The sequence below is a fragment of the Humulus lupulus genome, chromosome 4 (assembly GCF_963169125.1).
Source record: "Humulus lupulus chromosome 4, drHumLupu1.1, whole genome shotgun sequence".
Classification (NCBI taxonomy): domain Eukaryota; kingdom Viridiplantae; phylum Streptophyta; class Magnoliopsida; order Rosales; family Cannabaceae; genus Humulus; species Humulus lupulus.
Genome location: NC_084796.1, coordinates 16,229,542 through 16,301,630, shown reverse-complemented (window position 1 = coordinate 16,301,630; position 72,089 = coordinate 16,229,542). Strand labels below are relative to the sequence as shown.

At 37.1% G+C, this 72,089-nt stretch overlaps 1 protein-coding gene across 1 annotated transcript; it reads right to left on the bottom strand.

Annotated features, from left to right (window-relative positions):
- Window positions 1–46,940: 46,940 nt before the first annotated feature.
- On the bottom strand, window positions 46,941–48,627 carry LOC133830051 (protein transport protein Sec61 subunit gamma-1). The gene is made up of 3 exons (XM_062259953.1): window positions 48,441–48,627; window positions 48,203–48,318; window positions 46,941–47,144 (listed from the first exon to the last, which is right to left on the bottom strand). The coding sequence occupies exons 1-2, from the start codon at window positions 48,532–48,534 to the stop codon at window positions 48,203–48,205; spliced, it is 210 nt and encodes a 69-aa protein (XP_062115937.1). The 5' UTR covers window positions 48,535–48,627; the 3' UTR covers window positions 46,941–47,144.
- Window positions 48,628–72,089: the final 23,462 nt, after the last annotated feature.

Sequence of the window (72,089 nt, the reverse complement as noted above, 5' to 3'; positions counted from 1 at the left end):
AAATAACTAGACTTAACTAAGATCATAAAAACAGCAAAGTTAGCAACAAAAGTTAAAAATAAACTATCATCACCCAAGATTTTTTTTTTCACAATTATAAGCTCAAAAGCACATGAAATAACTCTTTATTCAAGAGTTATCAGTATTCTAACTGATTGTGTTATTTGAGTTCTTTGACTTGTTCTTTACCAGCTTGCCCTACGGACTAGCCCATACTTCCATCTTGGGAACTCGGTAGTATAATTGAGTGGGAGTGTTAATCATAGATATGAAAATCTATAGCTTCTGATGAAGAAGTGAAACGATGGTTTCCTTTTAGTTTGGTTGAAGGTGCTAAATGATAGAAATCTCATTTTAGTAATTAATATTAGTTTACTGAAATATCATTTACAAGGAACTAAGTGTTTTAAGGATAAGATACAATGAGGGCTAAAACAGTATTTTAGTCCCATCTCATTGTAGAACATCTATAGAGGATTGAGTAACAATTATGCTTGTAACAATGGATAATTAATAACGTATCTGAGCGTTCTATGAATTCAAGAGTGCAATTCTGAGTCTTTAGTGGAGTTACGAGGAATTAATAAGTTAGTAAATTTATTTGTTAAATTTATGATAACTTATTGGGGGTTGATTTCATAGGCCCATGGTCCTCACTGTACCTTGGATAAAATCATCTAGATAGTCTCAATTAATAAATTTAATTATCAATTAGAATTATTAAAGTTGACAAGTTCAATTTTGGATAGATTCACAGAGTTATGCTATTTAGAAAAGAAAAGAGATTTTAGGGAAAATTTATTAATTAAGACAAATTGGTGTCTAAATTAATAAATAAGTTTAAATCAAGGTTCAAATTATAAATAATTAATTTGATAAAGAATTTAAATAATTATTTAATTAACTAATCAATAGAAAATAATATAGACCTTGATTTTAAGTCTAATGAGCTTATAATTAAATGGGAAATTTCACGGGCCTAAAGTCCATGAGAATTTCGACCTAATGGCTGATATTATCTATTATTTTATTGATTTTTAATTAAAATAAATTATCTAAATGAGCCTATAAAAGGAATGCTAAGTGAGAGTTGAAATAATAAGATTACAGAAAGACTATCTGACTGAAGATCAGAAGATCTATTCTTGATGCTCTAGGTTTTAGATTCTCTCTGCAACATAAGTCATTTTCTAAGCCTCAATATTATCTTCTCTTCTTCTTCTTTTTGTATTTATCTCCTATGTTGATAATTGCCCACTCTAGTCTAGGTGATTTTAAGGATACTTTGGAAGACTGTGAAGAAAATTGAAGATCGGTTCAATTTCTTGGTGATACCCTGCAACAGAAAGGATACAAGGGTTAGAGAAACTGAAGGAATGACTAATACATTCTGCTGCGTATAATGTAAGTGTTCTTATCATTATCTCTATTTTAATTCAATTGTAGAAACATGTTTTAGGTTGTCTTATATTAATGTGTTTAATATATGATTTACAAGAAAATAAATAAGATCCTATAAAAATTTACCCAACAATTCTGTCCTCCATTTATTGGTTCGTTAATTAGAGCTAGCCAAGATTACCGTTTACCCTTCTAATGTTAGGAAAACTTATACAGGATCTTTATTTATTTTCATATAGATCTAATATTAAACAAATTAATATGAGATAACCTAGAACATGTTTCTAAAATTGAATTCAAAGAGAAAAAAAAATAAGAATACTTACAGTATACGCAACGGAATGAAAGAGTCCTCCATTCAGTTTCTCTAACTCTTGTATCATTTTTATCGCATAGTATTATTAAGAAACTGAACCGTTCTTCTAATTTCTTCACAGTCTTCCAATGTATCCTTAGAATCACCTAGACTAGTTTGGACAATTCTCAACACATGAGATAGATACAGAGAGAAGAAGAGAAAATAACTAAGAGGCTTAGAAAATGACTTGTGTTTGGAGAGAATCTAAAACTATCAGAAAACTAGTGATTAAACTTATGTTTTGACTTCTCTCTAAGCACTCATTTTATAGACTCAATTAGGCCATTTAATTTAATTAAAAAATCAATAAAATAATAGCCAATTTGAAGCCCTAGGTCGAAATTATCATGGGCTTTAGGCCCGTGAAATTTCTCATTTGATTATAAGCCCATTGGACTTAAAATCAAGATCTGTATTATTTTCTATTGATTTAATTAATTAAATAATTATTTAAATCCTTTATCAAATTAATTATTTATAATTTGAACCTTGATTTAAACTTATTTATTAATTTAGATACTAATTTATCTTAATTAATAAATCTGCCATAATTTCTCTTTTCATCTTAAAAATACATAACTCTTTGAAACTATCCAAAATTGACCTGATCAACTTTGATAATTCTAATTGATAATTAAATCAATTAATTGAGACTATCTAGATGATTTTATCCAAGGTACAATGGGGACCATGGGCCTATGAAATCAAGTTCCAATAAATTATCATAAATCTAACAAATAAATTTACTAACTTATTAATTCCTCGTGACTCCACTATAGACTCGGAATTGCACTCTTGAATTCATATAACTCTCTATAACATATATAGATACGCTATTAATTATCCATTGTTACAACCACAATTGTCACTCAATCCTCTATAGATGGTCGACAATGAGATAGGACTAAAATACCGTTTTACCCCTCATTGTATTTTATCTTTAAAACACTTAGTTCCTTGTAAATGATATTTCAGTAAACTAATTTAATTACTAAAATAAGATCTCTATCATTTAACACCTTGAACCAAACTAAAAGGAAACCATCGTTTCACTTCTTCATCAGAAGCTATAGATGTTCATATCTATGATTAACACTCCCACTCAATTATACTACCGAGTTCCCAATATGTAAGTATGGGCTAGTTCGTACGGTAAGATGGTAACTGTTGACCGCGTTTTTGGCCAACGACGTGAGAACATCAAAAACGATAAAACCTTCAAGAGAAAATAAACGACACAGACGATTTTTAAAAGAAAGTAAATAACATACGTAATTTTTATAGTGGTTCAGCCCCAAGATGTTGGTAATAGCCTAATCCACTTAGAGTTGTGATTATAGATCTGCACTCAAGATCAGATGAACCTGAGTCAACTGAGTTTCTTCAGTGCAAATTAAAAGAATACAAGAATTTCTCTCAAATACAAGTACTCTCTCTCTCTAGAAAATTCGGATCCAAAATTTCCAAAAAGCCAAAAGTCCCCTTTATGATGTCATAAGCCTTGTATTTATAGGCTTAGGATCGTACAGATGATATCCCCATAATCGGGATATTTTATTATTCTCATTATATTTAAATTACAACAATATTCAAAATGTAACAGTACACTAAATTTGTGGGATAAATGAGAGATTCCTGCGTATGCCAAGACCGATTCTTGTTGAAGTCGTTTCTGGGAATCTTGACGTAGTCCTGCTCTATCTAGTTGATCCATTTCACCTTCAGTCTGGTCGGCCACACCTTTACTGGGCAGACATGCACTTGGCTGGGCAGACATGCACTTGGCTGGGCAGACAGGTCATGACTAGTCAAACATGGTCATGACTGGGCAGACAAGGTCATGCCTGGGTAGACAATCATATGACTTGTCGGGCAAGGTCACACCTGGTCGGTCATGACACTTGACTGGCCAATCAAAATTCTTCATTGATCTACCGGGACACTCCTAAGCCAGATAACTTTATCACAACTCTGAGGAGCCAATATATTTATTGACTATTAATGTGTCGTTTACGGACCATGCACTGCCACTTGTCACCTATATTGCCACGTCATCGATCTCCAATTTTTGGGGATAACAGTAACGAACAAGTCAAAGAACTCAAATAATACAATCAATTAGAATACTAACCACTCAGAATTGAGATTGAATTGACCTATGGTCAACTATATGATATGACTAGAATAGATAATAACGGTATATTTACTTATCTTATCAACTGTCAATATCGGTCCAGGTTGATGTAACAAATACCTCTGATCTTATCTACTTTGCTAATGTTCTGGAAAGAACATAACACTACAATGTGTAAGTAGATCATATCGTAGATTGGCAAGTCAGTGTAAATCCTGTGCACTGACTAATCTTAGGACTAACTTATTTTGAACATATAATCATATTTATATTCCACTGTGATTATGTCACCATAAATAAGATTAGCTATATGCTTGGGATTTAATAGAAGTTTATAATAAAATTATCATGAAAATAAAACATGCGAGCAAAGTGATTGGCCAAGTCAAAAAATGATTTATATTCTTTTATTGGTAATAAAATGAGATTACAAAGAATTTGAGTTTTAATTAGGGCATAAAACCCCAACATCTAATTACCTCTTGATCCTTAAGTACCATTAATTCACTATCGAATAATTATTCTATAATGAAATTATAGATTTGAGCTCAATAACTATTCAGTTCCAAAATTAACCCTTAGTGGAACCAATATTTGACCCTTTAGGAAAGTATGGATTCCATTACTGTAAATCATATTCCCGACCATTTATGATATTTAATCTCCAATACAAAAGTCATTAGCCTCATTATACTAAGAAACCTTAACGAGTGAATCAAAAGATCCAATAAACACAAACAGGAGTTCATGAATGCTTAGGATTTAGATTGATCTACAAATGATCATCTATTACGATAAGAATTAAATTTTATTCAAACGGAAAGTTTATAAAGATAATTAATTCTCATCGGTCCTGTCATAAATAACTCTATTATATACAACATTTTTACTAAGATGTCTATCCAAATCAGTATTCCGAATATAGATCACTTGCATCCTGTATGCTTAGTAAATCGCATTAGTAACCATTCCTTAAAAATTCCATACTTTAATATGTTACTGACTATTTTATTCATCATATATGATCTTAATTCTCTCGTACTAATACAAAATCATATTCTCATAAATGAATAAACAATTTTCTTGATATTATTATATATTTAATTCAAACATTATTTATAACATTCAAACATAATAAAATTGTATTTTTATTTAAATCATTAAAATATCTTTACGTGCTTTTAGGGCATTAATCCTAACAATTTCTCACTTGCACTCAAAGCAAGTGAGGCATCTCCCTTAATTCCATGTTGCATTCATGACCCATAAACGACTTTGCAGGAAGTATCTTGGTAAATGGGTCTACCGGGTTCTGTTCTGACGCTATCTTCATAATAGCCACATCACCTCTGTACACAATCTCCCTAACCAAATAGTATTTCCTTTCTATATGCTTTCTTCTCTTGTGGCTTTTAGGTTCCTTGGAATTTGGTATTGCTCCACTACTGTCACAATACATGATTAGTGGCTTATCCATATCTGGAACTACTTCTAGATTAGTGTAAAACTTCCTCAACCAAATCGCTTCCTTAGCTGCTTCACAAGACACTATATACTCAGCTTCCATGGTTGAATTTGCAATATTGGATTGCTTAATACTTCTCCAAACTACAACTCCTCTACCAAGAGTGAATATTGACCCAGACGTCGACTTACGACTCTCTTTGTCTGATTGGAAATCAGAATCAGTGTATCTAGTAGGGTTTAACTCACCTCCTAAATATACAAGCATATAATCTCTCGTTCTCCTAAGATACCTGAGAATGTGCTTTACTGCAATCCAGTGTTCCAAGCTTGGATTTGATTTATAATGACTCACAATCCCTACTACATAGCATATGTCAAGCCTAGTACACAACATATCATACATAAGACTCCCAACTACTGAAGCATAGGGATACTTTCTCATGTCCTCTTCCTCTTGAGGTGTCTTTGGACGTTGCTCTTTGGAAAGATTAATTCCATGTGTGGTCGGTAAATGTCCTTTCTTGGAATTTTCCATAGAGAACCTTTCAAGCACCTTATCTATATAATTAGCTTGAGAAAGTGCCAAGAGCTTGTTCTTTATATCCCTTAGGATTTGGATTTGGTAAATGACCTTTCTCTGAATTCTCCATAGAGAACCTTTCAAGCACCTTATCTATATAATTAGCTTGAGAAAGTGCCAAGAGCTTGTTCTTCCTATCCCTTAGGATTTGGATTCCCAAACAAAGCTCGCCTCGCCCAAATCTTTCATTTGGAACTTTTTGACTAACCTCTTCTTTACATTTGACAGTACCTCCACATCGTTGCTAATGAGGAGAATGTCATCCACATAAAGAAATAAGAAAACCACCACTTTTGTTTTGATATATTTATATACACATGCTTCGTCGACATCTTGTTCGAAGCCATATGTTTTAATTGTTTCATCAAAGGTGATATTCCAAGAGCTAGATGCTTGCTTTAATCCATAAATGAATTTTAGCAATTTACACACCTTTTGATCTTCCACATTCTTGATGAACCCTTCTGGTTGTACCATATGGATACTTTCATCAAGATAGTCATTAAGAAAGGTTGTCTTGATGTCCATCTACCATATCTCATAATCATACGTGGCAGCTATGGATAAGAAGATGCGAGTGGATTTCAGCATGACCACAGGAGAAAATGTTTCTTCATAATCAACACATTCTCTCTGAGTGTAACCTTTGGCTACTAGCCTTTCCTTGAAAGTCTCCACTTTCCCATCTACACCTATTTTCTTCTTGTATATCCATTTACACCCAATGGGCCTGACATCTTTAGGTGGGTCTATAAGTTCCTAAACATAATTGGAATACATAGATTCCATTTCTTGGTTCATGGCTTCTTGCCATTTCTCCTTTTCAAGATCATTCATAGCCTCTTTGAAGGTTAATGGATCGCCATTGTCTACATCAGAAACAAGGACATGTGCCCCATGTTCCGAGTGAACAAGTTGTCTCACAATCCTCCCATTATGACGTTGCATTGGAGTTTCCTTTTCAGGAATAGTGGTTTCCTCAGTTTGTCATTTATCATTTAATGATGACGATGAAGGGGATGGAACCTTATCAGCTGTGAGTTCCTCCAAAACTACTTTGCTCTGAGGTTTATAGTTATTCATATAATAGTATTCAAGGAAGGTCGAATTTATAGAAACAAATACCTTTTGGTCCTTGGGACTATAGAAGTAACCACTTCTTGTTTTTAGAGCATAGCCCACAAAAATGCATACTTCAAACCTTGAATCAAGATTCCCTAATTTTGGTCTAAGAACATGAGCAGGACAGCCAAAAATGCAGAAATGTTGCAAACTTGGTTTGTTTCCATTCCACAGTTCTAGTGGCATTTTGCTTATGGTCTTAGATGGGACCACATTCAAAATGTGTGTTGCCGTTTGAAGTGCATATCCCCAGAATGAGAGAGGAAGTGAAGAGTAGCTTAACATAGACCTGACCATGTCCAACAATGTCATGTTTCTTCTTTCTGAAACACCATTTTACTGCTGCGTTCCAGGTGCTGTGAGTTGGGATAAAATACCATGCTACAACATGAAATCTTTGAATTTTAAATCCAAATATTCACCACCTCAATCTGATCGAAGTGTTTTAAGAGTCTTACCTAATTGCTTCTCAGCCTCTGCTTTAAATTCTTGAAACTTACCAAAGGTTTCAAATTTCCTAAGCATTAAGTTTGTATGACCATATCTTGAGTAATCGTCAATCAAAGTGACGAAGTACTCATACCCACCTCTTCCGTATACATTGATTGGACCACAGAAATCGCTGTGTACAAGCTTCAAAGACTCTTTAGCTCTATTTCCTTTCGTCGAGAAATGACGGTTGGTCATTTTGCCTTCTAGACAAGATTCACAAATTGGAAGAGCTCCAACTTTTAGTTCTCTCAAAGGTCCATATTTTGTTAACCGATTTATCCTGTCTAGTCCTATATGACCAAGTCTAAGATGCTAAAGTTATGTGCCGTCCTAATTTGAAACTTTTTATCTTTTGTTTCCTTGCGATTTTGCTACTTTATATAATTCCGAGTTATTTAGCGTTCGTTCATTAGGTTTGAGCATATACAATCTGTTTGTATGTTCTGCTTGACAAATTTTGAAACCATTCTTCAAAATAACAATCACATTATTATTAAAAGAAATATCAAAAAATTATTCAAGCAACATATATAAAGAAGCTAAGTTTCTAGAAGATCTAGTAATAAAATAAACATTTTTCAAAACAAGATAACTATTCCCAAAATGTAAACAGACTGTTCCCTTTGCTCTAACTAAAACGAGCGCTTAACTTCCAACTAGCATTGTCACCTAGCCATCAGCCAGTTCCCATGACGACTCAAGTATCTGTATTAAAGAACAAACATGGTTAGTGGCTCTTGAACCTAAAACCCAGGATGACATATGGTCTTCCACTACACAAGCTTCAAGTACAAGCAAATCAAATTTACCTCTCTTTTTCAGCTCATCGAGATACTTTTTATAGTTTTTCTTCTAGTGACCTTCAACTCAACAGTGGAAACAATTTCCATTTGGTTCCTTCTTTTTGGAGTTGTTGTCATTCTTGTTCTCCTTGGCTTTAGGTGCCTTATTGCCTTTGTTGGACTTCTTGTCCTTACTCTTGTCCTTGTCCTTGTCATTGTTCTTCTTCCTATTCTTGGTTTTATCCTTAGAGATTGAAGGTTTCTCCATTGCCACATTTTCCTCAGTCTCTTTAGTTATGGTTTCGTTAAGAGACTCAAATGTTTGCAGTTCATTCAATAGTTGGGTCATATTGAATTCCCACTTTTCATAATATAGTTGGTTGTGAACGTAGAGAAAGCAGGAGTGAGCGATTCAAGTAGGATGCTTACTTGTGTACGCTCATCAATGACGGTCCCATGTATTTCTTCTTCATGCATCACATTAATCATGCTCAAGATATGTTCATGCATAGAAACACCTTTCTTCATCTTAGTAGTCATGTAGGTTCTAGTAGCCTCATGTCTACTTTGATCATATTGCTGCCCAACACATGGCCTGCAGAGATTCCATTATCTCAAAATCAGTTTCCATGGGTTCATGCTTTGTTCTCTAAACACCATTCATGATCACAACCATGTAACACTTAGCCTTATTGTTGGATTGAATCCAGGCATTATATTTGTCCCGAATATTCTTCGAAGCATTGGCAGCAGGCTCTTCAGAACATTCCTCAGTCAGGACAAATTTATGGTTCTCACAGATTAACATCAGATTTAGATTCGATTTTCATCTTATAAAATTATCACCATTAAGTTTTTCATGTGAAAGTAAAACAGTTATTGGATTGCCACCGTTCGACATTACTGAAAGAAATAAAATACAATAATATTACTATTTGAAAAATAACAATTATTCGGAAAGTAAATATGATGCATGAATGCAACAATTAAAACACATAAACTAACATTTACTATTCCACAATAAAACTACCCAACAAATAAAGTGTTGTCTTAGGGTCAGTCAAGTTAAATTCAGATAGTTTATAAGACAATCTTATCTTTATTATTTAAAACTTAAAATAACCCTTTATTTTCTCTTTTAAAAAATAAAGTACCGCTAGTTTGGCCAAGATGCAATTATCCACTACAAAAGCTTAATTGCATCTTTGTAAGTGTAACCCATTATTTCTAAATTCATGACTTAACTTAGAGAGTGCTGCCTTAGGGTTGATCAAGCCTAAAATACATCACTCCTTCCTATATTCGTAAGAAGCTCACACCTTGATCTTCCAGACCAATCCTCAAACACACAAGGACGTGTGTGGGCATGTAGGATTCAAAAGGTTGATTTAAGACTCTTTAAATGTATTGAACACATGAGATCTAGAGAGATTTGATAGAGAGAAGATGTATTGGATAATTTTTTTAGGTTTAGAAAAACTATCGTTTTCTTTTCAGAGAGAGAGTCTGATAGTTTATGAAAACTACTTCTTGAAAAGTATCGCTTCATTTCAGTTTATAAAGATAATTAACTAATTTAATTAATCTTTATTTTATTAAAATAAAACTGGTCAGCTATAACCTATTTAATTATTTAATTTAAATCATATTTAAAAAATAATAATTGAATAAAAAAATTATTTGAAATTTAAAATTCAAATCCCAGGGATAGGAAATCCATGTGTGTGGTGCCACATTAGGATTTTACCTAATTTTCTCATTTGTTTATTTAATTAATATTAGAGACAATATATTTATCCCAAAATAAATATAAGTTAATTAAAAATTAACTTTATCTTAAAATATCAATTTTAAATAAATATCTTATTCTAAATAAGATAATTATTAATCTCTCTTTATATTAATCCAAACATGATTAATATTTATTTTAACCTGTAGTTTTTTAAAATAAAAACTATATAGTTAAATAATTAATTAATTCATCATTAATCAATTGCACATAATTATTTTTTTGCCCTGGAAAATTAATCCATTTGCAATTAAGTCCTTATGTCTACAAATCTACCTAAAGACAGACTCATTTGAATACGTTAAACGCTGCGATAAATGTCAATGGTTCGCCTTAATACATCGAGATCCATCAACCGAACTCACCATTATGAGTTCCTCGTGGCCATTCATGGTATGGGGAACAACCTTATAGGATCCCTACCAATGGGAAAACGTGGAGTCAAATATGTTGTAGTTGTTATGGATTACTTCACCAAATGGACCGAGGCTGAACCTCTGGCCACGACCACCTCGAAATAAGTCTTGGAATTTGTGGTAAAGAATATAATTTCCGGATAAGGGATACCGAGGTAGATTGTCTCGGACAATGGATCCCAGTTTGACAATGAGATATTCACCCACTTCTGCAAGAAAAATGATATAATTAAAAGTTTCTCCTTAGTATCCCATCCACAAGTTAATGGTAAAGTCGAGGCCACAAACAAGATTCTAAAAGGTCCATTAAGAAAAGGCTTGAATAAGCTAAACTCAGGTGGTCCGAAGAATTTGCACAAGTCATATGGGCTTATAGAATAACAGCTCGAACCTCAACCGGGCACACATCCTTCTCTCTAGCCTACGGCTGTGAAGAGATGTTGCCGATCAAGGTCGAAGTTCCTTTTATCAGACGCGAAGCATATAACTAAGACTCAAACCAATCTCAGCTCGAAGAAGCCCAAGATTTAATTGAAGAAAAACAAGAAGAAGCCCAGCTTAAAAACGCTGCATACCAGCAAAAAGCTACAAGATATTTAAGGGTCTAAGATAGACACTTTGGATTGGAAGACTTGGTGCTTAGGCACGTATTTTTGGCCACATGAAACCCCTCTGTAGGCATGCTCGTGCCTAATTGGGAGGGGCCTTACCAAATCGAATCCATCATTCGACCTGGGGTGTACAGACTAGCGAGATTGAATGGAGAGTTGGTTCCACTACCTTGGAATGGTAAACATCTACGACCGTATTATCAATAATATAGGAATTATGTTTATTTGGTTGTAACCAAGCTTGTATTTACTTTTCACTTTTATTATCAATAAAACACTATTTCTTGTTCAAAATTATTTTGATTTTTATTATTATATTTTTTCGCAAGCACTCACAATTCAATAACCTAAGATTTCACAATCGTAGGAAATTACAGTGCATGAATCGCTATTAACAATCAAGCCCAAATTTAAATACACTAAGCAAGAAATAACTAGACTAACAGGACTACATGCCAATAAGTGTTTTTAAATGAAAAAAATACTTGGAATAAGCACTGTTCGAACTTGAGTATAACGATGTCAAAATTGAGCAATCAGATAAACTATGTATGATTACATGGAAATTTGAACTTTAGCTTGAGCATGTACTCGCGTAAATAAGCAAGTATAAAAGCTAGCCATTAGTAATAAGCTCAAAATATTTCGATACTGAAATGAGGTGCATAACACTAAGGCAAAAAAATAAAGGTGGATGATGGGCATAAAGATTTTCGAGCTAGAAAGTTAAAAGTATAAAGACTACCATTAAAATAAAGTGCTCGTAAGATAATAAAAATAGGTGAGGCTCGAGCTGTAAATTTTCTTTGCCCCAAGGGCATCAAAAATAATAGTTACAAAAAAAAAAAAATACCATGGGTCACAGCCCATGTTTGAATCCTCAAGGATTGGAAGCTTCGACATCTCCTGATCCAATTTGTTCATGGGCTTTTGCTACCTCCTCGGCTTCGAGCTTGGCCTCCTCTGCCTCCAGGCGAACTTGTCGTTTCTCTAGAAATTTCTCCTCTTTGTCAGCAAGAAAGCTGGTGTCAAGCTCTGGATTAATGGCTCGAATTCATTACATGGCAAGGTCAATGGCATGATCTTTTTTGGCCTTGAATTCCTCTAGAAGATGAGCCTTTTCGCTCTCCATGACCTCAAAAGTGGTGGCCTTTCCTCCTCAAGTTTGGAGTTGAGCTTCTGAACCTTTTTGAGCTCAGCTGTCTTGGAGGATAGCTCTAGCTCTTTTGCCTCCGACTTCGACACCTCCGCGTCTCGTTCCTACTTGATCTCCTCGATCTCCTTTCTCGAGCTCCTTGAGAGCGTTTTCATCCTGGGTTTTGGGCAGCTTTGGCCTCATGAACATACCTGAGCCTAGTGGTTGCTTCATGGTTCAGTATTTGGGACTGGCAGATGAAGGTTAAAAGGCTCTGCATAAAGGAAAAGAAAAACAGTTAAGGCAAGCATAGACAAATAAAAGTAATTTTGAACTCGATAGACAGTAATACTTACTGAGGTGTACAACTCCCCAAACTTATCAATGAGATTGGTGGCGTCGTCACAACCCCTCAAAAACTCCCAATGGAGACATTGAAGATTATTGCAGGCAAGACCCATGCAGGTGAGGGCTTCAGAACCGAGCTCAACACCGGAGGTGCCAACCTCGTTGTCAACCAAGAATACAGGTTCGTAGGAAGATATGGTGTGTTTCCGGGAAAGTATTGGAGTGTGAGCGCATGGGACTATCTTATCTCTACTGGGAGCTCGGCTGGGAGCAGTAAAAGAAGGGTCAATCGAGCTTGGAGCAATCGAGGAAACAGCTGGGACATCCGAGGTTGCAGAGGTATTCTTGGATTTCTTGGGTATCTTCGAAGCCCTGGTGGTCTTTGAAGATACTTTGCCCCGTTTCGAGCCCTTTGAGGCGGTGTGCTGGCTAAGGAGATTCTCGAGATCAGAGTTCATCTCGCCTGAAAAAAAAAGAAGGGAAAAATAAACATTAGCATTTAATCATGTTTGAGAAAAGATCTGAACATATTTCTAAGTAATGAAATCTAACTGGAAGATCCCCTCTGGCTCGAACTCGGGGACCAAGAAACCCCTCTATCCTCAGAAGATTCTAAGGGAGTTCTGTAACATCTCAAATTACCTAATAAGGCTTAGGACCTTGATTAGAGGGCCAGGATGACAAATTATGGAGAATTATACGAAATATGTGTTTATATGATATATAAGTGTATCATTATCTGATTGCATGAGTTATATTATAATATGACTAGATATGCATGTTTAGGTGTATTAAATATGCATGTGGGCCAATTGATGAACCCAAAACGAGTATGTTTTAAATATTTATATCGCAAGTGCACGAATCGTTCATATAGAATAGTGATTGTGTAAGCAAGGATTTCGAACCCAAATGAGTTGTCTAAAATAAAAAAGAAAACTATTTTAAATCAAAATTAATAAATTCTAACCTAGCTCCAAAGATTGATGAGATTTTTGTATAATGAAAATAAAATAATAGATAATAATAAATAAATTAAAGGCAATATATAAAAATAAATTAATAAAAGAAATCAAGATGGTAAAAGAAGATTATTAAGGTATTAGAATCCACAAAATATAAGTTCAATAATATTTATAAGTACATTGATTCCCAAGTTTTAGTGATTGTTAAAATAAATCAAACTATCATTTCCCAAATATATTTATAATTTTAAGCACAAATTACTTCTAAAAAGATATGATTTTTCTTCACTTTTCAAAAAGTATAATTTTAAAGTATTTAATGTGAATCAATCTAATGAAACAACAAAAAATCAAATAACATTATTTATAAGGCAAAACATAATATTTTTGTTCTAAGCATTGGATGTGTACAATTTAATGACACATCTTACACAAAGAATATTATGTTTTTCAAAATGAAGAACAAAGTGCATATTATCTAACAATCCAAAATATGGGATATTGAAGATGAAAGACAAATATGAAGAAGAAAAATCCATAAACTTTGTTGCATTACAAGGGAAATCAACATACAACATAAATATTATCTAGTTACAAGTTGCTTCATCATGATCTTAATAATCTTATGAAAAAGATTAGAAGCACATAACTAGAATAGAAATTGCAAACTAAAAATTACAAACACAAATAGGAAAATTTGGAGGAGGAACCCCCAAATTTTTCCTCTAAAATCTCATAGAAAAAATGACCAAAAAGAAGAAAATGATGAAGAGAATTGAGAGGTCTTGAAAGTGTAGAAATTATAGTGTAACCTCTCCTAAAATAAGCACACCCAAAATGGCCCGTAACAGGTATATTTGGAATATATGTGCATATGTAATGCCCCAAAATCCCTAATGAGGTTTAATGGTCAAATTAGTAGGTCAGGAGGGCCATAATTGATTTATTATGCCATTAAATGATTATATGCATGTTTATGTGAATTATATTATTATATGATGTTAAATGCATGCATGTGGGTCCACATTTCATGATAGGGGCATTTTAGTAATTTGGCCCATTGAGGGCATAATTGTGTATGTTCATGCATGTTGGTGAACTATTGATTAGGCCACATTATAATGTTGATTTGTTCGAGCCATTTGGCATAGACGATCTTTTAGTGCAAGTTAGCGGTTTGGTCATAACAGGGTTGATTTCGAGGCTCGGGGTGAGTCTCGGGGTAATTTGAAGATTAGAACATTATCGGGAATTAAAGGGTAATGGGATATGAATTATTGGTATTTGAGAATATTGGGAATAACAGGAATTGGAGGGTGTTAATTATGATTAACGAGATAGGCGAGAAATGACGGTTTTACCCTTGGAAGCCTTTAAAGGACTTTAAATGACCTAGGGGCAATATTGTCTTTTTACCTAAGGGATATATGTGAACTAAGATTGCTGTAGAAACTTAACCAAAACAGAGTACATTTTCTTCTTCTCCCGAGCACCATTTTTCCTCCTTTTCACTTTGGATTTTTTAGCTTCATTTGAGGAATCAAGCTAATGAAGTGAGTCTTTAGGGCTTAGGGTTGTGTTCCACCATTAAAGAGGGTTCTATACTGAGCTTGAGGTAAGTTTTTAACCAATAAAACTCTGGTTTTGCTCTGTTTTTCTATTAGTTTTCAGCTGAGATATTGAAGTGGATAGTTGGGGATTCAATGAGGTTTATGGCAAAGGTTGACTATGTTTTGATGCCTACGACTTGTATATATGGTTTTGGGGTTCTTTTGTGAGTTTGGGTGAAATTTAGAATCAATTCATGAAGGTTGGAAATGGAGAAGTCGAAAGAGGGAAAAACCCGGGCTGAAAACCCTAGTTGTAGCGCTACAGCGCCCAGGTATGGGCGCTACAGTGCTGTCTAGGGCCATTTCAACCCTGCTTGTAGCGCTGGGGCGCTAGGGGGGCAGCGCTATAGCGCTACCCTGCTTTTCATGATTCATATTTTGATCACTTTTGAGGGATTTTGGCTCGGGGTTTCAATTCCCAAGGCTCGGGATCGAATCTACTCACTATTTGGGTACGATTCGAGATCCTGGGAGTGAGGTTTAGGTCATGAATCTTTCATTGCTCATTTTTATTGATGGGGGTTATATTTGGTTATGACTAGGTGACCGCTAAGGAATTGATTATTCTCAAGGGTCGCTCTTGTATTGTTTCTCGCTTGAACCAGAGGTAAGAAAACTACACCCCATATGTGACATGCATGGTTATTCATGAGGCATGTTGAGTGATGTATATGTGGACATTGATTGCATATCAAATGCTTATCAAATCTTGCTTACTTGTGTATGGCACTGACCCATGAGTCAAAAATCGACACGAGTCGTATGGTATTGGCTTATGAGTCAAGAATGGCATTGATGTGTTCAACACAAGCCGAAATGATTAGATCTAATCAACATAAGCATTGAATGCCTCATCATGAGCATTAATGCTTGACCGACCTCAAGTTTGATGAAAACTAAAAGCACTTGTCTAGTCTAATGGCTAGTTACTTAGAGCCAGGGCTAGAAGGCCCAGGTGACTGCATCGTCACATGGCTAAGGGTGCAGAGCCCAAGTTAGTGACTCACTCATTAGTCACTCATCTGGTTTAAGTTAGTGACTTACTCATCAGTCACTCATCTGGTTTAAACTAGTGACTTACTCATCAGTCACTCATCTGATTAGGGCTACACGCCCCAGTATGATTATCATAATCTCGATATTATCTGATTAAGGCTACAAGCCCCAGCATGGTTACCAGAACCTTGAAGTGATATTCACTCATCTGTTTAGGGCTATAAGCTCTGTATGATTATCATGATCATCATTTGATATTATATACATGCAGTAATGAGTTTTCTTGCTGAGCCTTGGCTCATGGGTACTATGTGGTGCAGGTAAAGGGAAAGAAAAGCTCACCCAGCCTTGTGTGGAGAGCTTAGGTGGCGATGTGTACATATGCGACCGCTTGACCACCACGGCCAAGGTGTTTCTCAGAGGAACTAGGGGTTAACCCTATTTTTGCCGCTTAGGTCGGCAGGTTTGAAATTTTTACACTGTAATGACCATTTTGAGTTGTAAATAACTTGTAAACGCTTTTATGGGCCCATGTACAGTTCTATGTTTTAAATAAAATATATCATTTCCTTTTGATCGAGTTTTTCACCTTAGCATATTAATAACACTTATATGCACGTTTATAACCAAATGACTCGGTTAGTGAGTTAAGCACGGTTCAAAGTTCACAGTAATGGTCTTGGAGTAACCAAGGCGTTACAGAATATATGTGATATATGTGTGAGATCATGTTATTATGTGGATATATTTGGTTTACTCGGCACGAGGCGATCCTAGGGAGCAAGTTAGTGGGAAAGTCACAACGAGACCAATTCCTAACTCAGGGTGAGTCAAAGGGAATTTTGGGTATTTAGTACATTACTGGGATATCAGGTAATGGGAATCAATATTTGAGGATATATTTGGAGTTAGTGAGATTATGTGGGAATTTAAGGGATTTTGACCATTTTACCCTCGGGGATGTTTTTGGAACCCCGAGCCTCGAGATTTGCTTAAGGTTACTTGAACCCTACAAAAACAAATGAAACACCTTCAGCTTTTTCTCTCTCTCATTACTCCCTCTCTCCCTCATGTCCCTTGAGGGGTTTTCTTGAATATTAAGAAGGAAAAAACTGAAACAAGGGGAATCGAAGCACGTTTAGGCTCGAGATTGCTTGGGGAAAAGCTTAACATCATTTTGGGCAATAAAGGTAACAATTTCTAGCCTCAATTGTCTGTGATTTCTCTGGTTTTAGTTAAGTTTTAGAGTTTTGAAAACTCAATCTAAATTTGGAGAATTGATTAGGTTTTTGGCCAAGTTTAACTTGGGTTTTGTGGGTATTGAGGTGCTGAGTTGGTTGGGAACTTTGTTTTTGGGATTTAACTATGTTTGGACAGGTTTTTGGTGAGATTTGGCTTGAAGAAACGAAGGGGGAAACTGGGTTTTCATGGCGAGTCGTGACCCTGTTCTTTGGGCACTGCGGCTCTCATGAACGAGAAGAAGACGGAGGTGCTGAACCTCTATTTGAGTCGCGTCACTTGTAGGGGGTGCCGCGGCATGTGTGTTCGAAGAAGAGCCCTTGGGCTCTCTGACATGGGGTGGTCCGTGGCACTTTTTCCTTGGGCCACGACGCTTGAAGGGATTTTGAGCCCCGAGAAGGTTTTGAGTGTGGGAACTTAAACCTAAGGGTACCCGATTTAGTAGAATTTGACGTCTCGGAGGCTAGGACTCGATCCGGAAGCCTTTATTCACTAGTTATTGATGGGAATTCATATTGTGGTTATGACTAGGTTGTCGTTATGGGCTCGGAACTGGGATCCTGCTCGAGGGTCGTTCTCGTTATGTGTTGCACTCAAACCTGAGGTAAAAAACTGTCTATGCACGTAGAGCAGGGCATGACTCGATTATTTGTACTTCTATTGCGCTTAGTATTACGTGTAAATATTTTTAACCATTATGTCATGTATGTGTTTATGATTGAGCGACAAGGGTCGGGATCAACAATAAGCATGTTGAATGCAGGTCGCCATGGTAGGGCCACCTAAGGGTGTTGTACTCACCCGCTCGGTGAGGACCGTGAAGTTGGTGTCTGGTAACGCACCTTGGGCGACTTAGGCCGTTGTTGTGAGTTTTAATGAAACCATATGAATTGTCTGTTGTGTTTAATTAGCTCTGCATTCATTGAAATAAATTATTATATGCTATGTTGGTGAAGTATTCTTACTGGGCCTCGGCTCACGGGTGCTCTATGGTGTAGGTAAGGGCAAGGATAAAGTTGGACCAGCCATGAGTTGGAGAGCTTCAATGGCGGTGTGTACATATGTGGTTGCTCGACCACCACGACCGAGGGTTTCTCAAAAGAACTAAGGGTCAAACCCTATTTTGTCGCTTAGGTCGGCTGGTTGTAACTTTTGAACTGTAATAGACCTTTTAAACATTTGTTTTTATTATTGGGATCCCATGTATGAACATAAATATTTTTAAATGAATAGTCAATGTTTCCTTTTGACCAAAGATATTTTAACCTTAATCCTTATCATTAACCTTAGTTACACTTTTATAACCAAGGGACTTGGTTTGCAAGTATAGCACCATTTAAAGTACACAGTGTAATGGTCCTTGATTAGGAGGATGTTACAAGTTCTTGGTGAGCCGCGGCCCTCTGAAGCTGATGGATGCTGGAGATGGAGGGCGGGCCGCGACATGGTCTATGTAGGGTCGCGGCCCGTGTTTGGTTCTGAGCCTAGATGGGCTATGTTTGGGGGCTATGCCGCGGCATGGGAGGCTTGAGCCGCGGACCTTAAGGAAATTAGGGGTTTTTGGATTTTAAGCATGGGAATTTAACCTAGGGTGCTCGGAATCGAATCTACTACCGTGCTTGGTGGATTTCGATGTTCCGGAGACTAGAACCTTATTTAGAAGCCTTTTACAATTATTAATTGTATCCCTTATCTTGGTTGTGACTAGGTTTAAGCTAAGGGCTCAGGAAACGACTCGTGCTCAAGAGGCATCTTGCGTAACCAGTATATTTGGAAACTAAAGGTAAGAAAACTGCACCCGGTTGTCGATTTATAATGAGACTAAGGGTTCCCTGTTTTGTACGCTTTGTTAAGGGTGGTATTATGCCACGTAAATAGCAGACAAACAGCCTAAGAGTGCCAAAGTTTACACTAGCGCACAGGGCGCGGCTCGGCCACTGGTAGCTGAGGACAGCTTATTATGCACTGAGCTCAGTTTAAGCGGGCCGGAGTCAGTGGGGTAAACAGAGGGTGCGACCTAAGGTGTCGACCGTAATTATCATGTGATTTGATTGTTATTATTGATTGGTGGATTTTTCATGCTGAATAACTGAGTGTTGATTGGTTGAATCCTTGGTTATATCTACGTGCTATGTGATTAGTGTGGTATGTTAAGTGTATGATCATGCTTAAAGGGTTATTCAATTGTTATCATCATTTGTTATATAATGTTATGTTTTCTTGCTGGGCCTTGGCTCACGGGTGCTACGTGGTGCAGGTAAAGGCAAGGGCAAGCTTGATCAGTCCTGATTCGGAGAGCTCTAAGAGCAAAATGTACATGATCAGCTGCTCAGCCACCACGGTAGAGGGGAAGACAGGAACAAGAGAACCATAAACGTCTGTTTTTCCCTTAGAGTGGCTACTGGTTGTTTGAACTCTAGAAATTTCATAAACTGACTTTTAAACGCTGTTCCTTTTTGGGATCCCATGTGTAAAATGTTTAGTTATATGAAATGTTTCTTTGAGACCAAAATCCTTTAACCCTAGCACATTAATGGTTTCAGTGACACATTTTTAATTAAATGACTTGATTAGCAAGTCCTGCACTTTTATAAGTACACAGTGTAGCGGTCTTGGCTATCTAGGGCGTTACAACTTGAGTATTCTTAGCATCCACCCCTAGGATGACACGTGCCATCACTTGAATGTGGTAGGTAGGTACGTTTTCCCGAAGTGAAGTTCAAAAGTTTCTTCGTCATAAGATTCGAACCAACACTTTTGAGGGAGAAAAATGTTATGCCCAAATTTTGAGAATAAATAAATAGCCTCGAAATGTAGCCTCGAAAAGTGTAAGCTCGGGACCAACAAGTGTTAGCATTATACTTGTATAATTTGCTATGAAGTTCCAGAGCTACATCAATAACGCTCGAGCATAAGTTTCATGAAGGTAACAAAGGTCTTCCCCGAAAAATGAGATTGAAAGACTAATCAAGCAAGGAGGTAGCAATAATAGGAACAATGAGCTCGAAGCTATGTGTGATCTCGAAAGCACGTTGGAGCAGTGATCAAGCTCGAAGACGCGTTAAACCTATACACAGAGAAGTTGTTGGGAAATCCCTATTTCTTTGGGATTTGTAAAAATCGTGTATTGAATCCCTACTTTTATGGGGTCTTTATTTAAATAATACATTTTAATTTGTATTATGAATCAGATTTTCATTTGAATTTAAATTCTGAATATATGTTATAACTTCTCTAAATTTGTGGGAAGATATTCTTGTAACCTGATCTATAAATAGCCTGGATTTAGTCATTTGTACTCACGTACAATTTTGTACTTAGAAACACTCTGTGAGAATTGCTTTTTTTGAAGTTTTAATGCAGATTTTAATAAAAGTGACTCATGGACGTAGGCAGATTTTAACTCGTGAACCACGTAACAATCTATTTCTTTTATTTTCTTCTTGTTTATTTGTTCAATCGCTCTACATAATTAAATTGATGAAAAATGACGTCAATAGAAATAAGAATAAAAATGTATATTTTAGTCACTTTATATAAGGATAAATATATAATTTTTTTTATAAAAAAAAAGGTGCTTTAATAAAAATTATGGGTGTAAATATAGCTTCCCAATTATTTTTTCTTAAAAGCAAAAATGTCCAAAGACCATATATATATATATATATTAGATATAAGTAACGTGCAATACAATATGCATGTTTGCTTAGTTTTATTTATAAAATTTATTAATTATTTTTATTAAATTTATATTAATGTCATATAAATTTTGAAATAAATATTCTATTTTAATTAAATAATTTATTTATTTTTGTTTAAGTTTATGTTTGTTCTAATTTTTGAATTTGGGGGTGACAACAAGAGATTATATATTATATATTTAATGTAATATTATATATTATACATATATTTTAAATTTAAGTATCTTGCTAGTTTTTTTTTTTTAAAATCATTTGTTGCTAATTCACAATAGATTATATTATATGTTTAATATGATATTATTATAATAAGTGAGTTTAAGTTTAATTAAATATTATTTAAGTTATAAAACGTATGATTTTATTATTTTTAAATAATTATCATTGTAAAATATTATAAATATATCATATTTTAATTTGTTTAATTATTTATTATTTTAAAATAATTATCATTGTAAAATATCTGAAAAATATCTTATTTTAAGTTGTTTAATTATTTATTATTTTTAAGTAATTATCATTGTAAAATATCTCAAAAAGATCCTATTTTAATTTTTTAATTATTTTTTTATTTTATTTAAGTTTAATTGTTTACAAACTACTATTCGATATAAGAATATTATGTTAAATATAAGAATATTCCGTTAAAATTAACATTAAAAAAACAAAAAACTGTTAAAACCAAAAATTTCTGTTATCTACACACTTATTATATAGAAGAGATATTTATATATTATAAATATAAATTTAACGAAAATTGTTGTTTTCCGTTAGATTTAACACTTTTTTTTTATTGTTTTTTAACAGTGCTAGTTTTAAAATAATCTAAATAAGGTAAATAAATTTTTAAAAAAATAAAAAGTAAAAAAGCCATATAAATAAGGTAAATATTTGAAAAAAAAAGTAATACATGAGCAATAATAATTTTTCATCACATATTTTAAAATTTTATATTAAATGATTTAAATTAGTATATTAATAATGTTTTTAAAACTATTATCCAAAAATATTTATGTGCTTAAATTTTTTTTTTTTTCTTTCTTTTATTAATTATTTATTTTGTTTATGCAAATATATACATAAGAGTGAAATAAGATATAAATATATATAGTTTCTTATTTTATGGTTGAATGAGAAATTATTTAATTGCTCTAGCAAGTAATTAAACAATATATATTTATATATAATTTTTTTAGTTGGCTTTAAAATTAAATTAAATAATTAAAATTTAATCAAATAAACTTTTTAAATTCATAATTTTAATTTAGATTTTTTTAATAAATTCATACATCTTTTTTCTAGAAAAAAGTATTTAATTTTAAAATTATAATGCATCATATCTTTATATATAACAAGTCTCTATGTAACAGAGTTTAAATTTAAAATTAACTTATTTTTTTATTTTTTATTTAATTTTTTTAATATATTTATGTCATATTTTAATAATATATGATATTGTTTAATTATTTAAAATTTATATGACAATTAAAAAATATATATATATTAATACATTTTTTTTAAATTACTTAGTTTATATATAACTGTGTGGTCTATTATGGAAGAATTTATTTGTTTTCAGTTGTGAATTATGCACTGAATTGATTCAATTAATGATATTATCATATATAGAAATAATACATTGTATATATATTTATATAGCTAACAAAAACGACTACATGCATGTATGACGCAAATAGTCAAATAATAAATATAATTATAAAAGACAAATGCAGTACCGATCATTTTTAAGGTCATGATTGATAGTGATACGAAGTTCTGTTGGAAAGAGACATAAAAGTAAGAACTTTTCATGGAGTTGGATATTTATTTTATGGATTATACTTCTTTATTATCTTTTTCTTTGCTTTAATATAATTTTACACTTATCTTGTTTAAAAAATATCAAAATATTATCATGTGTTTGACAATACAAATATATCACTTTAACATAATTTTAATCAAAGTTATTTTCAGTAATACAAAAATATTTCTACTTTGATTACATACATTATTTAGTATATTAAAAAAATGATAATATTTTTTAAAATTAAAATCTATGTTTAAATAGTTTATTTTGAAAATTGTTTACAAAATTTATAATTTTAATTAATTATAAATCTAAGAAGAAAAAAAGGAACAAAATTATTCATGTTTTGAAAAATTTAGGCTTTAGTTAATTATAGTTATTGAAATATTTTTATTTTTATTTTAGATTTTTCTTTTTTTAGAAATTTAATTTTGAAATTAGTATATTAGCTATGGTATACTATGTAATTAAAATCAAAATTAAAAATACATTTGACAAAGATTATGTTCAAGAATTTTTTTTATACTAATTTATCAAATATAAAATATTTATTTATTAAATGAGAAGAGTATAAACAGGTAATGAAGCAAATAAATACAATTATAAAATTGATTTGTCTCTTTATTTTATTATATTTGATAGTTATGAGGTTTATTATATATGTGATTTTATATAAAAATTTGGTGAATATTTTACTAGCATAGATCATCATCCTAACTATTTTGTTATTTTTTTCCTACAAAAACTAATATTTATTAAGAAATACAAAGTTCCAACCATTAACCAATGTCACCAGAGTTCAGACCCACTTAACAACAGTTTGTTCAAAAAATGTAGAAAACATCAATTTATTGCCGCAAAAGCGGCTTCCTTTGCAAAAATGCATTAACAAGCTCCAAACAATCTGTGAAGTGAGAACACAAATAGACACCTTTGAAGAAATTTTGGTTGGGCATTCTGTTTTATTGCCTTGGTAGAATTTGTTTAGCTAATTTTTCAACTCTTTTCTTTTGTTATTGTGTAATAACAAATTATGTTATTTTTTATTTATTTCCAAAGGCTTCTATTGTACTCTATATTGATCAATAGCACAAGTAGCAACTCACGATTTTCACTATGAGCTTTTTCTTCATTGTCACTCAAAGCTTTGCTTTCTTATTTGGTATCATAGAGCCATCATTTTCCTCTCTTTGTTCGGTCTTCCATGGCGTCGTCTTCAAGCACTCTTGTTCCTGCCGATTCTTTTCTTCCTGCTAGTGGCTCCTCTTCTGCTGCTTCTACTGCTCCGACTCTTGCGGTGGTCATTCCGGTGAATCTGGTTCCTCTAAATCTGTGTCTCAATCGCAGCAACTACTCAATTTGGCTTTCTAAAGTTCTTCCCATTGTTCTTGCTCATCAGGTTGAGAGATTTCACTGGTGATACTGCTTGTCCAGATATTCTTGTTACTGATTCGTCCTTTCCCTCTCGCATAGTTCCCAATCCGACCTACACTGACTGGATGCGTCTTGATCAATTTCTCATGAGCTGGCTCTTCAACTCCATCTTCGAAGCCATGATGGGTCATGTTGTTCGTTGCCAGTCTGCTAATGAGATCTAAGGGTTTATGGAGCAGCTTTCCCCACGCAATCCAAAGCTAGGGTTCTGTAACTTTGTAGCTCCCTTCAATCCACAAAGAAAGGATCCAAGATTGTTGAGAAGTATGTGCTGAAGATGTGTTGTCTTGCTGATGCGCTTATTGCTGCTGGTCAGCAACTCACCAACGATGAACTCATTTTGTACATCCTTGGAGGCCTTGGTCCACTTGACCTCTCGTGAATCTCTCACGCTATCTGAGGTACAATTTATGTTGCATAATCAGGAAATGTATTTGGAATAGCTCAATTATGTTGCTAGTGTGGATCTTCATAGTCCCACAGTCAATTATGCTTCTTAATCGAAGAAGCCATTCCCAAATCTCCATGTTTGCTCTGCTAGCACCACTTACATTAATTGTGGTTGAGGATTTCATGGCTGAGGCCATTCTCATGGTGGTCGTGGCTCTAATAATCGCCTGATTTATCAAATTTGTGGAAATTCTGGTCGTGTCGCTCTGAAGTGCTACCATTGCTTTAATGTGAGCTATACTGGTGATAATGTTGCTGCTTCTCCCAATGTTTCTAATGCTGATGAATCTCCCCAAGCTCTTGTTCCCTAAGATGCAACTGTTGCTGATGAGAGTTGGTATCTGGACAGTGGTGCCTCTAATCATGTCACAGCTGGCTCCGCCAATCTCATCACGAAAGCCGACTACAAAGGCCAAACCAAGCTTGTTGTAGGAAATGGCTCTCAACTGCCCATTCACCATATTGGTTATTCCTCTTTCTTTGCTGAAAAGCCTCTGCATCTACATTATATTTTGCATGTTCCTGGCATAAAAAAGAATTTGATAAGCATATCTAAGTTTACTTATGATAATAATGTTATTGTTGAGTTTTCCTTTAACCTTTGTCTTATGAAGGATAATGCTACACATAGAGTATTGCTACGAGGTGCACTCAAAGATGGATTGTATCAGCTAGTTCTACCTCTTTTTGTCTTATCTCCTAATCACCCTTTTGGTGTTTCTAGTCCTAGTGTTTACTGGTCTAAGTATGATGTATCTACCAATAAAACCAGTGTATGTTCTAGTTGTAATTCTAGCTCTCGTAATTGTACTCAACCCTCTCGCATTGCTGCCTTATGGCACAATCGATTGGGTCATCCATCTAACGTAGTCCTCAATAAAGTTCTTACAGCACTAAACATTTCTTGTTCTACATCTACTCTTTCATTTTGTGATGCATGCCAATATGGTAAAAATTGTAATGCCTCAAATTTCCTAATAAGGTTTAGGGCCTTGATTACAAGGCCGGGAGGGCCATAATTGATTTATTATGTTATGAAATGATTATATGCATGTTTATATGAATTATATTATTATATAATGATATTTGCATGCATGCGGGTTCACATTTCATTATAAGGGCATTTTGGTAATTTGGCTCATTGAGGGCATAATTGTGTATTTTCATGCATGTTTGTGAATTTTGAATAATACCACATTATAATGTGGATTTGTTCGAGCCATTCGACATGAGACGATCTTTGAGTGCAAGTTATCGGTCTGGTCATAACGGGGTTAATTTCGGGACTCGGGGTGAGTCTCGGGTAATTTGATGATTAGAACATTATCGGGAATTAAAGGGTAATGGGATATGATTTATTAGTGTTATCCAATAAATCAGCATTGGTGACGTGGCAAATAATCTCTGGACACGTGGGCTGACACCTGGAAGCGTCTGCTAGAGCATCGACCAGAAGACACAGTAGAGGCAGGGTAAACCCTCTTACCCACGACCAGTCTGGTCGATGGTTCCGTGTACAAGGCAACTTTTATGGGAAGATCTTTATGAATCCCGAATTTATCTCATACAATCTTTTGGATATCCGATTATTCAGGGAAGAATATCTATAACAATCTCTTGTAAACCTCCTTGAGCCTATAAATAGCAAGAGATAGCTCAAAGGAAGGGATCTTTTTTTGCTTTTTAATCATTCAAAACTATAGTAGTTTTCCAAGTAAACTTGTATTGTTCTTCAGAGGTTAGTGAAACTCATTGAACCCAGGTTCTTTGATCACCCTTCTGATTCTTATATCAATATCAGTCTAAGTGGACGTAGGTCATTACCAGATCTTGGGGCCGAACCACTATAAATTGCTGTGTTTTCTTTATTTTTGTCATTACGTTCTTTTCTATACACTCGTTCGTATCAATCACGTTTTGACTCCGCGTCAGTTGGCCAAATCGCGGGTCAACATTCTGGTGCTTTCATTGAGAGATTGACTTATTGCTGTTAAGAAAACCAATGGCGAAAGCAGGAAAGAAAACTGGGCAGGCGGCCACCGCTGCACCATCTAACCCGCCACCTCCTCCTCCCCCTGCAAGCATGGCGGGGGATGAGCCTCAACTGGACTTTGAAGAGGAGGAGATGGACGATGCAACGCTGAAGAGTACTCTGGGCGCGTTGCAAGAAGAACTGGCTAATCTAAGAGCCAGTCAGGAGACCGCCGCTGAAGTTATGGCGCGGCAGCAGCAGGAGATAGAAAGGCAGCGCGCGGAATTGAGCGAAATACAGGCGAAGGTGGATCGCCGCCAGAGCGAAGCTATGGCAGCCCTGGAGGCAGCCTTGCTGTTGGCAAGAAATCAAGCTGCACCTGCTTCACAGCCTGACCAACCGGTGAATGGGCCACCCCAGAGGGGTCCTAATCCGAGCCCACCGATTCAGCCGTCAAGTCCGCAAAGGCCCGAGCAGCCTCAGATGCCTCATGATGATGTCCCACAGGACCTTGAGGCGCAGCCACCATCCCAAGCTGCTCGGGGTAATCCCCCGCAACAGAGGCAGAATAGGGCCGAGCATCAGCCTCGCAGCCCTAGATGCCAAGGGGATGATGGGCCGAACCTACCGAACAGAGGTCAGTACCCTCCTGGCAACAGGAGAGACTCAGAGTTAGGCTCTACGGTCCGGGGCCCCCCACGGCACGCTGATGCACTGGGACACCACGACCAGCGCAGACCACCCTCTAACGCTCGGGATGGTTCAGCCAGGAACGGGCCTCGAGGGAACAGCCGATCTCACCATAGCCAATCAAGATTCAGAGATGGCCACGGATACAATGAAGCTAACTTAGGCAAGGGAAATGCCGGCGGGAGGAATGGAGAAAAAGGTAAAAGCAGGAGCCAAGATCCTCAAGACGACCATCCAAATAGACGCGATGCTGGGGGGCAGCCCAGACAAAATAATGTCTTCAACCGGCTCGCTGGTAGCGAGCAGTGAAGAAGAGAGGAGGACCTGAGAGATGTGCTCAATGATCGTCGCGAGAAGCACGGCGAGAACATCCCCCCAGCAACAGAGGCCACCGCAATTCCTACTGCAGTGCAAGCCCAGATAGATGCACTCAATCAGGCTGTGCAACAGCTGGTCGGAGGTAGGACTTCTTACATCGACCACGATAGGAGGAAAGGCACTCCTTTCGTCCAAAGAATAGCTAATGCTGAAACTCCCAGCAAGTTCAAGATGCCTATGCTCCCAAACTTTGATGGATATGGGGACCCAGTCTCACATGTGAATAAGTTTGAGATTCAGATGGACATTCAGAAAGTGTCCGAAGACGCTCGGTGCAGGATCTTCCCTGCAACACTTTCTGAAGCGGCCCAGGAGTGGTTCTTTAAGTTTCCGCCTGCAAGCATAGTTTCCTGGGAAATGTTCGTAAGGGAGTTCTACAGACAGTTTTATGCGGGTCGTGTGCACCCAACCGAAGCAAACCAGCTAGTCGAGATTCGTCAGCAGGACGGAGAGTTAGTGAAGGATTACGTCCAACGTTTTATGCGAGCGGCAGCTGGAGCGAAAACAGTAGGAGACGAAGGAAAGATGATGGCCATTACCGCGGGGGTAAAACGTTGCTCTCCCTTCTGGAAAAGTCTCCGAAAGGAAGGAGTTAAAACAACCCAGGAATTCTTGGACCGAGCTGATCGTTACATCAAGCTCGAAGAGGCCATTGCTGATGATGGAAAACCCTCGAACAAGGGTAAGAAAGCCGCTGAACCTGCCAAAGCCGCCAATAGTTCTAAACCTAACGGCAACGGTAAAGGTAACGGAAATGGCAACAGTAATGGCAAGAATGGTGGGAAACGGTTGTATAACGAGCCTTCTACCTCCGACAACAAACGAGCCAAGGGTAATCGTTATGAACCTAGGTTCACTAACTACACTGCCCTCGTTGATTCTCGGGGAGAGGTTTACCAGGCCACAAGCTCTAGTGTGCCTTACAAGAAACCTGGACCCATTCGAAAGGATATTTCGAAAAGAGACACTACCAAGTTCTGTCGTTACCATAACGACTACGGACATGACACTAACGAATGCAACCAGTTAAAAGACGAAATCGAGTTCCTTATTAGACAAGGACACTTGATGAGGTACGTACGGGCCTCGGGAAGTTCCCAACAAGAAGCTCCAGGTGGCAACGAGCAGGCGTCCACACGCCAACGCTCGCCACCATTACAGCCCGCCCCCGTGGCCGGAACACTCTTAACCATCTGTGGAGGCCCGCACATCGCGGGAAATAGCGAAAAGGCCAGAGAACGATATGCTCGGACTCTGCGCCATGACCAGGACATCGAGATGATGACTGTGGAGGACCGTGCACCAAAAAAGGCTCGCTCAAAGGAGGATGAGATTACCTTCTCTGAAGGCGATGCCCGACACGTTCGGTTCCCACATTCCGATCCGCTGGTCATGGACATCCAGATGGCCAATATGATGGTAAAGAGAGTACTGGTCGATACAGGAAGTTCAGTGAACATCCTGTATAAGTCAACACTGGAACGCATGAAGCTGTCCGTAAAAGACTTGGAGCCCTGCAATCAAACAATATATGGCTTCTCAGGAGAAGGACTCGCCCCGGCCGGGATGATCACGCTTCCAGTAGCGATGGGTACAACGCCCGCAACAAGGACATTACTCACCACCTTTGTAGTGGTCGATTGTCCTTCGGCGTACAACGCCGTTATCGGAAGACCCATACTGGTCGGCCTACGGGCCGTCATCTCTATGTGGCACCTAGCCATGAAATTCCCAACAGACGCGGGGGTAGGACGCGTCTTAGGAAATCAAAGGGAAGCCAGGGAGTGCTACAACACCTCAATCACAAAGGCGAAAAGTGGAACGCCAAGGAGCACTACCTCAGACCAGTTGCAGATGGCAATAGATATGCAAGCCCAATCATGTGGTGAAGCCAACAAATAGGGTGTTGCCCAAAGTGAGGATAGAGATTTCGATCCTCGCTTTGGGGATTTTGAATAAAATGTTGGACCCGTCGAGGACCTGGAGGAGGTCCAACTCGACAATAAAGACCCGACCAGAGTCGTGAAGGTTGGGAAAAATTTAGAGTCTACCACGAAGCATGCGCTGGTGGAATTCTTGCGTAGGAACCAGGAAGTTGTCGCCTGGTCACATAAAGACATGGTGGGGATAGATCCTACGGTGGTCAGCCATGTCTTTAACATAGACAAAACTTTCCCACCCGTGCAACAAAAGAGAAGGCTGCTCGATAGAGATAGATCAAGAGCCTTGAAGGAAGAAGTCGAAAGACTTAAGGAGAATGGATTCATCAGGGTAGCGTTTTATCCCTCATGGGTCTCGAATCCGGTACTGGTCCCCAAGCCTAACGGCAAGTGGCGTACCTGTGTGGATTTTACAAACCTCAATAAAGCCTGCCCAAAAGACTACTTCCCACTCCCGAGGATCGACCAGCTGGTCGATGCAACTACAGGACACGAGATCCTCTCATTCATGGATGCATATTCAGGCTACAACCAGGTTAGCATGCATCCCCCTGATGAGGATCACACCAGCTTTCGGATCGATACGGGCTTATACTGTTACAAAGTCATGCCCTTCGGACTGAAAAACGCAGGTGCGACTTACCAACGGCTAGTCAACCACATGTTTAAAGAGCTGATCGGTGTAAACATGGAGGTATATGTGGATGACATGCTGGTAAAGTCTAAGAAGGCAGAAGGGCACGTGAGGGATCTACAAGAGTGCTTTAATGTGTTAAGTAAGTACCAGATGAAGTTGAATCCCCTCAAATGTTCCTTTTGAGTCGGATCAGGGAAGTTTTTAGGATTTATAGTAAACTCAAGAGGAATCGAAGCCAACCCTGACAAGATAAAAGCCCTGATCGACATGAAGTCGCCGGAGAAAATCAAAGATGTACAAAGTTTGACCGGAAGGATCGCTGCCCTGAGTAGATTCATCTCCAAATCAACTGACAAATGTGTCCCTTTCTTCAATCTACTCAGGGGCAATAAGAAGTTTGAATGGACAGAAGACTGCGAACAGGCATTCCAGGCCTTAAAAGCTCATTTGGCGCAACCTCCCATCTTGTCAAAGCCAATCGAAGGAGAAACTTTGTATATTTACCTGGCGATTACTGAAGTTGCTGCTAGTGCGGTACTAGTACGGGAAGAAGAAGGCATACAGAAAGCAGTCTACTATATCAGCAAACGGCTGATTGGTGCAGAATTAAGGTATCTGCCAATCGAAAGGTTAGCATATTGCTTAATTCTAGCCTCCAGGAAGTTGCGTCCTTACTTCCAAGCCCATCCCATCACAGTTTTAACCGACCAGCCCCTTCGGCAAGTCCTCCAAAAACCTGAGGAGGCTGGAAGATTGTTAAAATGGGCAGTCGAACTAGGGCAGTTCGATGTAACTTATTCACCGCGAGCAGCAATAAAGGGACAAGTCTTGGCCGATCTTGTTGCGGAGTTCACTGAACTCCCAGGCAGGGAGCAGTGCGATCAGCCTGAAGCGCCCGTACCTCAAGACATAACTCCTTCGTGGAAGCTATTCACGGATGGTTCATCCAACGAATCCCACGCTAGAGCGGGAGTGATATTGATAACGCCGGAAGGGCATCGATTTCACTGCGCAATCAGGTTCGACTTCGCAGCATCAAACAATGAAGCGGAATACGAAGCACTCCTCGCTGGACTGAGAATGGCCAAAGATATGAGCATAAGGACGCTTGATATTTACAGTGACTCTCAGCTAGTCGTGAATCAAGTCCTGGGAGAATATCAAGTGCGAGGCTTAAAGATGATGGCCTACCTGAATAAAACGAAGGATTTACTAGCCCAGTTTACAAAGTACACCCTCCAGCAAATTCCGCGAGACCAGAATTCGAATGCAGACGCCTTGGCTAAACTCTCGAGCGCAAAGGATGCTGATACCTTGAACATAGTTCCAGTAGAAAGACTGAGTAAGCCAAGCATTGAAGCGGCCGAAGCCAATATGGAGATTCGTATAGAAGATATGTGGATGGCGCCATACTTGGAGTATCTGACAAATGGCACACTGCCAACAGATAGAAACAAAGCCAGAACTCTGCAAAGGCGGGCCGCTAGGTACATACTGGTCGATGGCATTATGTACCGAAGAGGATATTCAATGCCACTACTCAGGTGCGTTACACCAGAAAAAGCTAAGGAACTCATGAGGGAGGTGCATGAAGGCTTCTGCGGGGATCACGCTGGGGGGCAGAGTTTGGTAAAAAAGATTCTAAGGCAAGGCTACTTCTGGCCAACAATGAACGAGGATTCCATGGAGTATGTACGAAGATGTGACAAATGTCAAAGGTTCTCCAAGATTCCACGAGCAGCTCCAAATGAACTAAAACAGATGCAGAGCCTGTGGCCTTTCGTGGTATGGGGGATAGATTTGATTGGATCCCTTCCCATAGGGAAAGGCGAAGTAAAGTACGCAGTTGTGGCAGTTGATTACTTCACCAAATGGGCCGAAGCTGAACCACTCACAACCATCACGACCAAGAAAGTCCTTGACTTCGTCATCAAGAACATTGTATGCCGGTATGGTCTGCCCAGGAAGATAGTTTCAGACAACGGGACCCAGTTTGACAGCGACTTATTCACCGATTTCTGCGAAAGGCATGGCGTTATTAAAAGTTTTTCTTCAGTCGCACACCCCCAAGCGAATGGGCAAGTTGAAGCCGTGAACAAAACCCTCAAAGACACCCTGAAGAAAAGACTTGAAGAAGCTAAAGGAGCGTGGCCAGAGCAGCTGCCTGAAGTCCTATGGTCGTATAGAACATCTCACCGAACAGCAACAGGCCATACCCCATTTTCCTTGGCCTATGGATATGAGGTCATGTTGCCTGTCGAGTTAGATCCCCCCTCACATCGGCGTTTGACTTACGACCAGGACTAGAACACCCAGCTAATGATGGAGTCCCTAGACTCGATCGACGAAATGCGAGAAAAATCTCAACTTCGAGTTGCTGCTTACTAGCAAAAAGTTGCCCGGTACTTTAACTCCAAAGTTAAAGAAAGAAAATTCAATGTCGGTGACTTGGTGCTACGACGAGTTTTCTTAAATACCCGCGACCCCACTGCTGGAGTGCTCGGACCTAACTGAGAAGGACCTTATCAGATTGAAGAAGTCCTTCACCCAGGCACCTACAAACTTGCACGCTTAAACGGAGGTCTCGTTCCACGTTACTGGAATGGAGAACACCTGCGCAAGTATTATCAATAAACAGTCCTTTTTAAAGGACTGGCTTGTGTAAAGATTTTCAATTTTTTACAAGTTTTGCAAAGAGGGTTAGCCACGCTGTATGGCTAACTGCTCGTATATGTAAGGTTCTATTAAAGAATCGCTCGTAAAGACATGTTTAGTCCATTTTTAATACGAGATTATAAGGGACTGTGCTCAGCCAGTCATTCTTGCCAACCTTTGTGAATTTATATTTACAAGTATTTGTTCATTACGTGTGTTGTTTTGCTGTATTACAAGTATCAATTTTCATACGAACAGAAATGTTCGAACAGGCCATGGTCAGGGCAAGTGACCAAGGACCTAAAGCTCCTCGATCACTTGGGGGGCATATAAGGCAGATCGATAGCAAAGCATACTCTCAAGGTATGTAAACACATGAACAAAATAAGTGAAAGCATGCTACAGTACTTAGAGTATTTTTAAAAATTTATGTTTTGTTAAATCATGGCAAAGTACTATGCTAAGTTCGGTCATACGGACAAATGTTATAATAAGTAAAAATATTATAGCATCAAGATTTAAGCTTTTACACCGCAAGCATCGCTGCTTGGATGTAACTGTTCAGGTAAAAGGATTTACTGCCCGTGCAGCAAAGTTTAAAAAGAAAACTGTTGTCTTTACATCACGACCCGTAGGTCGTATACCCAAAGAGAAAGAAAAAATAAATGAGAAGAATTCAAGAGGCATTCGGGGCTGGAGGGTCCTGGGCAGCATCCTGGTTAGTCGCGTCCTCGACAACTTCTTCTTCTACACCAGCGACGCTTGGAGTGGCAGGGGTTGCAGCTCTTGCCTCCTCTTCGGCCAGTTGGGCAGCACATCGAGCCAACTCCGCATTTCTGACTTCCTCTGAAAGGTAACTAAAGTCAGCACCCTGATTGTGTTTCCAGAAATTGTAGAAACATCGGACTGTCATCCTCTTGTACTTTTCCAGATTTTTGGAGTTGTCAAGCTCCAACTGCTTCACCTTGCCCCCGAGAGTGAGAATGGCCTCGTCCTTGGTCTTGAGTACCTCCCCCAAATGCTTGATTTCGCAGAGATGTGCTTTGTTGAAATCTCGGTACTCCTGCCTCAACTTGACCGCTGCTTCCTTCGCAGCTTCAGCCTCTGACAGCTTAGTCACCGCCGCATCCCTCTCTCGGACCACTGCCTCCAAATCCTTGGCATGCCTAGCCTCAGCAGCCGATAGCTCCTCGGCCGCCTTCACCTGATACCTCTCGATGGATTTTGCCTCGGCCTGCTCGAGGTAAGCCTGGGCTCGGGTACGAGCAGTAGTGGCAGAAAGTAAGGCCCGTGTACAAAGAAAAAGGAGTTAGAACTTATCATAAGGACTAAAAAAACTAAAGCTTGAAGAGTAAAGAAGTGCTTACGCTGGAGATTTCGTTCAGAGCCCTATTCAGGATCTGGTCGACTAACAGCTCCTTAGCTTGGACCATTGCGGCCCTAACACGGTCGCCTTTTCCGATGCGATCGAGGCGGTCCCTGGCAAATCGAATGGCGCGGCTCATGAGTCTGGCCCCATGAGCCTCTTCACGAGAAAGTTGCTCTCTGGCAGGTGCGGCTGGAGGGTTCGACAAGGCAGGGGCATTTTGCTGCTCGGAAGGAACTAGAGGAGGGGTAGGAGTTCGCCCAGTAGGCGCGGGACTTTGCCCAGTTGGCGTACCCTGAGGAGGGTCTTCTGATCGACCCTTCTTGGCTGGAGGACCTCGACTGGATTCACCAGTTCTCTTCTTAGGCTTCCGTTGGAGTTGAGGAACTTCCTCTTCGTCCTCAGCCTGATACATGTCAAAGATGTTGGGAGTCGACATATCTGCATGCAAGTAAACACAAGAAGTTAAGGAAAAAAAGAGGCAGGTGAAAGTAGGCTATACAACAAAAAGAAGGTAATAATGTAAATACCCGAGCTACAACTACTGGTCACTACACTATTGACTCTATTAGTCATATACTCATTATCGGGCATGAAGAAGTCTGGCCCTAGATTTGGAGCATATGTAAAGTTACCATCCCCGTCAAACATATGACAGGGAATTGGCAAACCATTTAAAAGCGAAATAACTTTACCGTTGTCATCGGAAGATTCTCCCAAGTCAAAAATAGGCTCTTTGGCCTTTTCTTTCCCCTTGCCTTGGGGAGCAGAAGGCCTTTCTGTGGAAGGGCTACCCGTGGGTTCCCTGATCGTAACTCCTGTTGGCCTCCTCCTAGGAGGAGGCACAGGAGGTTGCTGCTCGGGAACCCCCTCGGCAGTGGCTTCGTCCACCACGGACCCTCTATTTTCATGGCGAGGAGCCAGGAGGCCAGACGACCTCAAGTTCTTTTCAGTTATCAGGGTCTTAACACATTTTACTGCATCAGACATCCTGGCCAGGGTGTTAGACCTCAACACCATGTCTGGTGTTGGGGTCGGACGTAACCAAGGGCCTGAAAAAACAGATTAAGTCTGAGAAAAATGAAAGGAAACACTTTAGGTTAAAAGTATCGACCAATCAAGGACAAGCTCCTACCTCCTCGGGCAAAGGCCAAGTTGTTGCTGGTTATGTCTAGAGTAAGGAAATACTCCTTATTGTAGTGCCCCGCGTTTGATATATGGGTAGTGCCACTCAAGAACGTCCGGCCGGTCTCCTGGTGGCAGAAGTGGAAAAAGCCTGTCCCGTTGTGCTGTGGGTTAGACTTAAGGTCAAAAAGATAGTTGACCTCGTGGGGTGAAGGTTCTGGCCATTTGTTAAGTTTATATAGGACATAGAGTGCGGCCAGCATCCTATATCCGTTTGGAGTTATTTGGAAGGGGGCGACACCAAAATAATTGGCCACCCCCACAAAAAAGGGATGGAGGGAGATAAGCTCCCGCCTCAATGTGATACCGGGACCAGGCGCTGTTTGCCCCTCCTGGACGGTTAGCCCTCTGGTCCGCGGTAGGACGTATAATGGTTACCCCCATGAGGGGGAATTTCCTGAAGCAATTAGCAACCATTCGAAGGGTCACTGAACTGGCTGGGGAAGTATACCACTCGACATCAGGCGGATTCCGATGTCGAGGGCGGGCCCTAGTTTGGATGTTAGGGTCAGGAACGAGATTTTCTCGACCACTGGTCGAGGGAACCCTAGCCTGCGAATCAGGCTGGGCAGGAGAGTTTGAGTTGCTTTCGGATCCTGGTCTTTTCTTGCCAGTAGACTTGGAGCGGGCCATTGGAGAGGAAGGATGAGGTCTGGAAGAGGATCGCGAGAAAGGAATCTCGTGGACACGGTCAGCTGGTTGTTCTTCTCCCTCGAGCAGCTGGGCGAGAAGGTCGTGGTCGATGGGTCTTTCACCTCCCCACAAATCTGGCATTAAAATCTGCAAACAGAAGAATGGGGAGGTGAGGATATAGAACTTTAAAGGGCTTTTTAGAATAACGTTGGTCGTGTATAAAAGTTAGGCTTTTATACAACAGCATTCCAACAAAAAGCTAAATCTTTCTACATGAATAGTTTGAAAAACGGATCAAAGGGTGAAAGTAAAAAGTTTTTCTGAGAAAGCTTTTTCAACTCCCCTTAGGGCGGGAAAAATTTATTTTTCAACTGGCTTAAAAATCGAAATGTTACTTCGGTTTTACGTCCTAAAAAGCATGATCCTAGATTTTAATCTAACTCGTAAATCTATTTTGCCTACAAAACGTCCTGTCTACAAGCATCTTAAACCAGAAACAAAAAGACCTAAACAGTACACCATCAGAAGCATGCACTGCGAGAAATTAGAAGCATGGGGTTTCGAAAACTTACCAAGAAAAGTGATCGTGAAGGTGGAAGGAAAGTCTTCGGAGTTTAAAGAGCCCACGGTCTGAGTCTTGGAAAGTGCAGGAAAACGGTCTCCGGAGGAGGTTGAAGCTCTGGTTTTTAGGGTTTTCTGCAAAGATAATGGCGTGCGTAAAAAGAAAGAAGAGGCTTCGACGGTCTTATATAAGTTTTCTCTGATATTAAAAAAGTGTAACCATTAGTTTTCCTTTTTCTAAGTATGGGGAAACGGGATGGCCATCGAAATCGTTTCTGGGGAACTGAAAAGACATGATTAGACAGAAGTGGGTTGCTTTTTTCAAGAACACACGAAGGGTTCTGACACGTTAGGAGGGGTTACCGAAGAGTCGTTCGTTCAAAGTTTATTTGTTGTTCATAGTAAATAAACTTTGGGGGGAAAATGTTATCCAATAAATCAGCATTGGTGACGTGGCAAATAATCTCTGGACACGTGGGCTGACACCTGGAAGCGTCTGCTAGAGCATCGACCAGAAGACACAGTAGAGGCAGGGTAAACCCTCTTACCCGCGACCAGTCTGGTCGATGGTTCCGTGTACAAGGCAACTTTTATGGGAAGATCTTTATGAATCCCGAATTTATCTCATACAATCTTTTGGATATCCGATTATTCAGGGAAGAATATCTATAACAATCTCTTGTAAACCTCCTTGAGCCTATAAATAGCAAGAGATAGCTCAAAGGAAGGGATCTTTTTTCGCTTTTTAATCATTCAAAACTATAGTAGTTTTCCAAGTAAACTTGTATTGTTCTTCAGAGGTTAGTGAAACTCATTGAACCCAGGTTCTTTGATCACCCTTCTGATTCTTATATCAATATCAGTCTAAGTGGACGTAGGTCATTACCAGATCTTGGGGCCGAACCACTATAAATTGCTGTGTTTTCTTTATTTTTGTCATTACGTTCTTTTCTATACACTCGTTCGTATCAATCACGTTTCGACTCCGCGTCAGTTGGCCAAATCGCGGGTCAACAATTAGTATTTGAGGATATTGAAAATAACGGGAATTGGAGGGTGTTAATATGATTAACGAGATAGGTGGGAAATGACGGTTTTACCCTTGGTGGCCTTGAGAGGATTTTAAATGACCTAAGGGTATTTTAGTCTTTTGACCCTAAAGGATATATATCAACCATTAAATCTAAAGAAGGCTATATAAAACAGAGCATCACCTTCACCTTCTCCCGATCATCATTTTCTCTTCAATTCTCTTTGGATTTTGAAGCTCTTTTTGAGGAACCAAGCAAAGGAACCAAGCCTTGATGATCTAGGGTTATGTTCTACCATTGAAGAGGGTGTGATTCTAAGATTGAGGTGAGTTTTTAGCCATTAAAACTCTGGTTCTTGCTCTGTTTTCCTTATTGAGTTTCAGTTGGGATTTTAGTTTGAAAGTTGAGAATTCAATGGGGGTTTTGGCAAAGTTTGGTTAGGTTATGATGCCTAGGACATGTGGAGTGGATATTTGGGTTCATTTGGGGGTTTGGATGGAGTTTGGGTTCTTTTTTTTCAAGTTGGAAATGGAAAACTCGAAGGAATAAGAACCAGGGTTGTTTCAGCCTGGTCCTAGCGCTATAACGCCCAAGGTAAGGCGCTATAGCGCTGTCCAGGGCCAGACTGCCCTGGTTGTAGCGCTGGGGTGCTAGGGGGGCAGCGCTATAGCGCTACCCTATTTTTCTTGATGCATATTTTGGGCACTTTTGAGGGTTTTTGGCTCGGGGTTTCAATTCCTAAGGCTCGGGGTCGAATCTACTCACCGTTTGAGTACGATTCGGGGTGTCGGGAGTGAGGTTTAGCCAAGAACCTTTTATTGTTGATTCCATTAATTGGAAGTTATATTTGGTTATGACTAGGTGACCGCTAAGGGATTAAAGGATCGATCGTTCTCAAGGGTCGTTCATTTGTTATTTCTCGCTCGAACTAGAGGTAAGAAAACAGCACCCCATATGTGACATGCATGGTTTTTGATGTAGCATGTTGAGTGCTCTATTTGTATATCTGGAATGCATATCAAGTGCTTGACATTTTGCTATCTGTGAATGGTACTGAATTATTAGTTAGAATCGGCAATGGTGTCAGTATTAACTGTAAAGCTGTGACTCATTAGTCAAGTTCGACAGTAGCATTGAGCACTGGTTGTATGGTATTGGCTTATGAGTCAATAATGGTATTAGCGTGTTTAACGCAAGCCAAAAAGATTAGATCTAATTGACATAAGCATTATCGTCTTGAGCATGAAATGCTTGACCGACCTTAAGTTCTATGAAAACTAAAAGCGCTTGTCTAGTCTAAATGCTAGTTATTTAGAGCCAGAGCCAAAAGGCTACGGCGACCTACACGTCACATGGCTAGGAGGGTATGAGACCTCAGAGATAGACTTATTAGTCATCTGACCGAGATAGACTTATCAGTCATCTGACCGAGATAGACTTATCAGTCATCTGGCCGAGATAGACTTATCAGTCATTTGACCGAGAAAGACTGAGATAGACTTTTCAGTCATTTGATCGAGATAGACTTATCAGTAATCTAATCGAGATAGACTTATCAGTTATCTATTTAAAGAATGGCTTATTAGTCATCTACCTCAGAATGACTTATTAGTCATCTATCTCAGAGTGGTAGACTTATTATTCATCTACTCAGAGCGCAGGACTTCAGAAACATTTATTTGTACCTGCTTGCATGCATGAGTAGGATTATTACTGCTAGGCATGCCTGTTATGAATTAGTAACATGTTATTACTTGTTCATGAGCATATTAAGTTTTCTTGCTGAGCTTCGACTCACAGGTGCTATGTGATGCAGGTAAAGGCAAAAGAAAGCTGGACCATCCTTGAGTTGGAGAGCTTAGGTGACGATGTATACATATGCGGCTGCTCGACCACCACGGCCAAGGGTTAAAAGAGGAACTAGGGTTAAACCCTATTTTGCCGCTTAGGTCGGCTGGTTGTAAATATTTTGTTATAATTAACCTTTAAATTATATTTTTGGGATCCCAATGTATCAGTAAATGTTTTGGTGAAATATTGTATCTTTAACCAAACATTTTAACCCTAAACCGTTAATCATACTTAGTTACACGATTATGGCCAAATGACTCGGTGAGCGAGTTTAGCACTGTTTAAAATGCACACCATAACGGTCCCTGGAGATTAGGGCGTTACAAAAATTATCTTATGTATTTTTCTAGTTCCACTCTTAAAACCACTCAACCTTTGCAATTAATACATTCCGATGTGTGGGGTTCTTCTCCACACTTGTCCTCGGAGGGTTATCGGTTTTACATTCTTTTTGTAGATGATTTCACCAAGTATAGTTGGATTTATCCCATGAAAGCAAAGTCCGATGCCTTTAATATTTTTGTACATTTCAAACTCTTGTTGAAAAACAATTTGATTTACCTATCAAAGGTTTACAAACTGATTGGGGTGGGGAATATAGGTCTCTTTTACCTCTATGCAAAAACTTGGCATCATTTTTCAGCATCCTTGTCCTCATACACACCAACAACAAGGTTGTGTTGAAAGGAAACATAGACATGTCACCGAAGTTGGTCTTACTTTACTTGCACAAGCTCACATGCCTTTATGTTTTTTGTGGGATACTTTTGTATCTCCTGTCTTTCTTATAAATCGGTTGCCTACTGTTGTTTGTGACTTCAAGTCTCCCTTTGAGTGTCTCTTCAACTATAAACTAGATTACAAGTTTTTAAAGATTTTTGGCTTTTCTTGTTTTCTTTTTCTTCGCCCTTACAATGCTCATAAATTTGAGTTTAAAACCTCAAAATGCTTGTTTCTTGGCTATAGTTTCTTTCACAAAGGGTATCGCTGCTTACATCCTTATGGTCGTGTTTACATAGCTCATAGTCTCAACTTCAATGAACTTGAGTTTCTGTATTTTGAGTTGTTTTACAAGTCTTGTACTCTTTCAGTTCAGTTTCGAGCCAATCTTACAACACATGCATTTGTCATTCCCACCTCTGCCTTTGTTCCTAATGTGTCTTTTGATTCTCATTTACCATCATCTTATTATTATCATGTTGCAGCTGGTAATTCTCCTACTCCTAATGCATTATCCTAGAGTGAGCATTGGTCTCCCTTGGCTGTGCATGAGGGCTCTCCTAGTAATGGTTCCTTGGATATTGCTAGCTCTCATTGTGAGCAAGAGGTTTCGCCTACTTTAGAGGTTGTTTCTCCTTTGGGTTCTGATGGTTCTAATGAAGAGCATGCTCCTATGGATTTCTCTGATGTTTCTCTTCTTCGACCTCCTTCTCCTCCTCTAGCAAGACATCCAATGAAAACTCTTTCTATGTCTTTGAACACAAAGTCTTTGTTGCTACTGCTTCCACTTCCAAACTCTATGAAGAACCCACTTCGTCATCTTTGAACACAAAGTCTTTTTTGCTACTGCTTCCACTTCCAAACTCTATGAAGAACCCACTTCGGGTAAGGTTGCTCTTGCCATTCCTCATTGGCAGAATGCAATGCAAGTTGAATATTCTACCTTAATCAAGAATGGTACTTGGAGTCTTATGCCTGCCTCTCCTGAAATGAACATTGTTAGCAGCAAATAGGTTTTTTGCACTAAGTAAAAATCAGATGGCACCTTGGACAAGTTCAAAGCTCGTCTAGTTGCTAAGAGATTTCAGCAAACACCAGGTGTTAATTTTTAAGAGACTTTCAGTCCTGTTATTAAAGCCTCTACCATTCGAGTTGTTTTTTCTATTGCTATCACTTATGGGTGGGACATTCAACAAATCGATGTCAATAATGCTTTCCTTAATGGAGAGCTTCAAGAGAGTGTGTTTATGAAGCAACCTATTAATTTTGAGGATCCCAGTAAACTTGCCTATGTTTGTAAGCTTCACAAAGCTCTTTATGGATTGAAGCAAACTCCTCGTGCTTGGTTCGAAAAGCTCAAGGTTGCCTTGTTACTTTGGGGTTTTCATTGCTCAGTTTCAGACTCTTCTCTATTCTAGGCCAATAAGAATGGTTTGGTTCTGCTCTGTTTAGTTTATGTTGATGATATCTTAATCATCGGAGTTGACCCTACACTCATTTCTCAAATCTCTCCGCACTCCTTCTGGTTTATATCATACTCATTTCAAGTATGCTACTGACTTGTTACTTAAAACCAACCTCGCTGCATCCAAAGAATGTCCTACTCCTATGGTTCTTGGCAACAAGTTGGCTCTAGGTGATAGTCCTCTCTTTGAGAAGCCTAAAGTGTATCGTAGCACCATTGGAGCTGTATAGTATCTCACCTTAATGCGACTTGACTTAACTTATTATGTCAATAAGCTTAGTCAATTCATCAAAGCTCATACTCTTAATCACTGGACTGCTTGCAAACGTATTCTTCGATGTGTCATATTAACCTTTGTTTACACTTCAAACCAGCTTCACTTCTCATTCTTAAGGCTTATTCTGATGTTGATTTGGCTTCAAATCTTGATGATCGCACCTCTACCAGTGGCTTTTGTATGTTTTTTGGAGGCAATCTTACCAGTTGGGATTCCATAAAGCAAAGGGATGTTGCTTGGTCTAGCACCAAGTCTGCATATTGTGCCTTGTCTTCTGCTGCTACTGAGTTAGTTTGGTTGCATTCTCTACTTCTTGAGATTGGTATTCGCATTCACCATGCTTTTCCTGTTCTTTGGTGTGATAATCAAGGGGCTCAAACATTAGCTCTTAATCCCATTTTTTTTTCATTCTCAAACCACGCATATCGAGCTGGATGTTCACTATGTTCGGTCTCAAATAACAAATAAAAAAACTCGATGTTCGATATGTTCCTGCTACTGATCAAACAGTCGATTTGTTCACAAAATCGTTATCTGCTCCACACTTTCAATTTATTTGTTACAAGCTACACTTAGAACACTCCAAGCATAGCTTGAGGGGGGTTGTTAGTGAAGAAATTAGTGAGTGGTTAGAGAGTTGGTTAGACATCTGTTTTATTACCTTAATAGAAAGTTGGAGTGATAAAAAACTTAGGTCTTTTCTTCCATTACTGTGTAATGACAAATTATGCTATTTTTCATTTATTTTCAAAAGCTTCTATTGTACTCTATATATAGATCAATAGCACAAGTAGCAGCTCACGATTTTCACTCTGAGTTTTTTCTTCATTTTCATTCAAAGTTTTGCTTTCTCATCTAGCCTCAAGTAGTAGGGTGAGCAACATATCTAATAGATCTCACATGAAAAATACGTGGTAACCATAATATATTTATAAAGTAAAGAGTTACCACACTTCAATTTTAAGATAGAATCCCTATCCTAATCCTAGTGATTTTCCCTCATAATCTAATAATAATAATATCTAAAATGTGGTTAATTTTCATCGTTTTTTTTTTTACATGTGTGATGAGGTTAAAGGTTGATATTTTTCCAAACCACAATACGTTGAAATTATAACCTCACCTCAATAATAAAATACAAATACAAATAAAGATGAAGATGAGAAGAGTGGAATATAAACATGTAATATATATAAATATATATTTATGAGTTTATCAATATATATATATATATATAAGTTAAACTCGATTAATAAAAAAAAAAACATTAACCGTAATTTTTTTATTTAATTGTACTTTGTGAATTGGTGATTTTTTTCATTTTATCTTAGATCTAGCCTCCAACGCCATTCCTAGCCAGTATCCACCACCACAGTTGTGATACCTTTGCCACCATTATACCCAACATCACAAAATAGGCTTTTTAAAGTTGCAGGTTTTGGTAACATATCATGTAGTCTTTAAAATATCAACTAAAGATCCGGACAATTAAGAAATTCTTCTGCATGGAAAAAAGATCCTTATTAGGCCACCAATAACTCTGAAACATCACAGAGAGAAGAACCAAAAAGACTGAACTCCAACGAAAATTTAACTGGAAGGCTCTCATTGCTGAGATATAATGGCATAAGATTTCAAGTGACGGTCCCTAAATATTTTGTTATTAATTCGAGTACACTGATGTTTTACTTAACGATAGGAGAGAAAGACATGAATTTTAAAGACAACATATTTTAATTCAATTTTATAAGAGATGCGTCGATCACCTCCACCCACTAACTAACCTAATTTTTAGTTTTAATTATATATTTGTACATTAAAACGTATTTATTTTGTAATTGAAAAACTTTGTTAAAAAAGTAAATTTTTCACTGAAGAGCCATTCTCTACGGGTCTAACTTTGCCAAACTTTGGAGAAATGATAAAACAAAACCAAGGTTGAACATTTCTCTTTCCAACTTCTCTCCCTTGTTTTTAAAGACAAATATCTTTTATTTTAGTCATCATTCTTTTTATTTTATTCAGTTGGTTTTCGTATTCACTTATATAAGCATATATATACATGTTCTTAGACAAGATTTTATTCAATTATGAACACTTCAAAGTAAGTATAAAAAATAGAAGAATTCAGAAGAGTAACAAAGAGATTATCAAGAAGAAAATGAGTACGAGGGAGATATTGGATTCCAGTACAATAGACGTTGGAAATGAATTGTCTGTGCATGAATCTAAACGAAAGAGGGTGAGATTTGGAATTGTAGCTTTCACTTGGTATAACTTACATAATTGTTGATAAAAAATAAACTACATAATTTGCTAATAATAATAAGATAGCTCTGTAGTGGGGGCGCTTTTAGGACATCTCTGTTTTTGGCAATTAGAAAAAATTATAACCCAATATGGTTTAGACAGTCAGTTGATTTGATGTCTTACTATATAATTTCTCAATAATAATAATAGCTAAATGGACAAACAGTGAATATACCTGTATGTTTAAATATGATTTTGGCTATAAATACATGTCATTTTAGGCCCAAGGTTGAAAATGAAACATGTTAAAAAATGAGACAATGATTTTGTTGTTGTTTAACTTGGTCTTGTACAACGAACGCTACCAGTTCCCCAAAGTAAAATTTGGTTCACTATTTAATTTAGGGCTAACAAGCAAATTAGCCCCCAGAACATACATTATTTAAATAAATCTCTCTTTAAAAAATAATCAATAAATGACTAATTTCAACAAATTAATACAGTGAAATTTCATATATGCTCTTCCTTCTTTAACCTAGGGTAAACCTTAATTTTCACCTTTCTTCTCCTCTCCACCGTCTCATAGTTGAATCTCTGCTCCAACCATCATCATCGCGAAAAACGAAGCTAAGCTCTCACATAGCCATTGTCGAAGACTGAAGCTAAATCACTCACCTCCACCTTTGCTGAATTATCTAAGCTCTCAGTAAGTTCTCTCTCTCTCAATGTCTCTTTATCTCTTCATTTATTATTTTCTTCAAATTTTCGTCATTGACCATTAGTTGAGCTATTTGGCATTTTCTTTATCTCTTTGATCTGATGGCTTGGTTCTAGGCATTCTTGATTACTTCATGATATTCTTCTTGTGACATAATTCTAGAAATATTGAATACTTTAAAAAAATTATCAAACAGAGACTTTCTATAATTTTTTGAATAATAGTATATTTGTCTTGTGTTCTTTTTTGTTTTCTGGTATATGTACTTTGAATAATAGTATATTTGTCTTGCTCTTTTGTAATTTTTGGTATATGTATTTTCAATAATGATATATTTATCTTATTCTCTTTTTTTTATTTTTTGGTGTATGTATTTTGAAGGATGATATATTTGTCTTGTGATCTTTTTATTTTCTGGTATATGTATTTTGAATAATCGTATATGTATTTTGAATAATCGTATATGTATTTTGAATAATGGTATATATATTTTCTAATATATGTATTTTGAAGGATTGTATATTTGTCTTGTGATCTTTTTATTTTTTGGTATATGTATTTTGAATAATGGTATATATATTATGAATAATGGTATATGTATTTTCTAGTATATGTATTTTGAAGGATGATATATTTGTCTTGTGATCTTTTTATTTTTTGGTATATGTATTTTGAATAATAGTATATGTATTTTGAATAATGGTATATGTATTTTCTAGTATATGTATTTTGAATAATGATATATTTTTCTTGTGCTCTTTTTATTTTCTGGTATATGTACTTTGAAAGATGGTATATTTTACTTGTGCTCTTTTTTTTGTATGTCTTTTGATAAATGATATATTTGTCTTGCTCCTTTTTATTTTCTTGTATATATTTTTTAAAGAATGATATATTTGTCATGTTTTATTCCATGCATCTATCTTAATAGATGTATTTAATAATATTAATTTATTGTTCTTTCAGCATATGGATGTTGTGTTCTATTATTTGTGTAAAAAAAATTAGACATAATAAGACAAGGTGCATAGCAATGGATGCCATATGTGATCGCTAGATCAACAAAGCTTGGGAGACATATATCAACAATCTAAGCAATTCAGTATATATGGAATAAGCAATTTATATAAGATCGCATGAATGAGAATTATGAACACTTCAGTTACACAGGAAAATGGGTATACTAATCAAAAAAAAAAACAAAAAAATAATGAAAAGGAAGAGAAATACCTCTAGATGGCCTAGAGAAAACAAATATAGTCTAACCTTTGTTCTGTAAAGATGGAGAAGGCAATATGAAACAAATGAAAGTTAACCAAATATTCTTCTTTATCGGAAAAAATGAAAGAAAATAGATTGAGATTCAATTGCCGGTAACCACAGAAAGAAACAGTCGACTTCTCCCTCTCCTTCTCACTGTTTTTTTTTTGGTGAGAAATAACTGTTTTTTTTTTGGTGAGAAATTTTTTGGTAGTATTATCTTTTTTGGTAGTATTATTCTCATTCACATTGTTTTGCTCGTAAATATGATAGAAATAATAAAAATGGGTAATTTAGTAAATTAATGATCTAAAAGGCCATTATTCTAATATTTTTAAAATGGGACATTCTGCTTCAAATGCACTTAATTTGGGCACTTAATTTGGGCCATTTGTTATAAATTCTCTTTAATTTATAATCTAAAAGCGAGAGGCTTCTGTACCAGATTTGCAGCATTATGATAAGTGAGCCAAGAAAACCACAAAAAAGCATTACAATTACAATGGACTAAAAAAAATCAACTAAAATTTGAATCATAATACTGATATTATCAAAACAAAAAAAAAAGTTTGAATTTCCATGGTTTCGCACATGTAAATCCAAAGTGTTGAAATTTAACTAACGAAATAGAAAATAAACTAAGCGCTATTCGATCCTCTGTGAATTACAAGTTGCATCAATTACGACCTCTTTCCAGCAGCTTTTCTCTTACAACAAAAACCTGCAATTGGAAGTTGAAACAATTCAGCGACCATTATTAGTAGGACACATAATCTGACATTGTTGAGAGCCTACTATTATGACCAAAACTCTACTAATAAATATAGCATGAGATCGAACAACGCATGCACAACAATAAAGCCAGAACATTAACATGACAGACAAACACTACTAAGCAAGAAGGGCCAAGCAAATCACATCCACACAGTACGGTTTCAAGCAATGGATCAGCAAGTAATCTTTAATATGAGTTCATCCACTTATATTTTATAAAAAAAGCCTCCCTGCCTAACCTTACAAATCCTTAAGAGAGACCATGAAATTATAGCAATTGCCATGTAGGAAACTAGGAAGGACTCGAACCTCAAACCTTAATAGGAGCAAAGTAGATGCGTGATAATTTGCGTTACCCCTGTTGGGTTACGAGTCCATCCATTCTACCCTAAAATTTTGGAATGCAGAAAATCTTGCAAATTGCCAAGTAGATTCCCATGAGAAATCGATCTCCAAGCCTATTGATGGATCTAGAACCAAGAGAAAACTTGCCCTTAAACATGCAAGACTTGTATCGTAGTGCAAATTTTTTAACCTGATTCTTATATAGTATCAAAAGATAATTTTTGAATCCCCAAAATTCACACTATCTACACATGCAACTTTTTACATGGTCGTGTGAAACAATATCTCCATTTTTTTCAAGTACAACAAAATTCAATGGGAAATCCAATTTTCTAGACATCAATAATAAATTGAGAAAGAAACAAAAATATCACGAGTCACGGGTTAATATGGATATTCAACCAATATTCTGAGAAAAGAGATTGTTTTCAAAATTATAAAAAAAACATAAAAATTCAATCTTGTATAAGGTTCGCAATCAAAGCAAACAAAATCAATAATTCTGACAGTAATATGCTATAGACCAGTAAATGAATTCCAAATCATTTACGAAAATCTAACAGTTCTTCCTAAACAAGCGAACAAAGAACCCTAATCGAGAAGATCCCCTCCCCCACCCCCCCAAAAAAGCTCTAGCGAAGATCGAGATAAAGTTCGCACCTAAGCGGAGCCGACGATAATGTTGTTGATGGGGATGAATATCAGTTTCACAAAAAAACCAACGAATCCCATGACGACGAACCCGATCGCGGTACGGAGCGCCACTTTGGAGAATTCTTCATCACAGATCAACCATGCAAAACCATCAATATCAAATCGAACAAGAGAAATTGAACAAAATGAATCTTCACAAGACAGATCCAGACAAAGATCCTAAAATCTAATCAAACGTATATACCTTTGCGATCGGGCTTGTGGCACCTCTTGACGAGGCGAACACTGTCCTTGGCGAAGTCTCTGAGAGGATCGACAACGGAGTCAATTGCATCCATTTTTGTCTTCTCGCAAATCTGAATTTGGGGGTTTTAGAGAGAGAAAGAGGAGAGGGAGATGTGAATACGAACTTACGAACTCGAGGGGAAGGCAAAGTCAATTTAAAGACGCGCGTTGCCGTTGTGTCATTTGCCTTCTAAGCCACGTAGGCAAAAATGCTTTGAATCCGAGCCATTTCATCACGGGTGCTGATGTGGCCTATTCTGATTGGTTGGTCGCCTGATTAAATTTCCTAGCCATCATATACTTTTGCCGAGAATCATTAAAATTGGGGTCGCGGACAGTGTTGCTGCATTGTTCAAAAAGAAGTGCTACTCACTAATAATAGTTTTTTGTTTTAATAATCGCTTTAAAATGGAGTTACAAATTTTGTCTTATTAAAAAAAATTAACGATAAAACTACATAAATATTTGTTAAAATTAAAATTTATCTTGTAGGATACGTGGCAACTTTTAATTTATCTAAACAAAATTAATTTTTAAATAATTTAAAAGTAATTAAAAATTCAGAAAAAAAAACAAAAAAAATTAATTCCTAAAGAAATAAATAACATATTTTAAATTCATAAAAAATTAAAACAAGTATTTTAAAACTAAAAAAAATAACATTAATTTAATGAAAAATGTAAAGAAAAATCATAGATTTTATTTTTAATCAACATGAAATTTAGATTATATTTAGATTTTAATCAAAGTGAAATTTTTACGATTTTATTTATATTTTTTATTAAATTAATATTTTTTAGTTTTTAAAATACTTGTGTAATATTTTAGAATTTAAAATATTTTATTTTATTATTTTTTGGAATTTTTAATTATTTTTAAATATTTAAAAATTAAACTTTAGGAATTAAAATATATACTTTCTATTTTTTTCCTTATTTTTTTTATTTTTTTAATTCTAAAATAAAGAGGTAAGTATAAGAAAATTCGCTATTTAAGTAGTTTTGTCGTCAAATTTTTTACATAGATATTTAACTGCAAGATTTATAACTACTTGAGTAGTTTTGCCGCAATTTTTTTTTTTTTTTTTTTTGATTTATTTATTTTTTCTTTATAAATTTTTTAAGTTATATATAAAAATTTATGTTTTGTTTAATGATATTAAATAATAAAATGGTATTAAAGTTCAAGACTAATACTATTTTTTATTATTGTGAAATCACCCATTATACAAGGTTTTACACTTTTTGTTCTGTTTTTTAAATTATATTTTTGGTTTTTCATTTTTATATTTTGTTTTTTTTTTCATTTTTATGTTAAAATTAATTCATTTTTACTGTTTCTTCTCTCTTTCTTCCCTTCTTCTCATATCCTCACCAAACTTTCAAATCAACTCATTTCCATGTTTTTCTCTTCGGCAACCACATCCACTATCCCTCCTCTCCATCTTACTCAAACACTCAGTCTAAATAAATAGCAAGGGCTAGTAATGAAGCAACTTCTCTACACTTTTATGCAAGTTATAGCTCTTTATATTTATTATTCAATGTTAGCTCTTCACATCTTCAGTGGGTTGAATAATCAAGTCATTTTAGTTCAAAAAGCCCCAAACTGCTCATTTGATTTTACAAAATTGCTTCTATTGCCTTTCCTTTCTCTTTTGCATAAAATAATATATTTGAATGTAATTAATATTTGAGCTGCCAAATGTTAATTGTTGCTTCTATTTCTAAGTTCAAGAGTGATATACAAGCAAAAATTAAGGTGAAGTTGGGCTCTATACATAAATAATGTAATTGATATGAAATTGTCAACCTGATATTCTATTACTAGCAGTACCCCACCTCTACATTCCTTTAATCGATTAATAAATGAGTAATGATATGCGCACTCAAACATTACACACGGTGATGTGACAATTTAGCCTAGCCAATTACATTTATTAAAATTAGGACTTACTGTTTTAAAAAGTAGTAACACGTCACTGTACATAATATGTGTGTACACATACATATATTCTATGCTTAATTTATTCATATATATGTTTCACAAATGTGTCATCTATGTAATGATATTATTTATATACATATTTATACTTATATGAATTCTATTGTTTTGTTGCAACCATTACATTTATCTTATATATCAAACTCTCATCTATCATATTCATTTACTCATTATTGTTGGAGCTAGTAATATTAATTAATAGCTTATGCTAATCATACCTCTTTTTGATGAGGTTACAATTATGATAGTTTTCTAGTTGTATTATGGGAACCCCTCATTTGTAACTATGTATTCCATGACCTTATTTGTAACTATGTATCACATGAGGAACATTACCTTTGAATTTTTATGAAAATTGAAAAAGTGTGTACTTCCAATTATGGATGGTAGAATTATACGTGTTCACTTTCTTCGATCGCAATACGATTAATTTTTAGCTATTATAAGGTGTAGCAGTGTGGTTATAAGCCATAGCTGAGTTATTTTTACTTTTGTAAACTCGGCTAAATTTTACAGGAGAATCCTTAGTCTTTACTAGACAATAATCAATATGTTTCAATTTTTTATATTTAAATCTTTCAAGGTAAACCTTCCTTAGTGAGAGAGCATGTAATAATTTTTATGTACTAGGCTTATTAAGTTGGTTGTTTATTATCTATTTTTGCTTAGATTGCTTAATGGGTTGCTAAAGAGGGTTGTTAAATAGTTTTAAGGGTTGCTATAGAGTTTTAATGGTTGTTATAGAGAGTTGCTATATAGTCTTAAGAGTTACTATAAAGGGTTCCTATGTAGTTTTAAGGGTTGCTATATAGTCTTTAGGGTTGTTTTATGTGTTACTTATGAGGTCCATGGGTTGTTTTCTATGTTGTTGTATAATGTTGCTTTAGACATTCCTTAGTTTCTTAATAGGTTGTTTTATACGTTGATGATTAGTTTTATGGGTTGCTTATGAATTTCAAGAGTTGCTGACTCGTTGCTTGTAGTTTTAAGGTTGTTATAGAAGGTTGCTCTGTAGTTTTATGGGTTGCTAAGGAGTTTCAATGGTTTCTTAATATGTTGTTGGTTAGTATTATGAGTTGCTTATGAGTTTGTAGGGTTGCTTAATAGGTTGCTAAGAGTTTCTTTCTATGTTGCTATATAGTTTCAAAAGTTTCTTAACAGGTTGTTGTGTGGGTTTGTGGTTTCCATGTTGTTTATGAGTTGCTTAAGAGTTTATAGGATTTCTTAATAGGTTGATTTACATGTTGTTGATTAGTATTATGGGTTGATTATGATTTTCAAAGGTTGCTTAACCGGTTGTTGTGTGGGTTGCGGTGTAGGTTGCTTTCTATGTTGCTATAAAGGGTTGATGTATTGTTTCAATAGTTTTTTGAGAGGTTGATGTGTGGTTTCTTACCATGTTGTTTATGGGTTGCTTCAAAGTTTATAAGGTTGTTTTATTTGCTGCTAGAAAGGGTTGCTATAGAGGGTTGTTGTAACGTCTTAATTTCCCTAATAAGGCTTAGTGCCTTGATTAGGGGGCCAGGATGACAATAATTGATTTATTATGTGATATGAATGATTACATGAATTATGTGAGTTATATTATCATATGATTGTATTTGCATGTTTAGGTGTATTAAGCATGCATGTAGGCCCGTTTCTTAATAGAATGTCATTTTCGTAATTTTGGCTCGTTGATGGCATATTTGAATATATATATATATATATATATATATGTGTGTGTGTGTGTGTGTGTTATATGATTGAGACCACATTATTATGTGGATATATTTGGGTTATTTTCCACAAGACGATCCTAGGGAGAAAGTTAGTGTTTTATACATAACAAGGTCAAAACACCCGACTCGGGGTGAGCCTAAGGGTATTTTGGTAATTTAGTACACTATCGGGATTTATCGGGTAATGGGAAATTACTTCGTAATTATTTGAGGATATTGGTAGTAACAGGAATTATGAGGCGTTAATTGATATTAGTGGGAAAAGTGGCAAAAGACTAATTTTTCCTTGGGGGCATTAAATGAGTAAGGCATGATCTAGGGGCACTTTGGTCTTTTCATTCCTAGTAGTGACTTAGTCACTAGAGTCTGTCACAAGATGGAAACTGTAATGACCCAAATTTCCTAGTAAGGTTTAGGACCTTGATTAGGAGGCTGAGAGGGCCATAATTGATTTATTATGCCATTAAATAATTATATGCATGATTATGTGAATTATATTATTATATGATGATAAATGCATGCATATAAGTCCACTTTTCATTATAAGGGAATTTTGGTAATTTGGCCCGTTGAGGGCATATTTGTATATTTTCATGGATGTTGGTGATTTATGAATAAGACCATATTATAATGTGGATTTGTTCGAACCATTCGGCATGAGACGATCTTTGAATGCAAGTTATCGGTTTGGTCATAACGGGGTTAATTTCGGGGCTCAGGGTGAGTCTCGGAGTAATTTGAGGATTAGTATATTTTCGGGAATTAAAGGGTAATGGGATATGATTTATAAGTGATGGACCCAAAACGAGTATGTTTTAAATATTTATATCGCAAGCGCACAAATCGTTCATATGGAATAATGATCATGTAAGCAAGGATGTCGAACCCAAAGGAGTTGTTTAAAATCGAAAAGAAAACTATTTTAAATCAAAATTATTAAATTCTAACCTAGCCCCAAAGATTGATGAGAATTTGTGACAATAAAATAAAATAATAAAGATATTAAAGACAATATATATAACTAAATTAATAATAGAAATCAAGATAGTAAAAGAAAGATTATTAAGATAATAGAATCTACAAAATATAAGTTCAATAATATTTAAAAGTACATTGATTCCCAAGTTCTAGTAATAGTATAAATTAATCAAGTCATCACTTATTCAAATTAGATATTCTATTTAAGCACAAGTTTTTATAAAAATATAGGATTTATCTTTACTTTTAAAATTATAATTTCAAAGTATTTAATGTAAATCAATCTAATGAAATAACAAATAAATCAATGAATATTATTTATAAGGTAAAACATAATATTTTTATTCTAAGCATTGGATGTGTACAATTTAATGACACATCTTACACAAAGAATATTATATTTTTGCACTAATGAATAACAAAGTGTAAATATGTGCTAACAATAAAAAATACATGATATTTAAGATGAAATAAGATATTTGAAAAAGAAAAATCCATAAACTTTGTTGCCCAAATGGGAAATCAACATACAAAATAAATACTATTTAGTTACATATTGTTTCATCATCACCTTAATAATCTTAAAAAGTTTAGAAACTCATAACTAAAATAGCAAATACAAACTAAAAATTACAAACATAAATAGGAAAATTTGGAGGAGAAACCCCCAAATTTTTCCTCTAAAAACTCAAAAGAAAAATGACCAAAAAAAAAAAGAAAAAGATGAAGAGAATTGAGAGGTCTTGAAAGTATAAAACTTGTGTGGTATAACCTCTCCCAAAATTATGCACCAAACTCCCTTATTTATAGCAAAAAAAAAAGGTATTAAAATAATCAATTCAAATTAATTAAATTGATTAAATTAATTGAATTAATTATAATATGGAAAATAGGGGTAAATTGTAGGGTGTAAAGATGATTTTTGAGTAAAATATGTAGAAAGTGGGGTAAAAATGTGACATTTTTAGACAAAGGGGACAAAGGGACAAATGGCCTTTTGTTGGGCTCAAAATATTGGAGGCATGATGTGGTCTCGGTTGGCTGAGTGAAGTGGAAAGCTGGGTGTGTTGGGAGAGCAGGCCGCAGGTGCTGGGAAGAGGCAGCTTTGGCGTGATGTGGTTGGGCCTCGGAGGTTTATTGAGCTTGTGCAGGGGTTGATTGCTTCAGGTGCCAGGCATGGCTTTGGAGGAGAAGCTTGGCTGGCTGAGGGAGCATGGGCCGAAGGTGGGCTGGCTGGGTAGGAGACGGCATTGGGCCCTGCTGTGATGGGCTTCGGCTGGGAAGGAGCAGCTGGGGTGCTTGGGTTTGATTTAAAAAATACCACTTTTCTTTCTTCTTTTCCTCACTTTTCAAAGCCCAAAAATACCATAAATTCCCTACAAAATAAATATAAAATAAATCATAATAAAATATTTTCAACTATACAATAAATCGATTTAATTCTTTGAAAATATTAATTATAACTTAATTTATATTTAACATTTAAGTTCAATAAAATGACATTTTTGACCTATAACTAAACAACATTAATTCAAGTAATTAAACTACAACATTTTACAACAAAATAACTATAAAAATACACGCAAATGTATAAAATTAAAATTAACCTAATAAATTGAAAATTACTTTAAAACTTAATAAATCAATTAAAAACTCAAGAATTAAGCAACAATTAGCACATAAAAAGTGGTAAATAACTCTATTTTGTAGAGTTATCAATAAGCATTTGAGAATATTGGGAATAACGGGAATTAGAGGACGTTAATTATGATTAGCAGGATTAGAGAAGAAATGACGGTTTTGCCCTTGGTGGTTGTTTAGGGTTTTATTTAAGACTTGGGGTATTTTAGTCTTTTCACCTAAGGGATTATATCAACTTAAGAAGGCTGTAAAAAATAGAAACCAAAATAAAGCTTCATTCCCTCCCTCACGATCATCTTCTTCTCTCCTACTTTCTTCGAAATTTTTGAACCCCAATTGAAGATTCAAGCTAGGGAGTTGAACCTTGAGGGTTTAGGATTGTGTTCCACCATTGAAGAGGGTGTGATACTGAGCTTGAGGTAAGTTTCTAACCATTGAAACTCAAGTTTATGCTCTGTTTTCCTTTTGGTTTTCAGTTTGATTTTCTAGTTTGGATAGTTGAGAATTGATGGGAGTCTTTGGCAAAGGTTGCTTGGGTTATGATGCCTAGGACTTGTATGTTGGGTATTTGGGTTCATTTGGGAGTTTGAATGAGATTTGGGATCAATTCTTGAAGCTTGGAATTGGAAAACTCGAAAGAGGAAGAACCAGGGCTATTTCAGCTTGGTCCTAGCGCTATAGTGCCCAAGGGAGGGCGCTACAACGCTGTCCAGGGCCAGACAGCTCTGGCTGTAGCGCTGGGGCGCTAGGGGGGTAGCGCTGTAGCGCTACCTTGCTTTTCTTGATTCATATTTTGGGAACTTTTAAGGGTTTTTGGCTCGGGGTTTCAATTCCTAAGGATCAGGATCGAATTTACTAACCGTTTGAGTACGATTCGAGGTCCCGGGAGTGAGGTTTAGGTTAAGAACCTTTTATTGTTGATTTCATTAATTGGATTCCATATTTTGTTATGAATAGGTGGCCACTAAGGGATTAAAGGATCGATCATTCTCAAGGGTCCTTCATTTGTTATTTCTTGCTCGAACCAGAGGTAAGAAAACAGCACCCAGTATGTGATGCCTGTGATGAATGAGAAACATGTGATTAGGGTATGACATGAATATTGAATATGATATTGATCAAAGCTTAAGTCTCTGTAAATGTGCATGATCATAATTATGCTAGTGATTGTTAAGTAAGCATGCTGAATGCCTACATTTGGATATTTGACATATGATATATGCCTGGTTGCATTGCTTACTTGTGTATGGCACTGACCCATGAGTCAAAATCGGCACGAGCCATATGGTATTGGCTTAAGAGTCAAGAATGGCACTGATGTGTTAAACACAACCTGAAAAGATTAAATCTAATCGACATAAGCATTGAATGACTCATCATGAGCAAGTAATATCTGATCGACCTCAAGTTCGATGAAAACTAAAAGCGCTTGTCTAGTCTAATGGCTAGTTACTTAGAGCCAAGGACAGAAGGCCCAGGTGACTGCATCGTCACATGGCTATAGGCTACACGCCCCAGCATGATCATCAGAATCTCAAGTGTTAATCACTCATCTGATTAGGGCAACATGCCCCAACATGATTATTAGAATCTCAAGTGTTAATCATTCATCTGATTAGGGCTACACGCCCCAGCATGATTATCATAATCTCAAGTGTTAATCACTCATCTAATTAGGGCTACACACCCTAGCATGGTTATCAGAACCTCAAAGTGTTAAGCACTCATCTGATTTGGGCTATAAGCCCCAACATGGTTATCAGAACCTCAAAGTGTTAATCACTCATTTGAATAGGATTGACTTGATAGTCATCCATACAGGAGGGCAGGATCCACCATCATTATCCAAACTTATTTTCATGCTTGAATAGGGCTATTATTGCAATGCATGCATATTATGATTTAGTAACATGTTATTACTGTTCATGAGCATATTGAGTTTTCTTGTTGAGTTTCGGCTCACAGGTGCTATGTGGTGTAGGTAAAGGCAAAAGAAAGATGGACCATCTTTGAGTTGGAGATCTTAGGTGACGATGTGTACATATGCGACTATTCGACCGCCACGGCCGAGGGTTTAAAGAAGAACTAGGGTTAAACCCTATTTTGTCGCTTAGGTCGGCTAGTTGTAAATATTTTCTTGTAATTAACCTTTAAATTATATTTTTGGGATCCCAATGTATACAGTAAACATTTTAGTGAAACGTTGTATCTTAACCAAAACATTTAACCCTAAACCAATAATCATAGTTAGTTACACGATTATAGCCAAATGACTCGATTAGCGAGTTTAGCACTGTTTAAAATGCACACCGTAACGGTCCCTGGGTAGTAGGGCGTTACAAACTTAGTATCAGAGTGAGCCAAGGTTAAGGGTTCCTGAAGACAAGATGGGCATGTACACTCGTCACTAAAGATAGATTCACTCAGGGTATGGTAACTATTTCTGTAGTTATGTGTTTAATTGCTTATATAGAATGTAAATGTTTTACCTGCACATTGTATGAGGGAGCATGAGATTCTGATAAAGCCTGGCTCTTGACTATTAAAATGATTATATTATTACATGCTCCGTGAACATATATGATTGTGATTATATGATTACCTGCTCTGTGATTATATAAATGTGATATTCTCATGCTGGAGTTGGATGCATGGTAGGTATGTTGGAAGAGTAGGGGTTATGCATTGATGAACAAATACCATGGGCTTGTTTTTAGCACTGTAGTAGTTTGTGAATGTAGTGTGGTAAGATTGTTTCCATGGGGAAGGTTTTTGAATATGCTCATCATGTTTATGGGTCAAGTTATTGATTGCAGATTCAACCAGCAGGTATGTATCCAAGGAAAATAATGAGACCTGGTGGTGGTTATACCGGGGCTGGGAATTATAGCCAGGGTTTGAGTTCTTCATCTGCCCCTCAGAATTTCCAGCAAATGTTTACAGATTTGCAATTAAGATTGCAGATGCAAGAGGAAGAGATTAAGTGTTTGAAGCAACAGCGGAATCTGTCGGGGAACACCTCTTCCTTTGTTACGCTAGGAGTGGCACCAATTTTGTCTCAGGTTGAGAATAGATGGGAATTCCTTTGTGGAAGATTCCAGGAGTATTACCCTCCAGTATTTGAGGGAGGCCTAGATCCATTCAGAGTTGAGCAATGGATGGGCATGATCAGTTCCATTCTTGACAGTATGGGAGTGGTAGATCACGATAGGGTGATCTGTGCTACATATGTGTTGCGGGATGATGCCCGGACATGGTGGGAAGTAGTATCCCAGACACGAGATACAGCTGTGATGGACTGGAAAGAAATTAGGTAGCTGTTCAATGAAAGATATTACTGTGATGCAGCCAAGATTGCTAAGATGAATGAGTTTCTGAACCTCGTTCAAGGAAATGCAACAGTAACCGAGTATGTTAACAGATTCGATGGGTTGTCCAAGTTTGATTTTGACATGGTACCCGCGGATGTAGCTCAGAAGGAAAGGCTTATCCAGGGATTGAATCCTATAATAGCTCAGGGCATCAGAGTTGCCCCAGTGCATGAAACCTCTACCTACACTCAGGTGGTAGGGAAGGCTCTTGTTGTTGAGAGCACAAGAAATGAGATTGAGAAGGAGAGTGCTGGAGAGCACGAAGCTCAAGTAGTGGCGCCTCTATTTATTGGAGCGAGCAAGAATAAGAACTAAAGGACTTATCCAATATGCGCTCGGTGCAAGAGGCGTCATTTGAAGGAATGCCTAGCAAAGGCATGTTTCTTAAATGGAATGGTGGGGCATTTCAAGAGGGATTGCCCAAGTCAAGAGACGAATGAGCAAAAGGGGGTGGACAACTCGACTCCAGCTCGAGTGTTTGCTCTGATGCAGCCAGAGACTGAGACTGATACTAGTTCCTCAGGGGTGGCGGGCCAGCTTTCTAGTTCTGATTCTTGTATTGTGCTGACTGATTTTGGTGCCAGGTTGTTCTTTGCTTGTTGCATATAGAGAAGCATGGAGTTGTTATGCAGATTGCATGATTATGTGGTGATGAGTTAGGTTATGGTGGAAAGTGTTATATTATTTCATATAATATAATGTTAGATTAAATAATGTGACAAAATGTGACTTGCACACAAATGTGATTTGTCACACCTTGTAACATATTATTGAGAGTCACAAAATTAGACACATATGTGTGCCCAAATGTGACATATTTTGGAGTTACAAAATCAGTTACAAATTTGTAACTCCCAAATATTACCCAATAATGTGTATATTATATGTTACACATTTGAGATTGGATTTCACAAAGTCATGATGAAATATGGATGTTGGAGACATGTTTTTAACTCCCAATAGGTGTTTGGAGGTTATAAAATCATGTGGGAAAGGATTTGGGACTTTTTGGAAAAAATATTTTTTTGTGCTGAAAATGGCTTGTGGCCGCGGCCTGAGGGACAGAAGCCAGTGGCCGCGAGCACTGAAAAGTCATGGCTGCGACCAGTGAGGCTGACAGCCTATATGATTTTTCAGTTTTTTCCAAATTGAACGGTTCTAACATCCTAAATAACTCCCAAATCTCCATTTTAATTCCATAAATATCCAATTAAACGTTGGTAATAGCTATGGGGGTTGGTGAAATTTGAAATTCAAATGGGTATCTCAAACTCTATAAATAGGAGTCTAATGCTCACTTGTAAGACACACCATTTTCCATCCACAAAGCACTTGGCTGGAAAATACACCATAGAAGCTTGATAATTTCAGAGAGCTATTTCCTAGAGAGATCCCTTAGTGCTTAGAGAATAGAGGAAATAAGCTTTTGGACAAAGGTTTTGAACCTTGTTCAAGTTGGTGATCCCCACTACTCTACACTTTGGTTGTGTGAGAGTTTGTATTTTCCATTGATCTTTTCATTCTGTTGTTCTTCTTGTATTATTAGTGTTGAGTTTGTAAACCTCTTCTCTTATTTCCTATTTACATATTTATTGGTATCTTTTGTTTTAGGTTTTAGTTCTTATAATTCTCTTCCTTCTCTTATTTTTATTTACTTGTATTTTGAGTAATTGAGTTGTAATATTTATTTAATCAATTACCTTGTCTATTGTATTCTTTGCATAGAGTTGTATTTTGGTTTTTTCCATATTTCCATTGAGGAATAACATATTGTTATCCCAAAAAATTAGAGATCGATGACGTGGCAATAGAGGTGACAAGTGGCATGGATTAGTTGGGTGATCTAGCTTAGCAGTAGCCCAATACATCAGTGAAGAGTTTGGACTGCTTGAGAGATGTTATAACCAAGCCAAATACACCCAAGGAGAATACTTGGGCTAAGAGATCCGGTCGGACCTTATTCTGAGGAGTCCAAGTAGTGTGCTCGGACCTTAGTCCGAGGAGTCCAAGTGATGGGCTCGGACCCTAGTCCGAGGAATGCCCTAAAAGATGGGCTCGGACCTTAGTCCGAGGAGGGGCACAAGTGATGTGCTCGGACCTTGGTCCGAGGAAGGCACTCCAAGAATTCCGATCGGACCATGATCCGAGGAGAAGCCCCATGAGGTGTGGCTCGGACCTTAGTCCGAGGAGAGCCTAGGGAAAGTGCACAAGAAGTCCGATCGGACCATGATCCGAGGAGAAGCCCCATGAGGTGTGGCTTGGACCTTGGTCCAAGGAGAGCCTAGGAAAGTGTGGCTCGGACCATGATCCGAGGAGAGCCAATGCATGTGTTTGGACCATGGTCCGAGGAGAGCCAATGCATGTGTTCAGACCTTGATCCGAGGAGAGCCAAGGAGAATGTGGCTCGGACCTTGGTCTGAGGGGAGTCCAAGGGGTATGGTCCATATGCATGTGTCCAGCATGCATATGTCTGACCAGCACTTGTATGTATCCAACATACATGTGTTCGAACAGACTACGTTAACTTCCCAGAAACGGCTTCAGCAAGAATCGGTCTGGGCATCGCGGGAATCTCTCATTCCTCACTCAAATTGAGGAATCTATTGTATTTTGAATATTTTGTGTAATTTAAATATAATATAAATAATAGAATATCCCGATCCTAGGGGAAGATCAGTTTAGGATCCCAAGACTATAAATAGAGGGTTAATGGGATCAGAAAAGGACTTTTTGGCAATTTGAGATTTGGCCTGAGTTCTAGAGAGAGAGAAAGTGTGTTTTCCTTGGGAGAGAACCCTTTTTGTATTCCTGAAATTTTACACTGAAGAAACTCAGTTGACACTGGTTCATCTGATCTTGAGTGTAGATAAAGTAATAAAATCTCTAAGTGGATTAGGCTATTACCGACTGAACGGGGCTGAACCACTATAAAATCTTGTGTGTTATTTACTTTTCTTGATTAAACTGTCTGTATCGTTTAAATTCTCTTGAAAGTTTGTCGTTATTGACGTTCTCAAGTCGTTGGCTAAAAACACAGTCAACACATATATTCTCTAACAGAAAGGACTCATCAGTTGTTTTGATAAAGTGGTTATGACTGACTTCAGTATGATCCAGGATTTGGATTGGTTAACCAAGTGTGGGGCAATGATATATTGCAAGGAAATGATAGTAACTCTTGGGTTTGAGAGTGGGAGACCCTTGTGGTAGTTGGCACTGTGCATGGATTTTATATGCTGATGATAGTTTTACTTAGAGCTAAAGATCTATTGCAGGGGGGATGCATAGAACTCCTAGCTAGTGTGGTGGATACCACTTAGATTGTGCCAGTGGGATCAGGACAGACTGGATTAGTCTGTGAGTTTCTTGATGTATTTCCAGGGGATTTGTCAGCATTATGTTTACATAAAAATGATAGAATGATGATTGGATTGGTGCCAGGAATGGAATCAGGTCTAGGGCACTGCATTGAACGACTTTAGCAAAGTTGTAAGACCTAAAGGCTCAGTTATTGCGTAAGATGATATTCTCCAAGGTGGATCTTTGATCTGGTTAGTACCAGCTAGAGATCAGGGAGAAGGATACGTAGACGACTGCTTTTATATTAGATAAGAGCACTGGGAGTGCTGAGTTATGTTTTGAGGATTTGGTTAATGCCAAGCTGTTTTGATGAATCAGGTGGATAGAGTATTCAAAGATTATCTAAATTGGATATGTGATCGTCTTGATAGATGGTATTGTTGTATATTCTCTGCGAAGATTTTCCAAGGTCAAGGAACACCTTAGAGGGCAGGAGTTCCCTTGGATGGGCAGGAGATTACATGTGCTTTGTGGAAGAGTTCTGAGTCTTCTTATAGATCAGAATCAGTTTGTAGGTTGTTATGACACCTCAGTGATAGGGAAAAGTGATTGCCTATGTTAGTTGAAGGATATGACCAGAACTAGAGTAGAGTTTCTAATGGGCCAGGTGGCCAACATTATGTTTGATTTACTCTGGTAGAGAGGATTAAAGGAAAACAATTAAGTGACCTATAGATGGGAGAATTGAAGAGAATGTCTTAGCTGGATTAGCTAAGGATTATGCAGTGTCAGCTATGAGTTTATTGTGGTATAAGGATCAAATTTGGAATCTGATGGACACTGGGATTAAATGGGAGATTCTGGGTGAATCTCATATTACTCTCTTTTTCTCTTCATCCAGGCATCATGGAAGATGCAACAGAATCTGAAAGTTTTATATTGGTGGCCTGGGATGGAGAGGGATGTAACAGAAAATGTGGTAAAGTTCTCAACCTATTAGCAGGTCAAGATAGAGAATCAGAAATCAGTAAGGCCATTGCAGCCTTTGAGTATTCTATAGTGGAAATAAGGAAACATCGCGATAGGTTTCGCAGTGGGGCTGCCCAGGAGAGTGGCTCAGCGTGATTTGGAATTGGGTCGTTATGGATCAGTATTTAAAGTGAGTTCACTTTTATCAGTAAGGACAAGTAACACAGATGATCAATATTCAGATCTCTATGTGAGAGAGATAGTACGCCTTCATGGCATTCAAGGTCTATCTTATCAGATGAAGACTCTATTATTACTTCCAGGTCTTGGGAGGGTTAAGGAAGGCGATGAGTATATTGTTGGAACTTAGTACAGTTGATTATCCTCAGGCTGATGGTAAATGAGAGAGAGAGTTATCCATTATTGGAGAGACACCTTATGAAACATTGTATAGTAAGGAATGTATATCACCCATTCATTGGAATGAGATGGGTGAGAAGTTGATTTTGGATCCTGAGGTACTTCAGAGGATTATTGAGATTATTAGAAGATTAGAGCTTGGATGCTCACTTCTTAGAGTAAATGGAAAACTTTTGTTGAATTGAAAAACAGGAACATGGAGTTCAAAGTAGAAGATTCCATCTTCCTTAAATTATCACCATGGAAAGGGATGAGGAGATAAGGGCAAGTTGAGCCCTAGATTAATATGACTGTTTGAGTCCTGGATAGGACCGGTCAGGTTGACTTTGAATTAGCCTTATCTTTGGCACTGTTGGTAGTATACAGTGTATTTTATATTTCCATGTTGAGGATATGGGTTAGAAGAGACTCATGTGTTGAGTTATGAGAATCTGGAGATTGAGGCTGAGTTATCCTATGAGGAGTAGCCAGTTCAGATCTTAACAGAAAGAACAAGGTTCTAAGAATCAAAGCTATACCTTTAGTTAAGGTATGATACAGAAACAGTGAAGTCGAGGGAACGATCTAGGAAACTGGAATCAGTTGTGCGGAATTTATATTCCGGGCGGAATTTATATTCCGGGCGGTTCAGATAAATTTCAAGGAGGAAATTTTTGTAAGGAGGGGATAGTTGTAATGACCCAAATTTCCTAATAAGGTTTAGGACCTTGATTAGGAGGCTGGGAGCACCATAATTGATTTATTATGCCATTAAATGATTATATGCATGATTATGTGAATTATATTATTATATGATGATAAATGCATGCATATGGGTCCACTTTTCATTATAAGGGCATTTTGGTAATTTGGCCCGTTGAGGGCCTATTTGTATATTTTCATGCATGTTGGTGATTTATAAATAAGACCACATTATAATGTGGATTTTTTCGAGCCATTCGGCATGAGACGATCTTTGAATGCAAGTTATCAGTTTGGTCATAACGGGGTTAATTTCGGGGCTCGGGGTGAGTCTCGAAGTAATTTGAGGATTAGTACATTATCAGGAATTAAAGGGTAATGGGATATGATTTATTATCATTTGAGAATATTGGGAATAACGGGAATTGGAGGACGTTAATTATGATTAGCGGGATTAGAGGAGAAAGGACGGTTTTGCCCTTGGTGGCTGTTTAGGGTTTTATTTAAGCCTAGGGGTATTTTAGTCTTTTCACCTAAGGATTATATCAACTTGAGAAGGCTGCAGAAAATAGAAATCAAAACAGAGCTTCCTTCCCTCCCTCACGATCATCTTCTTCTCTCCTTCTTTCTTTGTAATTTTTGAACCACAATTGAAGATTCAAGCTAGGGAGTTGAACCTTGAGGGTTTAGGGTTGTGTTCCACCATTGAAGAGGGTGTGATACTGAGCTTGAGTTAAGTTTCTAGCCATTGAAACTCAGGTTTATGCTTTGTTTTCCTTTTGGTTTTCAGCTTGATTTCTAGTTTGGATAGTTGAGAATTGATGGGTGTTTTTGGCAAAGGTTGCTTAGGTTATGATGCCTAGGACTTGTATGTTGGGTATTTGTGTTTTTTCGGGAGTTTGAATGAGGTTTGGGATCAATTCTTGAAGCTTTGAATTGGGAAAATCAAAGGTGGAAGAACCAGAGCTGTTTCAGCCTGGTCGTAGCGTTGTAGCGCCCAAGGGAGGGCGCTACAGCGCTGTCCAGAGCCAGATAGCTTTGGCTGTAGCACTGGGGCGCTAGGGGGGTAGTGCTGTAGCGCTACCCTACTTTTCCTGATTCATATTTTGGGCACTTTTAAGGGTTTTTGGCTCGGGGTTTCAATTCCTAAGGTTCGGGATCGAATCTACTAACCGTTTGAGTACGATTTGAGGTCCCGGGAGTGAGGTTTAGGTCAAGAACCTTTTATTGTTGATTTCATTAATTGGATTCCATATTTGGTAATGACTAGGTGACCGCTAAGGGATTAAAGGATCGATCATTCTCAAGGGTCGTTCATTTGTTATTTCTCGCTCGAACCAGAGGTAAGAAAACTGCACCCAGTATGTGATGCATGAGAAACATGTGATTAGGGCATGACATGAATATTGAATATGAGATTGATCAGAGCTTGAGTCTCTGTAAATGTGCATGATCATAATTGTGCTAGTGATTGTTAAGTAGGCATGCTGAATGCCCTACATTTGGATATTTGACATATGATATATGCCTGGTTGCATTGCTTACTTGTGTATGACACTGACCCATGAGTCAGAAATTGGCACGAGCCGTATGGTATTGGCTTAAGAGTCAAGAACGACACTGATGTGTTCAACACAAGCTGAAAAGATTAGATCTAATCGACATAAGCATTGAATGACTCATCATGAGCATTAATGCCTGACCAACCTTAAGTTCGATGAAAACTAAAAATGCTTGTCTAGTCTAATGGGTAGTTACTTAGAGCCAGGGCCAGAAGGCCCATGTGACTACATCGTCACATTGCTATGGGCTACACGACCCAACATGATTATCAGAATCTCAAGTGTTAATCACTCATTTGATTAGGGCTACACGCCCCAGCATGATTATCAAAATCTCATGTGTTAATCACTCATCTGATTATGCCCTAGTATGATTATTAGAATCTCAAGTGTTAATCACTCATCTGATTAGGGCTACACGCCCCAACATGGTTATCAGAACCTCAAAGTGTTAAGCACTCATCTGATTTGGGCTATAAGCCCCAGTATGGTTATCAGAACCTCAAAGTGTTAATCACTCATTTGAATAGTATTGACTTGATAGCCATCCATACAGGAGGTCAGGATCCACCATCATTATCTGAACTTATTTGCATGCGTGAACAGGGCTATTATTGCTATGCATGCATGTTATGATTTAGTAACATGTTATTATTGTTCAAGAGCATATTGAGTTTTCTTGCTAAGCTTCGGCTCGCGGGTGCTATGTGGTGCAGGTAAAGGCAAAAGAAAGTTGGACCATCCTTGAGTTGGAGAGCTTAGGTGACGATGTTTACATATGTGGCTGCTCGACCGCCACGACCAACAGTTAAAGAGGAACTAGGGTTAAACCTTATTTTGTTGCTTAGGTCGGCTAGTTGTAAATACTTTCTTGTAATTAACCTTGAAATTATATTTTTGGGATCCCATTGTATACAGTAAATGTTTTAGTGAAACGTTGTATCTTAACCAAAAAATTTAACCCTAAACCGCTAATCATACTTAGTTACACGATTATAGCCAAATGACTCGATTAGCAAGTTTAGTACTGTATAAAATGCACACCGTAATGGTCCCTGGGTTGTAGGGCGTTACAAAAACCAAAGAAACACAACTCAGCTCACTTACTCTCTTTCTCTCTCTCTCTCTCTCTCTCTCTCTCTCTCTCTCTCTCTCTCTCTCGTTCCTCTCTCTATCTCTTGAAGCTCTTGAGGAGTTTTGATATTTTTGAGGAGAAAATGCTTGGAATTGAAGAGAATCGAAGCTAGGATTGAATTAGAAATAGCTCAGGGGTCGTAATTCTCAGTTGAGGTAAGATTTCGCTTTGGTTTTTGGTGAAATTCTGTTGTGGTTTAAGTTTTGGTTAAGCTTTAAACTTATGGTTGATTTTTTATTTGGGTTAATGATTTGGCTTGGTTTTGGGGTGTATAAGTTGTTTATGATGTCTGGAAATGTTTGTGGGGTATAGTTCTGGTTTTGGTTTGGCGCTGTGGTGAGTTTGTAGGGTTTTGGTTCGGAGAAAATGGTGAAAAAACCCAAATTTTCTGCGTTCGCGCAGGGGAGCCGCGAAACTATTCTTCCGAGTTGTGGCGCTAAGGTGGTCCAGGGGAAGGTGGCTCTAGCTGGGTGTCGCGACGCCTACTAGGTTGTGCCGCGGTGCCAGACCATTTTCAGGGGCCTAGGTTTTGTAGTTTTAGGGCATAGGCACAGGGGCTCGGGGGACAGTTTCATCACCTTGTGTGGTGGAATTGGAGGTCCCGAGAGCGCGAGATTTGTCATAGGTTTCATTTATGGAATTAAATAGTAATGAGAATGTTGTTTATGGGTTGTGACTAGGTTACTGCTAGGGCTCGGGAGAGGATCGTTCTTAGGAGTCGTGCTTGTTTGCTTGCTTATTTGTGCTTGGATCAAAGGTAAGAAAACTGCACCCAATACATGATATATGTGATTAGGGCTTGGCCCGGTTATTAAATGTAGATGTGATTAGGGCTCGGGTCCTTGTGAAAGAGCATGATTATGATTATGCTTGTGATTAATTGATTAAGCATGCTTGAATGCTCTGTATTGGGATAACTGTTAAATGATGTATGCTTGTTTACATTATCTAATTGAAAAGCATTGACTTATAAATCAAGGACGGCAGTAGCGCATTGAGTGCAGGTCGAAGCATTGACTTATAAGTCAAGGGCAGAAATAGCGCGCTGAGCGCTGGTCGATATGGTTAGGCCTTTAGCAGGAGCGTGATATATGCTTGACCGACCCTGGGTCGTTGGAAAATTAAAGCGCCAGGTATGTTGGGCCAGCTCTAAGAATGGTTATACAGAGAATAGGGTAGTGGGCCACGGGGTGTCTCTATAGTCCCATATCCTAGGGCAACGGGCCTCGGTGTGACGTATTAGTCATTTATTTAGGGCATCGGCCCTAGGGTGACTCTATGGTCACATAATTAGGGCAATGGACCCCAGTGTGACATTATAGTCACTTATCTGAATAGAATGCATGCATGGGGGGTTATTACTGCTAGGCATGCCTATTATGATGATGTAATATGTTATTAACTGTTTATGAGCATGTTTAAGGTTTCTTGTTGAGTCTTGGCTCATGGGCGCTATGTGGTGTAGGTAAGGGGAAAGGGAAACTGGACCAGCCATGAGTTGGAGAGTTTAGTGGCGACGTGTACATATGTGGCTGCTTGACCACCACGACGGGGGTTTCTCAGAGGAACTAGGGTCAAACCCTATTTTGCCGCTTAGTTCGGCTAGTGCAATTTTTAAACTGTAATTAGCCTTTTAAACGTTATTTGGGATTTCATGTATGAACGTAAACATTTTAATGAAATGGTTATTCCTTTTTACCACAATTTTTAACCATAAACCGTTAATCACGTTTAGTTACACATTTGTGGCCAAGAGACTCGTTTAGAGAGTCTAACACTATTTAAAACACACAGTGTAACGGTCTTGGCTATCCAGGGCATTACAGTTGCTGTATTGTTTCAAGAGTTGGCTTAACTGGTTAATGTGTGAGTTGTTTTCTATGTTGCTATAGATGGTTGCTATATTGTCTCAAGGGTTGCTTAAGAGGTTGTTGTGTGGGTTTCTTTCCATGTTTTTATGGGTTTCTTAGGAGTTTATAGGGTTGCTATATTGTTTCAAGGGTTGCTTAATTGGTTTATGTGTGTGTTTCTTACCATGTTGTTTTATGAGTTGCTTAGTAGTTTATAGGGTTGCTTAATAGGTTTTTTTATATGTTGTTAATGCATATTATGGGTTGATTATAAGTTTCAACAGTTGCTTAACTGAATGCTGTGTGAGTTTCTTAATAGGTTATTGTTTGGATTGTTTTTGCAATTTATTTATTTATTTAACATGTTTCTTTATGAGTTGCTGATTGTGGCTTAATTTATTAATATTTATATTTTTCTATTTGATTTGGTGTATTTTTTGCTATGTTTTGTAGGGTATGCATTTTATAATTCATCTAGATAATTTCTTTTCTTCAAAAATTACTTATGTAATCAAACAATCACATATTAAATCTATCCTCCAAAAGCTTTCCCCGAAGAAAATTTGTGAATTTGCTAATTCATGTTTTGGTCATTTCCTAACTCTGTCAGAGTTCACAATACAACATCCATAGTTGTATATTTGAGACAAAGTGATCTCTTGGTGATTGTTGCTGGTGAAGACTAAATCACCATTAATGTCAATCACTTCTTCTTCATTATTTCGGTTTCTTTCATCTATCATTTCTATAATCTGATTAGAGACCAGTTTTGCATAATCAATAAAGTCTGAAACCTCTTTAGCAACCCAATCAACAACTGGTTCGTCATCTGAATTCGATGTTGCTTCTTCTGTTTGTGCAACTTCATTATATAGCTAATTATGTGTTGATGTACTCCTAGTTGAAAAAAATGATTGTTGCATTGAGTTAATCTCAGTTGTGAGACACAATGGATATTTTGTCATATTTGTTTCTTTTTCTTCAACTCCGTGTTGAACATGAGTTGAGAATCATCAACTATTTTTAAGGAGGGTATCCATCTCTGACTTGATATTGTATTGTCAACAATGTTGATTCAACTTGCAGCTTCAATTCATTGCATATTATACCAATCAAGTTGTTGTAGCTGCAGTTAGTTGGAAATAGTAGTTCACATACATCAAAGTAGATATAATTTTTGTTTTGGTCCCATTACCCATTGTGCTGGAGTAAAAGTGTAATGTTATCCATTTCCTACAACCAAGATAAACCTTATAAGCAACATGCAAGCAACTTATTAAGAAACCCTTGAAGTTATACTATCAACTATAAAATGACATCATACAACAACATGTTAAGAAAACCCTCATGATCATGATCATTAAGTAAAGTAACATATTCAACAACTCACAATCATTATAATCAACTTAAACAATAACTTAAGCAACCTATGCAGCAACCCACCATCATTATTATAACTTAATTATTAGCAACCCTTAAAGAAACTCATAATGCTCATAAACAACATATAAATAGACATTTAAGCAACCTATTTAACAACAACCAATTATTATAATCAACATATGCAACAAACTTTAATATTACTTTAGCAACCCATAAGGAACATTTACATCAAATAAAGAAACCATTAAGAAACATCTTCCACAACCTATAAAACCCATAAGCAACTACAAAGTAACATATGCAGCAACCTGCAACCTTTATTATGAGCATATACAACTACTTAAGAAAATATAAAGTAACCTATGCAACAACCCACCATCATTATTATAACCCAATTATTAGCAATCCTTAAAGAAACTCATAATCCCCATTAACAACATATAAAGAGACCTTCAAGCAACATGTTCAGCAAAAACTAATCATTATAATCAACATAAGCAACAAACTTTAATATTACTTTAGCAAGCCATAAGGAACATTTACATCAAATAAAGAAACCATTAAGAAAATTGTTCAACAACCTTTATAACCCCTTAAGCAACTACAAAGCAACATATGCAGCAACCCACGACCTTTATTATAAACATATACAATAGCCTTTACAACTACATAAGCAACTATAAAACAACCTGTTATCCCTCAAAATTCAAGAGATGACATGGAAAATGATAAAGCAGCACGTGGCATCACAAGTAATTCATAAAATAGTAGAAATCAATGATAGCCTCCTCAAGACCTAAGATTGAACATGATCCATAATTTGATGACAAGGTCCTCGGACCAATCTCTTGTTGATTGTGTGGGTCGATAGGTTCCTTAAGAACCAAGATCGAACATGATCAAATAGTTTGGTGACAAGGTCCTAGGACCTGTCTCTTGTTGAACGTAATTTTAAGAATTAAGAGAAACTTAAGAAATTAAATTCATTCATTCACGGAAGCACAATAGTTGTTACATATATAATTTGAAAATACTACATTTGTAAATTAAAACTTGTTTCATTGCTGAATAGCTTCACTGATAGTACCGATGGAGATGTTCACCATTCCAGTAATTTTTTATTAGTTCTCCATTCAATCAAGCTATCTTGTACGTCCCTGGTGGGATCATCTCCTCCACAAGGCAGGACCCTTTCCAATTAGGTCCTAGTACCCCTGTTGTAGTGTCCTTAGTGTTTAGGAACACCCTCCTAAGTACTAAGTCTTCGACTTGAAATTTTTGATCTTTCACTCTGGAGTTGAAGTATTTGGCCACTTTTTGTTGATGTACTACTAGTCTGAGACTTACCTTTTCTTGTCTTTCTTCGATAGTATCGAGCGACTCTTATATTAGTTGATGGTTCTTCTCTTGATCGTATGTCTCTCGTCTATGCGATGGGGGAGTGAGTTCAACTGGCAACATGGCTTCATATCCAAATGCCAAAGAGAATGGCATATGGCCTGTCGCCATTCGAGCTGTCGTTCCATGTGACCATAGGACCTCCGGAAGTAATTCTGGCTAGGCTCCTTTGGCTTGTTCAAGGCGTTTCTTCAGAGTGTTTTATGCCCTTATAAAACCACATTTCTTATGTAATTTAGTCATTATCAATAAAGTAGTAGAAATCATTTTGTTCAATCAAATTGCGTTGTTTACATGTTTTATTACATGATTAATTATTATTAATCCAAACGTTTATGAAATCCTGAACATATGTATAGTTACAATTATAGTGACTCGGTCACAATGGATTATAATTGTAATTATATGTTCAAAAGTATTTTGTCCTAAGATGAAATCAGTACATTGGATTTTTACTGATTGGGTAATCTACGATAAGATCTACTTACACATCTGGTGTGATGTCATATCCAAGGCATTGACCAAGTAGATAAGATCAGATGTATTTTTGTTACATTGTACTGAACCGATATTGATTATTGATAAGATAAGTAAGTATCATTATTATCTAATCTAATCATATCACAACGTTGACCATAGGTCAATTCTATCTTAATTTTGAGTGATTAATATTCTGCTGATTGCACTATTCAAGTCTTTTGATTTGTTCGTTACCAACTTACCCTACGGACTAACTCATACTTACATATTGGAGATTTGATAGTATAATTGAGTGAGAGTATTTATATAGATATGAAATCTATAGTTTTTGTTTAAGAAGTGAAACGATGATTTCCTTATAGCTTGTTTCAAGTGTTAAATGATAGAGTACTCATTTCTGTAATTAAATTTACAGAAATATTATTTACAAGGAACTTAGTGGGAGTTAAGGATAAAATACCAATGAGGGGTAAAACAGTAATTTGCACCCGTCTCATTAGTAGATCATCTATAGATGATTGAATGACGGTTATGGTTATAACAATGGATACCAAATTTACATTTGGTGTAAAACGTTCTATGAATTCAAGAATGCAATTCTAAGTCTATAGTGGAGTCACGAGGAATTAATAAGGTATTGAGATGATTTGTTATAAATAAACTCACGGTAACTTATTGGAGCTTGAGTTCATGGATCCATGGTCCCCATGTCATC

Excerpts from the sequence above, each read along its gene's own strand:
- LOC133830051 (XM_062259953.1), bottom strand. The coding sequence starts at position 48,534 with ATGGATGCAATTGACTCCGTTGTCGATCCTCTCAGAGACTTCGCCAAG. Across the intron at positions 48,319-48,440 it reads CCACAAGCCCGATCGCAAAG|AATTCTCCAAAGTGGCGCTC; the intron begins GTATATACGTTT and ends TCTGTGATGAAG.